Here is a 72,089-nt window from a genome sequence, read left to right as displayed (position 1 = left end):
AACCAAAAAATATCGGAGACTTTATCAAGTGCACACGAATCCCCATAAGGTCCTTCTCACGTTTGTCTTTATTTTGGGAAGAAGTTCCGTTTTAGAATTGTTTTCTTAAAAAATGAGGGTTTAGATACCTCCAAGGTTAAGAATCATCCAAGAGAGAGGATATTTGGACCACGGCTTATCTATAGTTGGCACCACCACATTAATGGTTTAGATCAACCAAATAGTTGGGGCCCATTTAACCTTCATGTGGGGGGAGTGTTCACACTAAATTACACGCCCACTTTTCATGTAATTATTAATTAACAAATCAATGTATAATAGGATAGTTTCCCAATGTAGAACATGAACCATGGAAGCTTTGCTATGGAGTGGCCTCCAAATGGGTGTTCCAACTCGATGGGTGATTGTGAAAAACAACATACTTATTTGACGATAGAAACTATGCAATTGATGGCCTGCAAATTAATTGATCGTTTAAACAAGAAAAGAGTTCTTTTTGTTTCTACCATACGATCGAAACTATGCAACTGCTAGCCTGTAAATGGATCGTTAAAACAAGAACGACTTCTTTTTGTTTACGATCGAAATGGATAGTTAAAACAAGAAAGAGATCTGTTTTTTAAAACAAGAAAGAGATCTGTTTTTTTCTACCATATTATGTGTAACTCATTGATCCGATGGCTGGAATTGTTCCATTAGAACATTTTTTTATTTTTGGAGTGACTCAGCTTTGCTTAAGGAACTCGAAAATCGAATTAAAGTTCTGAGTGTGTTTGGGTCTCCAAACACAATTCTTCGTTTTCCTTCCCCTCTAAAGCCGAAAAAGCCCATCGCGCAAAAGGCATTTCGCGGCTGGTCTGTCGCATGTCAGACCAACCACCTCATGAATGGAGACGAAAACGTTCCAGGGTTTTGCTAACGAGCACTCGTCAAGGGCAAATTAAATGCCCCTTAAGGCACTCGTTAGCAAAACTCTTCCCAAAACTATGTTCTACTTGCCAAAAATAACTAAAAAGAAAAGAAATGCAGGACCAACCTCAGGTTCCAACGTCTCGAACGTGTTAATAAGAACCCAATCGACTTTCTCCAAATTGGAGAACTGGTTTGAGAAAAGCTCCAAGCAACCGGGATAACTCACTGAGTCCGAAACGAAGGAAGGCAAATCGGATAATTCGAACTTAGGCAATCCTGGCAAGGAAACGGTCGAAACTTCCAACGGGACGCTCAGTTCCCCCTTCTGTACATAGTAAAAGATGGTACCAATCCCGCACGGTTGAGTAAAAAATGGAGCTCCAAATAAGCCAAATCTTTTCGCAATATCCAAACACCAAGGAAGAATGGAGTCATAAATTAGGCAACAAAAGGGATCACCAGAGTTTTCATGTCTCTCTATACACTCGGCTAAAGCTCGTGAGAAGACTGTTTGGACGCAACCAAGGTAGGCGTTGGTGTCATACAAATCGGCAACATGCTCGTCGAGATTGCATATGGGTTCGACCCTGATTGAGTCTATTTCGGTTTGGTTGTGTTTGATGTCTATGGTGGTGGCTACTGTGACTTTGAGGCCTTTGGAAGCTAAGCGCTTGGCAAATTGGATTGATGGGTTTATGTGACCCTGGGCATTATGGGGGAGGACCAGAACATGGGCTCTGTGACTATTTGCCAACTCTTTTATCTCCATTTGCTTTTTAGTTCATTGCCAGCATATTCGTCCTGTATAAAAGACTTTGAGTTGCTAAGTGACAAAAAATGATAGAGTCTCAGCTTCTACACTTAAAGACTAGACCGAACGGATAAAACAATAAAGGGAAATGACCAAATAGAAGGGGTTTCTACTGACTATGACATTTCAAGATGGGAGTTTTCTAAATCACCAATCAAGAGTGCATATGACTAAAATGCCCTTGACTCTCTCTCTCTCTTTCCCCTATCAAATCAGCTTTTTGAAATGATTACATTTAGAAAACAAATCCCAAAACCCACCTTTTTCCCTCTTCTTCTTCTTCCTCCCACCTACAAAAAAAAAACCTACGTATGAAAAACCCAAAAACCTCAATTGTAGATGCCAAAAGCTCCATTCTATTGCTGAAAATCTCATTTTTAGATGTGAAAGCCTTCCTAACCCTTCATTGCATTGCAAAACGCCTCCATTTACAACAAGTATTGGAAAAAAATGTTATTGGATTTGGAAATCGCAAAAATCTTCACTAGAAACCACCATTCCATTGCACAGAGCCTCCATTGAATGGAAAGGTGTGTATTTTTACCCATCTCCCTTCTCTTTCCATTATAAGGCATGTTTATAAACTTGAATGAAAGTTTTCCATGTTAAACTACTGTCTTCCATTCCAGAAAGCCTTGAATCAGTATTTAATCATATTTAAATTACTTTAAACACTTTATAATCATTGTTATTTTACTGTAAACCACTAATTTCATAAGTTAAACCAGTATTTCACTACCATAAACCACTACTGAAGTGGGTGTTTATAAGTGGTTTATATGGCTTCTTTGGTTAAGAATATTCAGTAGTGGTTTATAATAGTAAGTAGTGGTTTATTAAGGCTTACCAGTGGTTTAGAGTGTTTATAATTGGTTTATAAGGATTAACAATGGTTTAAAGTGTTTAGAAGTGATTTATACATGGTGAGCAGTAGTTTATAGTGTTTATAAGTGGTTTATATAGGCTTATCAGTGGTTTAGAGTGTTTACAACTGGCTTATATAGGGTAAACAGTAGTTTATCTAAGGCTATCAGTGGTTTAGAGTGTTTATACATGGTTTATACAGGGTAAGAAGTAGTTTATAGTGTTTATAAGTGGTTTATATAGGCTTATCAGTGGTTTAGAGTGTTTATAACTGGTTTATATAGGGTAAACAGTGGTTTATGTAAGCCTATTATCAGTGTTTATAAGTGGTTTATGTATGCTTATCAGTGGTTTAGAGTGTTTATACATGGTTTATACAGGGTAAGAAGTAGTTTATAGTGTTTATAAGTGGTTTATATAGGCTTATCAGTGGTTTAGAGTGTTTACAACTGGTTTATATAGGATAAATAGTGGTTTATATAAGCCTATCAGTGGTTTAGAGTGTTTATAAGTGGTTTATACAGGCTTATCAGTGGTTTAGAGTGTTTACAACTGGTTTATACAGGGTAAACAGTGGGTTATATAAGCCTATCAGTGGTTTAGAGTGTTTATAAGTGGTTTATGTATGTTTATCAGTGGTTTAGAGTGTTTATACATGGTTTATACAGGGTAAGAAGTAGTTTATAGTGTTTATAAGTGGTTTATATAGGCTTATCAGTGGTTTAGAGTGTTTACAACTGGTTTATATAGGGTAAACAGTGATTTATCTAAGCCTATCAGTGGTTTAGAGTGTTTATAAGTGGTTTATGTAGGGTTATCAGTGGTTTAGAGTGTTTATACATGGTTTATATAGGGTAAGAAGTAGTTTATAAGTGGTTTATATAGGCTTATCAGTAGTTTAGAGTGTTTACAACTTGTTTATATAGGGTAAACAGTGGTTTATGTAAGCCTATCAGTTGTTTAGAGTGTTTATAAGTGGTTTATGTAAGCCTATCAGTGGTTTAGATTGTTTACAAGTGGTTTATATAGGGTAAACAGTGGTTTATCTAAGCCTAGCAGTGGTTTAGAGTGTTTAAGAGTGGTTTATGTATGTTTATCAGTGGTTTAGAGTGTTTATACATGGTTTATAAAGGGTAAGAAGTAGTTTATAGTGTTTATAAGTGGTTTATATAAGCTTATCAGTGGTTTAGAGTGTTTACAACTGGTTTATATAGGATAAACAATGGTTTATATAAGCCTATTAGTGGTTTAGAGTGTTTATAAGTGGTTTATATAGGCTTATCAGTGGTTTAGAGTGTTTACAACTGGTTTATATAGGATAAACAGTGGGTTATATAAGCCTATCAGTGGTTTAGAGTGTTTATAAGTGGTTTATGTAGGAGAGAGAGAGAGAGAGAGGTAGGTTGTGGGCTTCACACCCGGTTAAAAGTTGAAAATATGGAGTGAATTTATCACATCCCCCAATTGATGTTTATTCAAATTAATTTGCGATATTGATGTTTATTCAAATTAATTTGCAATTCAAGAAGGGAAATGATAAATGGGTGAATTTTTCTGACGTGAAGTACATCAGCCCCTCTGCAGTCATTGATACACTCTTGTTGGGTGTCCCAAGTGATGAAAAGGGGCGCATTTATCAGTTCCCTACAAAAAATGAGAATTAAGTAATTCAAATATTCATAAAAAATACCCTTGCAAACTGAAGAAAATACATTTGACCAATTCACTGTGCAGTTCACTTTTCTTATACCCCAGAAGTAGTATATAGATGGAGATTTGCTAGTGTCACGGGGCCATTTCAACCGGTGTTGTTCCCAGGGGCTGGGTATATATTGTTAAGACAAATTGGTATGATGAATGATTAAATGGTGGAGACGATAATGAAAGTAATAAGAAACACAGAGAGGAAATACAATGTTATAAAAATGAGAGATGGGCAAGGCAAGCTAAGGCTTTCTCTTAAAGCCTTTAATTTCCCCACTTATGCAGCTGGCTTTACATCTAATCAGAGCCTATTTGAGCTAGCAATCAATTGACAACCATTCAAGCCTCAAACAATCGCCACTAGATACAAGGGAAGATTCACCTGCGCTTATCATTTCACCAAGGAGTGGTACATGATTTCAAATAATTCTAGAGTCTAATTGGAGAAAGCTTTCAAAGGAGTGAAGAAGTATGCAAATCGAGATTTAAGATGTGTGAATTTCAAGGTTATAGACTTAGTGTTGGTGAAACTTAATCAGAACCAAATTAGATTCATATGTAAAGTGAACAAAGGCTTTGAAATTATAAGGCCACTTTCTATCCTTTAACGTATTGGGAATATCTCTTTCACAGTCTAATTTCTCGCACATGGTTTGTTAGGCCTAAAATCGGTAACAGGTTATGGTAGGACTGGGTGGTCCAGGCTAACGAGCCACGGCTGAATAGCTGGTTGAGTCCTGCGCTGCACAAAGTACAGACAAGAAAGAAAAAGGGTCAGAGGACCAACCCGGAGTGATACTCCGGACGGGTGCTTCGACACTCAAGTCAGTATGAGCAGGAGTGTAGAGCAATGTCAGAGCAAAAAGCTTTTGAGTTTTGGTTCTCAGATTTTCAGGACCCTCACCTTAGAACAAGTGAAGGCTATTTATAGTGATTCTGAGCCACCTGTCTAAGACAGGTGGTAGTGGTGAGACAGGTGGTGGCCTCTGTATGGACCAGGTCTCATGCCTAAGGAGGGCAGGTGGAGTTCCCTGATTGGTCCAGGTGCCACACCTAGGGGAGACAGGTGTTGGCCTTTCAACGGTCCTTGTGAGGGCCACGTGCCAGAAGCTAATTGGATGCTGAGTTCGGATCCCTCAGTGCTGAGTCCGGATTGCTGAGTCCGGATTCCCTCAGTGCTGAGTCCGGACCCTATCAGTTGCCCCCTGGTTCTTCAAGCCACGAAAGTGGCTAGAAGAAGCAAAGAGAAGGTAAAGACAGCGTTGGGCCGGCCTTAAAACCTCCAGGCAGCTGAGGCCGGGCTCAGACTCAGCTAAGAGAAACAGTGGCTGGACAGGAGATTCCTGGCGCCCTGGCCTGGCCTTGGCGTTTAGCCTGTAGGGGTACGGCCGGGCAGAAGGCATTTGACTATCCAGCATGGCTGAATTTTTGACCAGGGGCCTGGGCGGCCAGGGGTCCTGAACGTCCTTGGTTCAGGAAGTCATGGGGTCCTGCTCGGCTAAGGCTGTGAACGGCCAGCCGGGCAGGTCTTTGCTGGTGAGACTTTTTGTCGTCTAGCGCTTTTGTCGTCTAGCGAACGCGCCATATTCTGTCCGGACAGCCGGACAGGTCTTTTATCCTCTGGAATCATCCTGTCCGGACAGCCGGACAGGTCTTTTGTCGCCTAGCGCTTTTGTCGCCTAGCGAACGCGCCATATCCTGTCCGGACAACCGGACAGGTCTCTTGTCTTTTGAATTATCCTGTCCGGACAGCCGGACAGGTCTTTGTCCTCTCGAATCATCCTGTCCGGACAGCCGGACAGGTCTTTTGTCGTCTCGAATCATCCTGTCCGGACAGCCGGACAGGTCTTTTGTCGTCTTGAATCATCCTGTCCGGACAGCCGGACAGGTCTTTTGTCGTCTTGAATCATCCTGTCCGGACAGCCGGACAGGTCTTTTGTCGTCTTGAATCATCCAGTCCGGACAGCCGGACAGGTCTTTTGTCGTCTAGCGCTTTTGTCGTCTAGCGAACGCGCCATATCCAGTCCGGACAGCCGGACAGGTCTTTTGTCGTCTAGCGCTTTTGTCGTCTAGCGAACGCGCCATATCCAGTCCGGACAGCCGGACAGGTCTTTTGTCGTCTAGCGCTTTTGTCGTCTAGCGAACGCGCCATATCCAGTCCGGACAGCCGGACAGGTCTTTTGTCGTCTAGCGCTTTTGTCGTCTAGCGAACGCGCCATATCCAGTCCGGACAGCCGGACAGGTCTTTTGTCGTCTAGCGCTTTTGTCGTCTAGCGAACGCGCCATATCCAGTCCGGACAGCCGGACAGGTCTTTTGTCGTCTTTCGAATGCCCCATTTCCTGTCCGGACAGCCGGACAGGTCTTTTGTCTTCTGGCGCTTTGGGACCTGTGCCTTGTATTTAATGCAGGCGGCGCATTTAATGCGAGCGGCGCATTTAATGCGAGCGGCGCATTTAATGCGGAAGGCGACGTGGCGCACTCCGGCTGGCGGAAATGGGCGGGATTTTTCCCGCTCTTCCCAGCTTCTCTATAAATACAGGAGTTTACTCTTCATTTCTTACTTTTCATCTTTTACTCTCCTCCTCTTCTGTTCGGCTGCTCAAGTTTTCTGCCCGCTTCGAATCAGTGAGCCCGGAGGTCCTCGTCCAACACTCCAGTTCGGTAATCTTTTTTAGCTTTTAGCCTTTCTTTCTTTTTTTGCTTTTTATGTCTAGCACTAGTTCGGAGACGGACTCCAGTTCAAGGGAGTCCGGTTCGACCAGTACCGCATCGGGGTCCGAGGCATCAGAGAGAGCGGTTCCGGCCTCACCTATAGTGGAGGCCGGTGTTGAGGGCGAAGAGCTAGTGATCATAATAGACGAGGAGAGCGGTGAGGAAATGAGTGTGGACTTAGACACAATCCCGGCCTGTGGGGACGGACCGGACCGGGTAGAAACCAGCGACGATGATGAGGACGTCGAAGCGGCAGTCCCTCAATCGTCGCGCATGCCAGTCGAGGTGATAGCGGAGGCACAGATGGAAGCCAACCCGCAGTATAACATCGGGGCCCTATACGAGGTGAACCATCTGTGGCCGAACAGGCTTCAGATCGTCAGGGACAAATACTGTATTCCTGGCCGGTACATTCTGAGGGCGGCTGTCGAAGGGGATCGGGCCAGCAACGATAGCGCAGACCTCTGCGTGTATGAGGAGGCCTTCCGGGCCGGGCTTAGGCTCCCCTTCCACCCCTTCTTTGCGGATGCACTGAATTACTACGGGCTGGCAGTTACACAGGTCGTCCCGAACTCTTGGAGGACACTCATCGGCTTCTTGTACCTTCTTGAAGTCCGGCTCCGTAGGAACCCCACCGTGCCCGTCTTCAGGATGTGTGCGCACCTGAAGAGGCATAAGGACGGCGGCTGGATCTACATTAGCCAGAGGCCCGAAATGAAAATGATCACTGGGATACCTTCTTCCATTCACACATGGAAGAACAGGTTCTTCTATGTAAAGGACACCGCGCCGGGCTCGCAGTGGCCGTTCTCATTACAATGGAGAACGCCAGACACTCGCCGCCTTAGTAAAAAACCAGCTCTCGAAGACTATGACCATATGACCTTCGCTCTGATCAAAGAAGAGCTCAAGCGAGGTCCAGTTCACTGCTCAGAGTTCGAAGAGGAGGCCGAGCTGGTCGCACTCGGGGTCAGCCGTGCGACGCCGGCACGTACGTAGACACTATAGGATAGCATTTATTTTTCTGAAGTATTTTTTAACTTTCATATTGCTGACTGCGCTCCGTTCTCTTTTGCAGAAATGGTGAAGCAGATGTCCCTTTTGGACAGAATCAAGCAGTCTTCGGGCGCGTCTCCAGCGCAGGAGCAGCCCCAACCAAAGGGCAAGAAGAGGAAGGTGCCGGAGTCGACCCCGCCGATGGTCGCGCTGGCTAAGCCTCTTAAAAGCAGCCGGGCGACGCATAAGCTTGCCCTATCTAGCCGGGCAGACACCACGGGTCAGAGCTCCAAGTCCGGAGCGGCGACGGGGTCAAAGCACGGCGGGACAGTACTGGGTATGCCGGCTACGGCAACGGTTGGAGGCGACAACGTCTTCCGCCCGAACTGGGCCGTGCAGAAAACGGACACCGGCCTGGGGGATACCCGGGTGGCCGCAGAGTTGATGTACAAGGGTGTCCTCGCCCGCGACCGGCTAGCGGTCGAAAAAGAGGTGCCGGAGACCTGCGAAGCGGCAATCAGCTCCGCCCTCTATCAACTCCAGGTGTACTCAAGGGATATGGCCAAGAAGCGATATCTCTTCTCTGAGACGATCACAAGGATCGAGTCTGAAAAGGCCCAGGTCCAGAAGGAGAACGGCGAGCTGAATGAAGCCGTCCAGATCAAAGAGGCCGAGCTCAACAGCTTACAGGACGAGCTGCAGAGGGTCAAAAACCAGGCCGTGCAGGATCTCCTGAGTGCGGCTGAGAGGGCCGGAAGGAAGGAAAAGGCGGCCGTGGAGGCGGCCGTGAAGGAAACTGAGGAGAGGAAGGATGCCCAGCACTTCGACTTAGGCCTCCAGGCCTACAGGGCGGGTTTCCTTCTCTGCTCCGAGCAGGTGAAGAGGATTCACCCCGGCATCTCCTTGGACGCGCTAACCGTCCCGTATGCACCTCCAGAGGACGAGGAAGATGAGGAGGAAGACGAACCGGACTCCTCCCGGCCTATTGAGGTGGATGCGGGGGTGACTGTGGCCGCCGTCGCCTCGGCGGCGGCGGAGGGTGGCGAGCTCGCAGCCCTCACTCCCGAAGGGGTCGTCACCGAGGTGGTGGCCGACGAGGAGGCCTGAGCAGCAGCCTTCTTTCTTTTTTGTTTGCACAGTTGGTAACGCCTATTCTTTGTAAGCCAGCTCGGCGAAGAGAGCAATTTTGTAATGCAAATATGAATACTGAATACAAATACATTTTTTGTTAAACTGTCTGTACAGCATCCTTATTTTTTTGTACGCGTATTATTTCTGTGCTTCATCGAGAACCGTGCTGGGAATATTTGAAGTTGGTTTCCACCACGGGAATCTTGGCTGGAACTGATCTCCAAGCCACTAGGACGAGCCGGAGTGCACCACTGCTGCTCGTCCTAAGTCTGCGAGAGCCGAGCTGGAAGCTTGGTGCTCAAACACTTAGGAAATATTTGAAGGTGGTTTCCACTGCGGGCGTCCTGGCTGGAACTGATCTCCAAGCCATTAGGATGAGCCGGAGTGCACCACTGCTGCTCGTCCTAAGTCTGCGAGAGCCGAGCTGGAAGCTTGGTGCTCAAACACTTAGGAAATATTTGAAGGTGGTTTCCACTGCGGGCGTCCTGGCTGGAACTGATCTCCAAGCCACTAGGATGAGCCGGAGTGCACCACTGCTGCTCGTCCTAAGTCTGCGAGAGCCGAGCTGGAAGCTTGGTGCTCAAACACTTAGGAAATATTTGAAGGTGGTTTCCACTGCGGGCGTCCTGGCTGGAACTGATCTCCAAGCCACTAGGATGAGCCGGAGTGCACCACTGCTGCTCGTCCTAAGTCTGCGAGAGCCGAGCTGGAAGCTTGGTGCTCAAACACTTAGGAAATATTTGAAGGTGGTTTCCACTGCGGGCGTCCTGGCTGGAACTGATCTCCAAGCCACTAGGATGAGCCGGAGTGCACCACTGCTGCTCGTCCTAAGTCTGCGAGAGCCGAGCTGGAAGCTTGGTGCTCAAACACTTAGGAAATATTTGAAGGTGGTTTCCACTGCGGGCGTCCTGGCTGGAACTGATCTCCAAGCCACTAGGATGAGCCGGAGTGCACCACTGCTGCTATATACTGATGGCTAAATGAGTTACTCAAAGAGAGACAATTATTTGGGAAACTTATTTTATTCATTGCAGAATGTGGATGATTACAGCAGTTCTTTACAAGCCTATGAAGGCAAACAAAATTACTGATAGTAGATCCGAAGATTTCTAGAATTCCAAGCATGCGGCAGCATCTGTTCGTCGAGGGACTCTAACCGATAGCTTCCTGGGCGGATGACTTCCTTGACTCGGTATGGTCCTTCCCAGGTCGGAGAGAGCTTGCCCACGCTTCTTGGCTGGGAAACGGAGGCTTTCCTCAGGACTAGGTGGCCAGCGCGGAATTCTCTTGGTCGGATCTTGACGTCATGATATCTGGATACTTTCTGCTTATAGGCCGCCGACCTGATCTGAGATTCCTCACGGACTTCTTCAAGCAAGTCAAGGTTGGCACGGAGTCCGTCCCCGTTGAGCTGCTCACTGAAATGGACGATCCTTGGGGAGGGGACGCCGATGTCAACCGGGATCACTGCTTCTGTTCCGAAGGAGAGATTAAAAGGCGACTCGCCTGTGGCCGTACGCGGAGTAGTCCGATACGCCCAGAGCACATGATACAGTTCGTCTGCCCAACGCCCGGCCTTGCCATCCAGTCTCTTCTTTATCCCCTGCAAGAGGGTCCTGTTCGTCACCTCTGTTTGCCCATTCGTCTGAGGATGTGCCACAGATGTGAATCTTTGCTCTATGTGCAGATCAGAACAAAACTTTCGGAAATTCCTCGAGTCGAACTGCTTGCCATTGTCCGTTATGAGGACCCGGGGGATCCCGAACCTGCACACCACCGATTTCCAGAAGAAGTTCTGTACATTCTGCTCTGTGATCTTGGCCAGAGGCTCTGCTTCCACCCACTTGGTGAAATAATCAATGGCAACAACGACGAACTCACGGCCTCCTGAGGCCGGCGGAAAGGGGCCCAGAATATCCATCCCCCATACTGCGAAGGGAAGAGGACTGATGATCGGGGCCATCGGAACGGGTGGCTGGTGGACGGCTGGAGAGAACTTCTGGCACTTCTCACACTTTTTCACAAGGCTCAGCGCGTCCTTCCTCAGCGTAGGCCAGTACAGACCTCTCAGGAGGATTTTAATGGCCAGGGCCTTGCCCCCGAGGTGCTCTCCACAGATTCCTTCATGGGTTTCCTGCAGGGCTAACAAGGCATCACTGGGGCGAAGACACTTCAGATACGGGAGGGTATACGACCTCTTGTATAGAGTCTCGCCATCCAGTGAAAACCTCGCTGCCCTCTGCATGACCTTACGGGCTTCCTTTCTCTCTCCCGGGAGCTCTCCGCTGCGCAGATACCTGATTATCTCATCCATCCAGCACGGTTCATCGTCGATCTGCATCACCACGACGGACTGGGCGTCGATACTGGACCTCTTCAGGAACTCCATGCGAATTTCCCTGAGGGCGGTGTAACCTGAGGCTGCGAGCTTTGATAGCACATCTGCCTTTACATTCTCTGCTCGGGGGATTCTGACGACCTCAAAGCTCTTGAAATGAACGGCAAGACTGCGAACCCTCCCCAGGTACTTGATCATTCGCTCTTCACGGGCTTCATACACTCCCTGGATCTGGCAGACGACGAGCTGCGAATCGCAGTACGCCTTTAGCCTCTGAGCACGGGTCTGCACAGCAAGATTCATCCCGGCGATGAGCGCTTCATATTCTGCTTCATTATTGGACGCACGGAAACCGAACCTCAAGGCATAGTTCAGGACGAAGTCCTCTGGTCCAGTGAGAACTAGCCCTGCACCACACCCTGTCTTGTTCGATGACCCGTCCACGTAAACTTCCCAAAGCGGCTCTCCATCAAAAACTGGGTGCGAGATGACGGTCTCAGGCCCGGGGGGCGGTGATGCTCTGGAAACGACCCGGGGATCTGGCACGGCCAGCTCTGCTTCTGGAGATGGAACTGCTACTAGCCCGGGGTCTGGGTCCGGAACTGTGCACTCGGCTATGAAGTCAGCGAGGATCTGAGCTTTGATCGCCGGCCTGGGTAGGAACTTGATATCAAACTCACTGAGCTCCACGGCCCACTTGACAAGCCGGCCCGAAGTGTCTGGCCGGTGGAGGATCTGTCTGAGAGGCTGTCCTGTTAGGACTTTGATTGTGTGCGCCTGGAAGTACGGCCTTAGCTTCCGGGCCGCCGTAATGAGGGCGCACACGAGCTTCTCTACTCTCTGATATCTGGTCTCGGCATCATGGAGGACCTTACTAACATAGTAGATCGGCTTTTGCTGATTAGATTCTTCTTTGATCAGTACTGCTGCAACCGCCAAGGGTCCCGCTGAGAGGTACAGAATCAGTTCTTCTCCTGGCTCCGGCGTGGACAACAAGGGTGGGGAGGACAAATACTGCTTCAGCTCCTCGAACGCTGCTTGACACTCCGGAGTCCAGGGCGCGGTTTTTATACCTCTGATCGCATTGAAGAAAGGGAGGCATCTCTCGGCGGATTTTGAGATAAACCGCCCCAGAGCTGCCACCAGCCCGGTCAGCCGCTGTACTTCTCTGATAGTGCTCGGAGGAGTCAGCTCCATTACCGCCTTGATCTTCTCCGGGTTCGCCTCTATTCCTCTCTGGCTTACCATGAAGCCCAGGAACTTGCCCGCTCCGACGCCAAATGTACATTTGGTCGGATTAAGCTTCATGTTGTGTTCCCTCAAGACTTGGAAGGCCTCTTCGAGGTCGGAGACGTGGTTGGAAGCACTTCTGCTCTTCACTAGCATATCATCAACGTAGACCTCCATGTTCCGGCCAATCTGATTTCTGAACAGCTTGTTGACGAGACGCTGGTAAGTGGCTCCCGCATTCTTCAGTCCGAAAGGCATCACCCGATAGCAATACGTCCCCTGGTCGGTAACGAATGATGTCTTCGGGATGTCAGACTCGTACATTCTGATTTGATTGTATCCCGAGAAAGCATCCATGAAACTGAGCAGCTCGTGACCTGCTGTAGCGTCAATGAGCTGGTCTATTTTTGGAAGCGGGTAGCTGTCTTTTGGGCAGGCCTTGTTCAGGTCTGTGAAGTCTATACAGGTCCTCCACTTCCCGTTGGACTTTTTTACCATTACCACATTCGCGAGCCAGTCCGGATACTGGATCTCACGAATGAAATCGGCCTTCAAAAGCCTCTCCACCTCTTCTCTGATGGCTCTCCGTCTCTCCGGTGCAAAGTGTCTACGCTTCTGCTTCACGGGCTTGCAGGTCTGATCGACACCGAGCTCGTGGGTGCTAATCGACGGGTCAATGCCGGGCATGTCTGAAGGAGTCCAGGCAAAGACATCTGCATTGGCCCTGAGGAATTGAGCGAGATCCTGCTGCGCGGCCTCTGGCAGGGCAGAGCCGATCTGGACAACCCTCTGTTCATCATCGATGTTCAATTGAATGGAGATGAGGTCCTCTGCGGGCTGGTTGACTGTGATCTGCGCTTCGTCTCTCAGATCGTACAGCTCGATTGGAAGAGACTCAGACGCATTCTTCCCTCTCAGTGCTGCCGCATAGCATTGTCTTGATTGGGGCTGATCCCCTCTGACTTCACCTACGCCTCCTGGCGTAATGAACTTCATCTTCTGGTGATAAGCGGAGGGAATCGCTCGGAGGAGGTTCTGGCCGGGGCGTCCTAGAATGGCGTTATAGGCCGACTTGGCCTTAACCACCAGGAAGGTCACCATTGCAAAGGACTGGCAGGGCGGCTCCCCGATCAGAACTGGAAGCTCAATCTGCCCTTCGACCTTGACAACTTCTCCCGAGAATCCGAACAGATCTGAGTTGGCCGGCTTCAGACGGTCGGCTCCGATCATCATCTGCTCGAAGGCGTGGTAGTAGAGGATGTCGGCGGAGCTCCCGTTGTCGACCAAGATCTTCTTCATTTCCCAGTTCGCCACTAGCATTGTGACGACCAGGGCATCATCGTGCGGGAGGATCAGACCGTCCAGATCTGCCTCCGAAAAGGATATCTCATTTTCTGGCTCGGCCCTCTTGCTGCAGGCATGGACGGCGTTGACCTGCCGGGCATAGGTTCTGCGGGCCGATGAAGAGGTCCCTCCCGCGGTCGGCCCTCCTGAAATGGTACCAATGACACCATGAGGTTGGAGTTGAGGTTGAGGTACCTGAGGAGGGAGAACGGCCGGGGCTGGAGCCTGGATGCGGTCGCCCAGGGGTTGGGCGTCTCGAGGACTTCTGTCTCTGGGTCTCGGGTTGTCCTGGCGCTCCCTTCTATTGTCGTTATTTTTTAAGTACCTCCCGAAGTACCCTCTGCTTATCAGCTGCTCGATTTCCTCCTTGAGATGAATGCAGGCGTTGGTGTCGTGGCCGTGGCTCTTATGGAACCGGCAATACCTGGACATGTCTTGGGTGCCTGCCTCCGACGTCTGCTTCTTCGGCCACCGGATGAAGTCTTCTTTCCGGATGGCTGCCAAAATTTGAGCCCTAGACGCGGTGAGGGGCGTGTAGCGCTCCCTCGTCGGGGGGCTACTCTCCTTTCGAGGCCGGGGGGAGCTCCTTTCCTTCCGGGACGGACTGCTCTCCTTCCTCTGAGGTCTGTCATCCCTACGCTGCTTGGCGGGGTTCTTCTCCTCTGGTCTTCTCTTGCTGACGGAATCCAGGGCAGCGAGAGTCTCCTCGACGGAGATGTATTCTTCCGCCCCGGTCATCAGATCTGCCAAGGACTGCGGATTTCGCCGGGCGACTGCTCTTCGGAAGTCGGTGGACCGGGCTCCGGCCAGAAGAGCATTCATTGCCGCGGAGGGATCCAGGTTGGGTACCTGAAGGGCCTCCCTGTTGAACCAGCCAACGAACGCTTTTAAGGCCTCACCGTCTTCCTGCCTCAGGGCCATCAGTGAAGCCGTCGTCTTTCGAGGCCTTCTGCTGCTCATGAAATGCCGGGCCAAGTCGTCCCCGAAGTCGTCGAAATTGTCAACGGACTTGGGCTTGAGCCGTGAGTACCAATCTCTTGCGGCTCCGGTTAATGTGGTGGGGAGTGCCCTGCAAAGGAACCCGTCCGACGCCCCGTGGAGAAGCATCGTGGTCCTGAAGGTCTGCAGATGATCCACGGGGTCGGTGGTCCCATCATACTGCGGGATCTGCGGCATCTTGAAGCCCAAGGGGACTGCCGCACCGAGTACCCGATCTGTGAAAGGGGGATTGCTACTAAAGATTCTTGAAGCAGGGCGGCCATGATCTCTAGCCAGCTCCTCGATTCTGTTATCGATCTTCTGGATTCTTAGCAACATCGGATCATCCCTCTGTTCAGCCAGACGGGCAGGTCTACTTCTTACGGCTGATGGGCTCCTTGCGGATCCGGACTGGCTGAGGGGACTCCTTCGCCGGTGCCGCGATCCCTCTCCGTGCATAGGGTCTCTCTTGCTGCCCCGCTTCTGCACGGAGGGAGATCGTGACCGGTGATGCTGTCGACGAGGCTCAGGACGCACGCTCCTGTCCCGCGAGTGGTTGTTTCTTCGAGTGGAGTGACGAGTTTGGTCGCGGGGTGGAGACGCGCGTTCTCTGCGGGAGCTTTCTCCCCTCTGAACAGGTCGAGAAACCTCGACGGGGTGTTGCTGGAGTGCGGGAGCCGCATTCCTGAACTGCGCAACTACAGCGGTCATTTCCTGAAAAAGGGCCCTCATCTCCCTCGGGGTCGGGGTGGGGTCTGAACGGTCCGAGTGGGGCGAAGTCCGCTCCACGGCCGCCCCGACCTCCACTTGTGAGGCCAGACGCTCACTTCGTCCTTCACGGGGGGCCGTAGCCCGGGTAGCCCGAGAAGTCGGAGGTGCTCGCTTGCCGGTCTGTCCTACCATTTTTATCTGGGTGAGATTTTCGAACAGCTTTTTGTTGCGGGGTCCCACGGATGGCGCCAAATCTGTTAGGCCTAAAATCGGTAACAGGTTATGGTAGGACTGGGTGGTCCAGGCTAACGAGCCACGGCTGAATAGCTGGTTGAGTCCTGCGCTGCACAAAGTACAGACAAGAAAGAAAAAGGGTCAGAGGACCAACCCGGAGTGATACTCCGGACGGGTGCTTCGACACTCAAGTCAGTATGAGCAGGAGTGTAGAGCAATGTCAGAGCAAAAAGCTTTTGAGTTTTGGTTCTCAGATTTTCAGGACCCTCACCTTAGAACAAGTGAAGGCTATTTATAGTGATTCTGAGCCACCTGTCTAAGACAGGTGGTAGTGGTGAGACAGGTGGTGGCCTCTGTATGGACCAGGTCTCATGCCTAAGGAGGGCAGGTGGAGGTCCCTGATTGGTCCAGGTGCCACACCTAGGGGAGACAGGTGTTGGCCTTTCAACGGTCCTTGTGAGGGCCACGTGCCAGAAGCTAATTGGATGCTGAGTTCGGATCCCTCAGTGCTGAGTCCGGATTGCTGAGTCCGGATTCCCTCAGTGCTGAGTCCGGACCCTATCATGGTTGAAGATCCATCCTGTCTTGTTTGAAGCCATATCATTCAGACAAAGAAGACATCGATATCAGGATGAGCTTGCATGCAACACCCTTTGTGTGTAAGGTTAAAAATACATTGTCTGAGTGCATAATGGCACCACGAAGTTTCAAGATGTTGACAACAGAATACCTATTAATGTGGAAGAGCCTATTAGCTGAAGCTAGTTGGGGACCCATAGAAAAACACCACTTGCCAAACGAATCAAGTTTGTGCCTAACTGATGAAGACTTCGACAAGGGTGACAACCTAATAATTCAGGGGTGTTCGCATAGCCTATGGCCTGCGACTTATATGTAGTGTCACCATAAATTTTGATCGGACTCGGGTACTCAATTACTAAAAAAAGAAGTATGGCTCACCTTTGAAGGGCACTTCCGATCAAGTTATAGAAGTGCCTCCTCTATTAATGTTGGAGTTTCTTTAGCCATCGAGTAGTGCTTGTTAGTGCACATCCTAGCAGAATTCCATTCTAATCAACGGGTGACCTTGTAATTATATATTGTTACCTTGTAATCATTTACATTGATTTGGTTGAGCAATACAGATTATTTACTTTTATGTTCATTTATTGTTCCTCTTGCTTCCATGTGTTCTTGCAACCTTAACTTCCATTTGTACTTGCGTTGTAAGTTAAAAGCTCTACAAACTTGCTTGGCTGACTTGTCTTATTGTAAAATAACCGTGAATTGTCACGATAGATTATCCCGTGCTTTTTTCCGCATGGGATCCCGTTTTGCTAGCAACCCTCGAAAAACAGAAACCATGACATTAGTCTCGACTCTCTTTTTTTTATGATGGGCAAGCTTGGGTTAGGCCGGACCCCTACCAGAATGGTCTCGATTCTTTGGTATCTACAGAAACATATTTATGAGGGGTGGCCAGGGCTCCAAAGAATGGAAACGATGTTAAATAAAAATAATGCGGCGAGTTTCTGTTCCAAAAAAGAGCAATTTCCATTGGAAAGATTTCGTGCTCCCTGTTCAGCTGGAATAATTTCGACAGTGATTACCAAACAAGTTGATTTTCTTTTATTTTTTGAGTAATGCTAGGAAAATCAAGTTTACAACCGAGCAAGAAACCGAACAAATGGGCTGTTGCCACCACATCACTGTGACGAACACCGAGTCCTTTGGTTTACAAAACTCACCAAATCAGTAATTTTTTTTGCACACATGGCACATTCTCATTGTTGGTTTAACCGAGGGTATGACCGACAGGTGAAACCAACAATGAGAATGTGCCATGTAGGCAAAAAAACCAAAATACTGGTTATACGTCACTTGTGATGTGGAGGCAACAACCCATCTGTTCGGTTTTTCCTCGGTTGTAAAACAGTTTCCCTAGCATTACTCTATTTGTTTTTGTTTTTCTGTGTTTGAGCTACAAATTAAGAATATATTAATAAAGAAAAAACAAGTAAATATAACAAACAGTCCACCTTCTAACAAACAGTCCACCCTCCGGACTCCAGATAAAAACAAGAGGTGAGAGAGTGATGCGGTACCAACTTGGCAGAAATGTCATGCCTAGGTGGCTTGGGTGGAGTATCCAAGGTTGATTTGTAATGATGCTAGGAAATCTTTTTCTACAACTACCGCAATTATTAGTCATAGTAAGTTTTAATTCATTAAGACGTTTATTAAGTTTTGCTTTATCAACTAGTGCCTAGTAAGTTTATTTCATTAACTAAGTCTAGTAAGTTATGTTTCGTTTAGTCTAGTAAGTTGTTGTGTTGAGAATTGTTGTATAGTTAATGTTGTGAAGAGATTCCTATGTAAGAGTTCTATAAAACGTGTTGAATGAGAAGGAGATTTTGGACAAATTTAGATTATTAATAATATTTCAATTTGGCTGAGCATTGCTCTCGTTTCCTTTTCTTGGTTGTATTCTTTTGTTCTGCTTTCTTGTTCTTCCTCTTAATCGCTTGCATTAGAGAGAGAGTCATCATACTAGAAGCTAGAAATGGATCATTAAAAGAAAACACATAACCCTCGTACCCGAAGCTGGGAATAGATTAAAAGGAAACAGAGAAAAAGAAATAGGTATAGAGAAAGACGGATTTCACAACACAGGAAAATCTTTTTCTCAAATAGTGAAACCAAAGTTTACACAAGTCCAAGATGAACGACCAAAGTAGAAGAAGAACAATGACTAAAAGTATGTGCTTCAATATATGATAGAAAGAACAACACTACAAGATAAACAACAATAAAAAGAAGAAAGCTTCAAGAGGAAAACTTGAACACAAGAGAGCTTCAATGAAGCTTCAATGGAGGTCTAGGTTGATAATAGAGAATATCTACCAAAGTGAAGGTAATGAGAATAGGCTAAGTCAAAGGAAAGTAGGGAAGTAATAGCTTTGGTAGGTGGTAGTGGGTATGGGAAAGTGGTGTCTTAAATGCTTAAGGAAGTGGTGGGTTTGGAGTTCCAAGTAAGGGTTTGAATTTGAAATAGGTAGGTGGTGGGAAAAGATGGGGCAAACATGTGTGGCTCATACATGTGCAAGCTTGGCAAAAAGACCAACATGCCCATGGACACAAAAGTACATATTTGCCCTCAATACATCTCTCAAAATAAAAATAAAATAAAGCAACCCAAAAAATACACTTTAAAAATTAACAATAAGAACATTAGTTACATACTTACATGTAGCTTTCACCGTCAAGTTTTCGTAAACGCAAGAAAGAGCCCTCATCTTATGGTGCTTTCTCCTACCATGTGGAGGATCACATCGCCAGCCCCACCTTGGATTGTCCATGGACTAAAAACTCACTTTCATTGATGATGTTGTCCTATAATAATGACAAGGACCACTCATAGAGAATGTTTTATTATTAATACTAAAAGGAAATTTTTGAGTCCTTCAATGGGCGATAGGGAAGCAAGCATGAAATCAAGAGGCTTGATTTTATCTTTAAGGACTGTTTCTTTGGACTTCAAATGAACCTAAAACAACTTTTATGCCCATTTTTAAGTGAAAAAAGTGAGTAAATTTTGTTTTACAACCTTTTTAAGTCGAAAGAAACAGAGCCTCAATGGAGTTGTGGTGATGTTGTTGTTATGATGTTTTTCTGACACTTGAAGTAGCACCTCTATTTATAGAGTTTAGGCATTGAGAGCCCACGAATTCCCTTGGGAGAGTTGGTATGGGATTATTCTCGGTTACTTCGATATGAAAGGCTAAAAATGAATTTTTTTATTTTAGTTGAACCCAAAGGTAAGGATTAAAATAATTTTTTCTATAAATCCTAACTCTAATAGATCATTCTAGATATTTTAGAAGTGGTCTAGGAGAGTTTGGATAACATTTGAAATACTTGTCCCATAATTAATTGGCTGATCCAGATGCACCGTTGATCAACAATTGATTTTTGGTCGACAAGATCTTATATTTTTGAGAAATTTTCATGTTACTTATTTTCTTGGGATGAGATCCTTCGTAAGGGTTTCAAGGTGTTTCTTACGCTTTGAAATCACTGTCTGCCGATTGTCAAGAACTAAGTATCTTTCAGGAATTTAGAACCATATATACTAATCTCAATGGATGCACGATAATTAAAAATAATTAATGTGAAAAAACCTGATGATTGATCATGCTAAAAATAGAATTGATTCAATAGATTTTTTTTCAAAAAAATAAAGCGATAAATTTTTTGTAAACCTAATTTATAATTATATACTTAATTTTCATCAAATAATTATGTCATGAGAATCTAGAACATAATAATTATATTTTTTAGCTAATAAAACCAAGTAATATTTCAAATTAAGTATATATAAAAATAAACAGCTAGTTGAAGAATGTCTTTTATTAAAATAAATAAAAATAGAGGTTTAATAAATGATTGAACTGAAAACTACTGTGGAAATTTTGCACATAATTGTAAGGGGAAATGATCCAGAAATTGCGTCAAATTTCTGAAATTGTTAGTGGATGGTGGTTGAATTGCAGTTCTCTATCTTATGGCATCGTACAGTCCAAAAGTTTTTGCCATCAAGTGCTTATAAAGGAGTTTTTATATGATGCCCGACCATGAAAATCACAAGGGCAGGGTGTCAAAACCCTGTCCCTTGATTTTTTATCTAAGTGGGAAGTCAAAAAAGGTGGTTTGACCAAGATAAAAAATCAAGGGGCAGGGTTTTGACACCCTGCCTTTGTGATTTTCACGGTCGGGCATCATATAAATTCTCCTTATAAATAATAGAAAAATGCCATACTCCTCTCTTCTAATTTTTTCTGGTTTTTCATCTCCACCACCGCCGACAACCATGTCAGAAACTCTACAAGGGAAGGAAGAAGAAGATGACAAGCAAGAAGAAGGAGAGGAAACGAGGAGGGAGAAGAACGAATAAGAAGACTCAATATCAGAAAAAAATGAAAGGCGCTTGCAAAATGAAAAAGTGGAAGAAGGAAAAGAGAAGAATCAATGCCAAAAAAATGGAAGATGCCGGAAAGTGGAAAAGAAGAGGAAGGGAAAGTTGGAGTCATCTAGTCTTGGGATCTTCTCGCTAAAACTTGGGGCATGTCGACAAAAGTTGGGGTCATCTAGGAAGACTTGGGGTCGTCACTCTTGAAAGTTGGAGTCATCTCACGAAACATTGGGTCATCTAGAAACTTGGGTCATCTCATTAAAACTTGGGATTGCGAAATTTTGGGCTCGTCTCAATTAAACATGGGGTCGTCTCGGAAAACTTGGGATCGTCTCAGAAAAAGTCACTCACAAGCACTGGGAATGACCCCAAGTTTTCCTAGATGACTCCAAGTTTCACGAGACGACCCCAAGTTTTAGCGAGATGGTCCCAAGTTTCCCTTCTTCTACTTCTCTTCTTTTCCATTTATTCCGGTGACTTCAATTTTTTCTGGCGTCGATTCTTATTCTTCCTTCTTCTTCCTCCTCTTTCTTTTCTTTTTCATTTTTCTGGCGCCTTCCATTTTTCCCGACATCAGTTCTTCTTTTTTTCTTCTTCCCTCTTTTTTCATTTTTCCAGCATCGATTCATCTTTTTTTCCTTCTTCTTCTTTCTTTCAATTTTTCAAGTGCCTTACATTTTTCCAAGCATCGATTCTTCTCTTTTCTTCTTACTCCTCTATTCTTTCTCTTCTATCTCTTCTTTTTCTTCTTCTTCAACCACTGCTTTTTCCTCCTCTTCCAAGTTGCAACCATAGTCATCGGCGGTGGTGGAGATAAAAACCAAAAAAAATAGAGAAAAAAAACCAAATGGCATTTTTCTATTCTTTATATGCACTTGAGGGTAAAAAAATCTTTTGGACTATACGGGGCTACAAGTTAGGGAACCAAAATTCAACCAGGATCCACTGATAATTTCATAAAGGGAAATGATATTTTCACCCCCCCCTCCCCCGCATTACGTGCACAACCCCCTTATAACCTGATTTGCCGTAAAAAGTGGGCAACTTTATGTCAAATCACGTTATAAGTAGGGTGTGCAAGTACTGCAGGGGGGTGAAAATATCATCACCCTTTCATAAATTTGACACAATTTCTGGATCATTTTCCCGAATTGTATCAGTCACGGTTAGCAATTTGATTATAGTTTAGTAATTATAGTAATGGTACTTGGTTGACCGATTTATTCGTAAGAAATCAAAAAATTAGCTTTGAGGCCTAACCGAATTTTGGAAAGCCTATAAAACCTATAAAGATGATACTCCTTTTACCAGTGGGAAAAATGTAAAATAAATGGTCTCTGAAATTTCGAGATTAGAAGACTCATCATTCTCGAAGTTGAGATGAGAGTGGTTGATATGTTGATATTGATATGACAATTTGACCATGTCATATCAATATCAACGTTCTCTCTATGGAGTACAAGAGATTTCACTTTCCAGAAAACATATCTCACTCTCCAGAAAACATCTCTTTTGGCTAATTAGTTTTGGTTTATTAGGTGTAATGAAAGAGATGAATGACAGACGTTGAAAGGTGAGAAAAGAAATAATTTCCCAACTGGTATGTATGACTGCAAAAAGAATGAGAGCAAATAAGCCTATTAACTCAACTAAGCCTATTAAAAAGAAATTAGTTTTGGTTTATTAGTCAATTTTGAGCCGGGTAGATTCTTTCACCTTCATCATGAAAATTTTCTAAAGGAATCACTAGCCGACCCCAACTGGTTTGGGACAAAGGCTTAGTTGACTTGATTTGAGTTTAGTTGAGTTGGTACAAGAAAAATAGGATTTTGCCGTGGAAATATTTCTGGCTCTATTTGACCGCCGCTATAAAATAATAATAGCAACGGTTAATTACCGTCGCACTTTATTAATGGGAAATGTTATATGCACCCCTTTTCATTAGTTGGGACACCCAGCTACAGTGTATCTATGACTGCAAAGGGGCTGATGTACTTCACATTTCAGCAATCAAGTGACCTGATTGCCAAGTACAATGCAGTTGGGTATCCCTAGTGATGAAAAGGGGCACATTTATCATTTCCCTTTATTAATATTTAGCAACTGTTTAAAACAATTATCATTAATACTGTTTTACGGGGACAAATATCGATCAACCGTGGCAATAGATCCCCCAAAATACATTTAATATTTTTTTTCTAAAATTTTGTAGCAACAGATATTCTTTCCGCTCTTTTTTTTATATATACTATTAATTATGTTGTCTTTCCTGCCAACTGTTGCTGCCATTTATTTTCTCTTTTTAGTGACGGAACTAGAATACCATTATAGTAAAGTAGAACCATGGTTTTAAATTTCAGTTCCGGTACCCATTTCGGTCTCGGCCGAAATCCGAAATTTCTGCCAAAATCTACTACACATGAAAAACATTATTTAATTAGCGTACGAAATTTTGGCCGAAATTACCGAAATTTCTGGAAAATATTATTCAAATAATAAATCCTAGATTTTCGGGCATAGTTCCTTGATTTTCTTGCTAAATTCCAGATAAACGAAATTTTGTGCGAAAAAAATATCATTTCAAATATATACGATTTCGATTTCGGTCTCTACTGAAATCCAAAATTTCAGATTTCGGTTGAAATTTAAAACCTTGAGTAGAACTAACGGCTATTTGTTATTCCGACTTTAGCAAGAAAGATTGCTGCCTATTATTATTTGGGATTTGCTACTGTCCATCGCAAAATGATGCTTTGTCGCACATCAGAGCAGCCACCTCGTGAATGATACCAAATCTGCTGAAATGCGACGGCGCACCTGTGAAATGCCTTTTGCGATGAAACTAGCAAATCCCTTATTATTTTTTGGCCAAGGAAAAACAAATTTTGGATTTCGGTAGAGATCGAAATCAAAATCGTATATATTCGAAATGATAATTTTTTTCACCCAAAATTTTGTTTACCCGGAATTTTGCCAGAAAATCAAGGAACTATGCCCGAAAAATCTAGGATTTATTAATTAAATAATATTTTCCTGAAATTTCTTCTGAAATTACTGAAATTTCGGTAATTTCAGCCGAAATTTCGTACGCTAATTAAATAACTTTTTTTATTGTACTGGATTTTGGAAGAAATTTTGGATTTCGGCAGAGACCGGAAACCGAAATTTAAAACCATGAATTACCGAAACAGAAGATAATAATTAGAAATGGTTATCAGAAACCAAGGTCAAAAGTACTCATAATCCCCGCCAAAAGTAATCAAAGCCGGTGAACCTCCTCCCCTCGTTTGTCATTGGGCTTTCAACTTGGGTCGCTTCATTTCCTTCAATCGTAAAATGGATATAAAACAAATTTGATTCTCATTTTTTCCACTTAAAATGGGTATAAATTTTGTTTTACGCCCAGTTTTACATCAGAAGAAACAGAGACTCAGCATACAAATGGGTGTAAAATTGATGAAAATTTGGAAAGAAACATAGCAGAAAAGACAAACAAAAGAGTGAAAATACTGAAAAGTGGGAGGAAATATCGTTTCCCACATGAGCAATGGGGTTGAACATTGGCATTAATCACCTACAAAGAGTGAGTTGTGAATTGTTGTTACCTTTCCCTTTCCTAATTATAAACCTGCCTGAAATTGAACCATGATCTCATGGCTTTGAATTGTTTTGTTGTCGATTGATCTCAGATTGTAAGCATACTTAAATAAAGCAAAAAATAATATTGCAATATCAATTTGTGCTCAAATAATATTGCATATGTGAAATCCCATTTACAGAAAAGGATATTTATTCTCAAAGCTATACTTTCAAACAAGCAAGCTCCAATGTTCTTTGTGAATTTGTATTTGATTTAGCTTCTCTTTAATTTTTACAGCAACAACAAACGTCTATCTCTCCATCTACCAGTACAGAAAATCAAAAGGTTTATCAGGGAGGGCTTAGAGAAGATATATGACCTCAGTCATGGACATGAAAAGAAAATGTCATGGGTGCGCTTCTACACAACATTGAAGACTCAAAACCCTTTTTTACTAAGTATTGACCACTATGGAACAACATTTTATGTCCCGTAGCCACTAGGGAACCACATTTTAAATCCCGAAACCACTAGGCATTTTATACCCCGGAACCACTAGAGAACCACATTTTATACCCTGGAACCACTAGAGAACCACATTTTGTACCCAGGAACCACTAGAGAACCACATTTTCTACCCCGGAACCACTAGAGAACCACATCGTATAAGCAGGAACCACTAGGGAACCACATCATATACCCCGGAACCACTAGGGAACCACATTTTTTACCCCGGAACCACTAGGGAACCACATTTTATACCCCGGAACTAGTAGCGAACCACATTTTCTACGACGGAACCACTAGGGAACCACATTTTCTACCCCAGAACCACTAGGGAACCACATTTTCAACCCCGAAACAATTAGGGAACCACATTTTATACCCGGAAACCACTAGGGAACCACAATTTATACCCCGAAACCACTAGGGAACCACATATTATACCTCGGAACCACTAGGGAACCGCATCTTATACCCAGGAAAAACTAGGGAACCACATGTTATACCTCTGAACCACTAGGGAACCACATCTTATACCCCGTAACCACTAGGGAACCACATGTTATACCTCGTAACCACTAGGGAACCACATTTTATACCCCGGAACCACTAGGGAACCACATTTTATACCCCGGAATCACTAGGGAACCACATTTTATAACCCGGAACCACTAGGGAACCACATTTTCTACCCTGGAACCACTAGGGAACCACATTTTCTACCCCGGAACCACTAAGGAAACATATTTTCTACCCGGGAACCACTAGGGAACCACATTTTCTACTCCGGAACCACTAGGGAACCACATTTTATACTCCGGAACCACTAGGGAACCACATTTTATACCTCGGAACCACTAGGGAACCCCATTTTATACCCCGGAACCACTAGGGAACCACATTTTATACCCTGGAACTACTAAGGTACGTCATTTTATACCCCGGAACCACTAGGGAACCACATTTTCTACCCCGAAACCACTAGAGAACCACCAGGAAATCACATTTTATAATCCGGAACCACTAGGGAACCACATTTTATACCTCAGAACCACTAGGGAACCACATCTTATACTCCGAAACCTCTAGGGAACCACATCTTATACCCCATAACCACTTGGGAACCACATCTTATACCCCGGAACCACTAGGGAATCACATCTTATACCCCGAAACCACTAAGGAACCACATTTTATACCCACGAACCACTAGGGAACCACATCTTATACCCTGAAACCAATTGGGAACTAAATCTACTGCCTTCCGTCGGAAGTCCGAATGGTTGTTCGGAAGTCCGAACAAACCTTCGGACTTCCGAATGGAACCAGTAATTTGGTTACGTATACTGGCTTCCATTCGGAAGTCCGAAGTTTTGTTCGGACTTCCGACGGAAGCCTGTAGAATATGGATAATTTTATGGATTTTTATCTTCAAATTGAGTAATAATTCCAAGGATGATAGAGATATACGTTGTTATCTTAGTGTGATGCAAGCAACCATAAGTTGAAGCTTGGTTTTGATGTTTTAGAATCCAAAAATGCAAAGAAAATGGATTTATCTTGAAAATAGGAAAAACAACAAAATTCAGTTTTAAGCTCAAAATCGATTTTCTTTGCAATTTGTAACACTGCTTCGATAAGCTTATCATGAACAAACCCTCGTGAATACAAAAATCTATTGTAATTGGCAACCTTCAAAACCCTTCCATGGAGTTTTCCACATTAGAAAAGCCTTGAAGAAGAAGAAGGTGGTAGGTGAGAAGGTAATAAGTGCATTGGGATAGGTGCAAAAAGGTGGAGGGAAAGAAGAGGTGGGAGGGGTATATTTGTCCTAAAAGCCATCTTCTATCAGCTGACAGCACCTCTTTTATAAATTTCAAATCACTACCCTTTGTTCACAATTTAGACAAAACTTTGCATTTTTGTAATAATTTTCCCAATAAATTATTACAACCCAAAAAAATTACTTATGCAGTTCTGTAGTTACAAAATCCTAAATGTACTTTTATGAACTTCAACCCACTCGAAATTCATCTTTAACTATTACAGCATTTATGCACTCCAATCTTATAAGAGATAAAAAAGTAAAATATATTACATTTTCATAAGTGTAGCTACAAAATCCTCAATGTTGTTATTTGAACTTCCACCCACATCTAGTGCCTCTATTGCCAGTTCCCTCCATTTGCCTGCATTCTTCCTAATCTCTTTCCCTCTCTCTCGTTCCATTACTTCTCTTATGCACAACTCAATCTCTTCCCTTCTCACAATCCCCTTCTCATCAGCCTTGGCCCTCACCCCTACGCCCCAGACGTCCTCCACATACTTAGCATTGGTGGGCTGGTCAGCCCATTGTGGCATTGTCACCATTGGTACTCCAATGCTCAGAGCCTCTACTGTAGAATTCCACCCACAGTGTGTCACAAAGCAACCCACTGCCTCATGAGCCAAGACCTCCAATAGGGGGCACCAGTTCATTATCAAACCCTTCTCTATTGTCTCCTCTATAAAATTGCTAGGGAGCTTCTTTTTTTCTGCCTCTCTAACAACCCACAAGAAGTAGTTGTTACTTCTCCTTAGACGCCATGCCATTTCTTCCATGTGCTCTAGTCCCAGTTCTGCGATGCTCCCCATTGAGGCGTAGACAACAGACCTTGTTGGCTTTGTGTCAAGCCACTTCAAGCATGTCGCACCATCTGGAGCCCAAAAACTGAGCCCATAGTTCTTGTCGTCCTTGATAAGCTTGTCTACGTACATAGATGGTACACTCGGCCCAATCGTCTTCACAGGCCAAAGTCCCTTCATCCAACTTACCAGCTGAACAAAATTTCATGATATGAGTGAACATGTTAATAAGTAAATCTAAACCAATACCAAATGAAGAATCTTTATATGATAAGTGGGTCTATTTCATACCACTAAAAAAACTAATGTGGGCAATAACTTTTTGAAGGATCTGAATCATTCATTTTTTGTCTCAATGTATAAACGTTGTGCCCCAAAAATCTTTTCCATGGGATGATCTTAACCATTATTATATTTGGTATAAAATAAATGGCTCCCAAAGTTTAGAAGATGACAAAAAAACAGGCTATTGATATCCCACATTCCCACCAACCTGTTTTGAAAATTGCCCAAACTCACCTTGTCATATCATATTTAACCAGCTGTGAAAAGTTATTAACATTTCCCACAGAGCTCTCTCAGGACGATTAAAAACAGAAAAGACATGGTGGGTTTGTGCAATTATCAAAGCATGGCAGTGCCAATTTTGGTAAGGATCAATTACTGTTGCATGCTGGAGAGTTGAAAAAATGACGAGAAAATGTTGAGTTTTGAAAAAACACTAACAAATGCTACTTTATTAAAAGAAAGGTTGCTAGGGACGAAAATACCCCTCAACTTACTTTAATCTTTCTCTTCTTGGTTTTACCATTTTACTCTTTTACTTGCAGGTTTTACACTCTTTCATTTCTAGGTTTTACTCCGACGCATTTTGTGTGAAACGACAAGATTTTTCGGCGATAGAAGCCTTCTTCTCCGGCGAAACATCTCATTTCTCTGGCAGCAGATGCTCCTTTGTCCTGAGAGATTCTGAAGATCAACAACTATGCCTTTCTTGAAAGCCAAGAGCACCGATCTATCAGTGTTTATATCGTCATGTGAGCAGATGAATAAAATAGAATGGGAAGATGAGAAGGAGAAATTGGATTATGGACATGTTGAGAAACCCCATTTGATAATTTTTTGTTGTGTTACTGTGGCTAATGGAAAACTCCACTACCTCTCTTAACTTCTAAACTTGTAAAAGAGATGCTATGGCAAAGTCATATGTTCATCATTTTCGTGCTATCCAATGGACATCAAATGATTAGTTATTTTCAGAGATCTCCCCCTCTTCTTCTCAACGCAAAAACAGGTACTCGAAGCCAAAACAGGATATTCGAAGCTAAAATTTACTTGGTCGAAGCCAAAAATTACTTGGTCAAAGTGAAAAATGTGTTTCCTGTAACATTTGCCGTTGTGTTTTTCGCTTCGACTAAAGTTTTTTAGGTTTCGAATAACTGGTTTTTTTGCTTCGACTAACATGTTTTTTGCTGCGACTAAAACTTTTAAATTCCAGTAAAATTTGGAACTTTTTTCGTCTTTAACTAATATATTTTAGCTTCGAGAAATATTTGTTGGCTTCGACTATCATTTTTTTTGCTTCGACTATCATTTTTGGCTTGGAGCAACTTTTTTTTGGCTTCAACTAGCATTTTTTGGGCTTCGACTATCATTTTTGCCTAACTTACATTTTGCTTCGAGTACCATTTTGACTTCCACTACCCTTTTGCTTAGTGAAAGCTCTTTGGGCAACTGATTTTGGATACAGCCACTAGAAAAGGGGAAATACTTACAAAGATAATGAGATTTTGGATATTTGGAGGAAGAAAAAGAAAATGAGAAATGGGCGTCTCTAGAGAACTCCTTCTAACATCTTAAGACAAATGAGCATATGCCGGAGAAATGAAGATGTTTCGCCGGAGAAGAAGGCTTCTCTCGCCGGAAAGATAAAGTATAAAAACAAAGAAGAGAAATATAAAGTAAGGTTAGGGGTATTTTCGTCCTAAAAAGTTCTTTTTTAATAAAGTAGCATTTGTTAGTGTTTTTTCAAAACTCAACATTTTCTCGTCATTTTTTCAACTCTCCAGCATGCAACAGTAATTGATCCTTTTGGTAACCAAAAAATACCGGAGACTTTATCAAGGGCACACGAATCCCCATAAGGTCCTTCTCACGTTTGTCTTTATTTTGGGAAGAAGTTCCGTTTTAGAATTGTTTTCTTAAAAAATGAGGGTTTAGATACCTCCAAGGTTAAGAATCATCCAAGAGAGAAGATATTTGGACCACGGCTTATCTATAGTTGGCACCACCACATTAATGGTTAGATCAACCAAATAGTTGGGGCCCATTTAACCTTCATGTGGGGGGAGTGTTCACACTAAATTACACGCCCACTTTTCATGTAATTATTAATTAACAAATCAATGTATAATAGGATAGTTTCCCAATGTAGAACATGAACCATGGAAGCTTTGCTATGGAGTGGCCTCCAAATGGGTGTCCCAACTCGATGGGTGATTGTGAAAAACAACATACTTATTTGACTATAGAAACTATGCAATTGATGGCCTGCAAATTAATTGATCGTTTAAACAAGAAAAGAGTTCTTTTTGTTTCTTCCATACGATCGAAACTATGCAACTGCTAGCCTGTAAATGGATCGTTAAAACAAGAACGACTTCTTTTTGTTTACGATCGAAATGGATAGTTAAAACAAGAAAGAGATCTGTTTTTTTCTACCATATTATGTGTAACTCATTGATCCGATGGCTGGAATTGTTCCATTAGAACATTTTTTTATTTTTGGAGTGACTCAGCTTTGCTTCAGGAACTCGAAAATCGAATTAAAGTTCTGAGTGTGTTTGGGTCTCCAAACACAATTCTTCGTTTTCGTTCCCCTCTAAAGCCGAAAAAGCCCATCGCGCAAAAGGCATTTCGCGGCTGGTCTGTCGCATGTCAGACCAACCACCTGATGAATGGAGACGAAAACATTCCAGGGTTTTGCTAACGAGCACTCGTCAAGGGCAATTAAATGCCCCTTAAGGCACTCGTTAGCAGAACTCTTCCCAAAACTATGTTCTACACGCAAAAAATAACTAAAAAGAAAAGAAATGCAGGACCAACCTCAGGTTCCAACGTCTCGAACGTGTTAATAAGAACCCAATCGACTTTCTCCAAATTGGAGAACTGGTTTGAGAGAAGCTCCAAGGAACCGGGATAACTCACTGAGTCCGAAACGAAGGAAGGCAAATCGGATAATTCAAACTTAGGCAATCCTGGCAAGGAAACGCTCGAATCTTCCAACGGGACGCTCAGTTCCCCCTTCTGTACATAGTAAAAGATGGTACCAATCCCGCACGGTTGAGTAAAAAATGGAGCTCCATATAAGCCAAATCTTTTCGCAATATCCAAACACCAAGGAAGAATGGAGTCATAAATTAGGCAACAAAAGGGATCACCAGAGTTTTCATGTCTCTCTATACACTCGGTTAAAGCTCGTGAGAAGACTGTTTGGACGCAACCAAAGTAGGCCTTGGTGTCGTACAAATCGGCAACATGCTCGTCGAGATTGCATATGGGTTCGACCCTGATTGAGTTTATTTCAGTTTGGTTGGGTTTGATGTCTATGGTGGTGGCTACTGTGACTTTGAGGCCTTTGGAAGCTAAGCGCTTGGCAAATTGGATTGATGGGTTTATGTGACCCTGGGCATTATGGGGGAGGACCAGAACATGGGCTCTGTGACTATTTGCCAACTCTTTTCTCTCCATTTGCTTTTTAGTTCATTGCCAGCATATTCGTCCTATATAAAGGACTTGGAGTTGCTAAGTGACAAAAAATGAAAGAGTCTCAGCTTCTACACTTAAAGAAGAGACCGAACGGATAAAACAATAAATTCATGGCACTTCTAATTAAGAGATATGACCCGGTGGTCATATCTAGTGGTTCACAACGTCTGAATCTTATTTGAGCCGGTGGTCCTAATTAGGGTGGTGATAAATTCACCCGGCCACCACTTTTCACCTTTTTACTCTCTCTCTACACTTCCTCACACCTTAAAACCGTACGTATCCTCACAACTTTATGGCTTTCAACACGACTCCTTGGTGGGGCCTAACAAATGGTTAGGTCTTTGAACCGGTAGGCCCCATTATATTTTAAAAAAATGCATGCACCTACATGCGGAGTTATAAGTTATAACACGCATATTTTAAAAATAAATCCTTGGGCTCACCTCATTTGAAGATCCAAAGCATTCATTTGTTAGACCCGATGTAAATAGGTCTTACCCATAAAATCATCTCCATAAGATGATCTTAACCCTCCGATCTATTGACCGAAGGTACCATATAGCAAATTGAAGAGTTAGGATCATACTGTGGATATGATTTTCTGTGGGAAAGCCTATTTACATCAGGACCAACAAATGATTAGTCTGGATTTTCGGACAAGGTAGGTCCCAATGAATTTTCTAATAAATACTAGGTGTTGATAAATTTGTCCCCTGTCAATTGATATTCACCCCTATTTACTGGGTTATGAAGCCCATGGTTTTAAATTTCGACCTAAATTTTTGGATTTCGGTGGTGACCGAAACAGAAATTTGGCGAAATTTCTGAATTTCAAAGAATTTCCATCCAAAATTTTGAGAAAACGCAATTTTAAATGTTACAAAATTTCAGCCGAAATTTTGAAAAGAATTAAATAAGTTTTTTAAATTATTACCAAATTTCGACAGAAATTTCAGAATTTCGGTCGAAATTTCGAAATTTCAAGGGTCCGAAACCAGTACCGAAACCGAAATTTTAAACCATGGTGAAGCCTACAACAAATTCTCTCTCTCTCTCTCTCTCTCTCTCTCTCTCTCTCTCTCTCTCTCTCTAAACACACCCTCACAATTTTCTCTATTTTCAACATAACGCCTTGGTGGGGCCAGCAACGAAATGCTTTAGATCTGAGCACAGCTAGGCCCCACCGTATTTAAAAAATGCATGCACCTACATGCCAAGACCATATAACACTTATTTAAAAAAAATTACTTGGGCCCACCTTATTCAAAATCCAAACCGTTCATTTGTTGGGACCAATGCAAATAGGCCTTGCCTATAATATCATCTCAATAGGATGATCCTAACCCTTCAATCTCTATTCGGAAGACACCATATATCATATCAAAGAGTTAGGATCATCCTATTAATATGCTTTTCTGGGAAAGAAAGTTTGCACTGGGGCCCAACAAATGAACGGTTTGGATCTTCGAACAAGGTGGGCCCGATGAATTTTCTAATAAATACACATTATATAGTGCCCGTATGGTGCATGTATTTAGAAGGGAAAAAAATAAAAAATAGAGCAGAGCCATCTGGTTAAAAGATCAAAACTATTCAACTGTTAGGCCCACTTTAAATAAAGCATTGCCAAAAATCATCTCCATATGATGATCCTAACAATCATCTCCATATGATGATCCTAACCTTTTGATGCTCAGAGATTTCTAATGATATCCTAACTTTCTGATCTTCAAACCAAGTGGGCCCCAGTGATTTTTTTGTTTTTTTTTAAATATGTGCACTTACGTACAGGGCACCATATATGAGTATTTATTAGAAAATTCATTATGGCCTACCTTGTTCAGGATCCAAACCGTTCATTTGTTTTCCCCAATGTATTATTTCCCATAAAAAAATCTTCTCCATGGGATGATCTTAACTCTTTGATTTGTTTTATGATGCCTTTCATCTATAGATCAGAGAGTTAAGATCCTCCTAAGGAGATGATTTTATGGGCAAGGCCTACTTACATTGGGGCTCGACAAATGAATGGTTTGGATATTCGAATAAGGTGGGCCCAAGTGTTTTTTAAAATACGTGTTATAATCTCTCTGCATGTAGGTGCTCATATTTTTGGGAAGTGATAAATCCGCCCCTTTTCATTACTTTGGACGCCCAAATTTAGTGTATCTATGACAGGTAGAGGACCATACTTACGTAGTGGGGGAAGTTCAACTGCCCAGATTGCCACGTACACTGATTTCAGGTGTCCCAAGTAATGAAAAGGGGCGGATATATCACTTCCCATATTTTTTTTAAGATACAGCGGGGCATACTTGTTCAAAGACCTAAAACTAACATCCCCAACAAAGAGTTGTGTTGAGAGAGAAAGTCGTGAGGTGTGTAAGGTTTGTGACGAGAGAGAGAGAGAGAGAGAGACTCGTGAGGTGTGTAAGGTTTGTGACGAGAGAGAGAGAGAGAGAGAGAGAGAGAGAGAGAGAGAGAGAGAGGCAGGTTGTGGGCTTCACACCCGGTTAAAAGTTGAAAATATGGAGTGAATTTATCACATCCCCCAATTGATTTTTATTCAAATTAATTTGCGATATTGATGTTTATTCAAATTAATTTGCAATTCAATAAGGGAAATGATAAATGGGTGAATTTTTCTGACGTGAAGTACATCAGCCCCTCTGCAGTCATTGATACACTCTTGTTGGGTGTCCTAAGTGATGAAAAGGGGCGCATTTATCATTTCCCTACAAAAAATGAGAATTAAGTAATTCAAATATTCATAGAAAATACCCTTGCAAACTGAAGAAAATACATTTGACCAATTGACTGTGCAGTTCACTTTTCTTATACCACAGAAGTAGTATGTAGATGGAGATTAGCTAGTGTCACGGGGCCATTTCAACCGGTGTTGTTCCCACGGGCTGGGTATATATTGTTAAGACAAATTGGTATGATGAATGATTAAATGGTGGAGACGATAATCAAAGTAATAAGAAACACAGAGAGGAAATACAATGTTATAAAAATGGGAGATAGGCAAGGCAAGCTAAGGCTTTCTCTTAAAGCCTTTAATTTCCCCACTTATGCAGCTGGCTTTACATCTAATCAGAGCCTATTTGAGCTAGCAATCAATTGACAACCATTCAAGCCTCAAACAATCGCCACTAGATACAAGGGAAGATTCACCTGCGCTTATCATTTCACCAAGGAGTGGTACATGATTTCAAATAATTCTAGAGTCTAATTGGAGAAAGCTTTCAAAGGAGTGAAGAAGTATGCAAATCGAGATTGAAGATGTGTGAACTTCAAGGTTATAGACTTAGTGTTGGTGAAACTTAATCAGAACCAAATTAGATTCATATGTAATGTGAACAAAGCCTTTGAAATTATAAGGCCACTTTCTATCCTTTAACGTATTGGGAATATCTCTTTCACAGTCTAATTTCTCGTACATGGTTGAAGATCCATCCTGTCTTGTTTGAAGCCATATCATTCAGACAAAGAAGACATCGATATCAGGATGAGCTTGCATGCAACACCCTTTGTGTGTAAGGTTAAAAATACATTGTCTGAGTGCATAATGGCACCACGAAGTTTCAAGATGTTGACAACAGAATACCTATTAATGTGTAAGAGCCTATTAGCTGAAGCTAATTGGGGACCCAAAAAAAACACCACTTGCCAAACGAATCAAGTTTGTGCCTAATTGATGAAGACTTCGACAAGGGTGACAACCTAATAATTCAGTGGTGTTCGCATAGCCTATGGCCTGCGACTTATATGTAGTGTCACCATAAATTTCGATCGGACTCGGGTACTCAATTACTAAAAAAAGAAGTATGGCTCACCTTTGAAGGGCACTTCCGATCAAGTTATAGAAGTGCCTCCTCTATTAATGTTGGAGTTTGTTTAGCCATCGAGTAGTGCTTGTTAGTGCACATCCTAGCAGAAATTCCATTCTAATCAACGGGTGACCGGTTCCACTTTGGAATTATATATTGTTACCTTGTAATCATTTACATTGATTTGGTTGAGCAATACAGATTATTTACTTTTATGTTCATTTATTGTTCCTCTTGCTTCCATGTGTTCTTGCAACCTTAACTTCCATTTGTACTTGCGTTGTAAGTTAAAAGCTCTACAAACTTGCTTGGCTGACTTCTCTTATTATAAAATAACCGTGAAGTGTCACGCTAGAATATCCTGTGCTTTTTTCAGCATGGATCCCGTTTTGCTAGCAACCCTCGAAAAACAGAAACCATGACATTAGTCTCGACTCTCTTCTTTTTTTATGATGGGCAAGCTGGGGTTAGGCCGGACCCCTACCAAAATCGTCTCGATTCTTTGGTATCTACAGAAACATATTTATGAGGCGTGGGCAGGGCTCCAAAGAAAGGAAACGAGGTTAAATAAAAATAATGCAGCGAGTTTCTGTTCCAAAAAAGAGCAATTTCCATTGGAAAGATTTCGTGCTCCCTGTTCAGTTGGAATAATTTCGACAGTGATTACCAAACAAGTTGATTTTCTTTTATTTTTTGAGTAATGCTAGGAAAATCAAGTTTACAATCGAGCAAGAAACCGAAGCTGTTGCCACCACATCTCTGTGACGAACACCGAGTCCTTTGGTTTACAAAACTCACCAAAACAGTAATTTTTTTGCACACAAGGCACATTCTCATTGTTGGTTTAACCGAGGGTATGACCGACAGGAGAAACCAACCATGAGAATGTGCCATGTAGGCAAAAAAACCAAAATACTGGTTATACGTCACTTGTGATGTGGAGGCAACAACCCATCTGTTCGGTTTTTCCTCCGTTGTAAAACAGTTTCCCTAGCATTACTCTTTTTGTTTTTGTTTTTCTGTGTTTGAGCTACAAATTAAGAATATATTAATAAAGAAAAAACAAGTAAATATAACAAACAGTCCACCTTCTAACAAACAGTCCACCCTCCGGACTCCAGATAAAAACAAGAGGTGAGAGAGTGATGCTGTACCAACTTGGCAGAAATGTCATGCCTAGGTGGCTTGGGTGGAGTATCCAAGGTTGATTTGTAATGATGCTAGGCAATCTTTTTCTACAACTACCGCAATTATTAGTCATAGTAAGTTTTAATTCATTAAGACGTTTATTAAGTTTTGCTTTATCAACTAGTGCCTAGTAAGTTTATTTCATTAACTAAGTCTAGTAAGTTATGTTTCGTTTAGTCTAGTAAGTTGTTGTGTTGAGAATTGTTGTATAGTTAATGTTGTGTAGAGATTCCTATGTAAGAGTTCTATAAAACGTGTTGAATGAGAAGGAGATTTTGGACAATTTTAGATTATTAATAATATTTTAATTTGGCTGAGCATTGCTCTCGTTTCCTTTTCTTGGTTGTATTCTTGTGTTCTGCTTTCTTGTTCTTCCTCTTAATCGCTTGCATTAGAGAGAGAGTCATCATACTAGAAGCTAGAAATGGATCATTAAAAGAAAACACATAACCCTCGTACCCGAAGCTGGGAATAGATTAAAAGGAAACAGAGAAAAAGAAATAAGTATAGAGAAAGACGGATTTCACAACACAGGAAAATCTTCTTCTCAAATAGTGAAACCAAAGCTTACACAAGTCCAAGATGAACGACCAAAGTAGAAGAAGAACAATGCCCAAAAGATATGTGCTTCAATATATGATAGAAAGAACAACACTACAAGATAAACAACAATAAAAAGAAGAAAGCTTCAAAAGGAAAACTTGAACACAAGAGAGCTTCAATTAAGCTTCAATGGAGGTCTAGGTTGATAATAGAGAATATCTACCAAAGTGAAGTTAATGAGAATAGGCTAAGTCAAAGGAAAGTAGGGAAGTAATAGCTTTGGTAGGTGGTAGTGGGTATGGGAAAGTGGTGTCTTAAATGCTTAAGGAAGTGGTGGGTTTGGAGTTCCAAGTAAGGGTTTGAATTTGAAATAGGTTGGTGGTGGGAAAAGATGGGGCAAACATGTGTGGCTCATACATGTGCAAGCTTGGCAAAAAGACCAACATGCCCATGAACACAAAAGTACATATTTGCCCTCAATACATCTCTCAAAATAAAAATAAAATAAAGCAACCCAAAAAATACACTTTAAAAATTAACAATAAGAACATTAGTTACATACTTACATGTAGCTTTCACCGTCAAGTTTTCGTAAACGCAAGAAAGAGCCCTCATCTTATGGTGCTTTCTCCTACCATGTGGAGGATCACATCGCCAGCCCCACCTTGGATTGTCCATGGACTAAAAACTCACTTTCACTGATGATGTTGTCCTATAATAATGACAAGGACCACTCATAGAGAATGTTTTATTATTAATACTAAAAGGAAATTTTTGAGTCCTTCAATGGGCGATAGGGAAGCAAGCATGAAATCAAGAGGCTTGATTTTATCTGTAAGGACTGTTTCTTTGGACTTAAAATGAGCCTAAAACAACTTTTATGCCCATTTTTAAGTGAAAAAAGTGAGTAAATTTTGTTTTACAACCTTTTTAAGTCGAAAGAAACAGAGCCTCAATGGAGTTGTGGTAATATTGTTATGATGTTTTTCTTACACTTGAGAGTAGCACCTCTATTTACAGAGTTTAGGCATTGAGAGCCCACGAATTCCCTTGGGAGAGGCTAAAAATGAATTTTTTATATTTTAGTTGAACCCAAAGGTAAGGATTAAAATAATTTTTTCTATAAATCCTAACTCTAATAGATCATTCTAGATATTTTAGAAGTGGTCTAGGAGAGTTTGGATAACATTTGAAATACTTATCCCATAATTAATTGGCTGATCCAGATGCACCGTTGATCAACAATTGATTTTTGGTCGACAAGATCTTATATTTTTGAGAAATTTTCATGTTACTTATTTTCTTGGGATGAGACCGTTCTTCGTAAGGGTTTCAAGGTGTTTCTTATGCTTTGAAATCACTGTCTACCGATTGTCAAGAACCAAGTATCTTTCAGGAATTTAGAACCATACTAATCTCAATGGATGCACGATAATTAAAAATAATTAATCTGATAAAACCCAATGATTGATCATGCTAAAAATAGAATTGATTCAATAGATTTTTTTTCAAAAAAATAAAGCGATAAATTTTTTGTAAACCTAATTTATAATTATATACTTAATTTTCATCAAATAATTATGTCATGAGAATCTAGAACATAATAATTATAATTTTTAGCTAATAAAACCAAGTAATATTTCAAAGAGAGAACATTTCCTACACACTTGTGTAGGTAAGTTACCTACGCACTACCTTAAAATACAGTGGGGGCCCACATTGTTTGGGTGATCCAAACAATTCATTTGAATGGTCCTCACATAGATAGGATGTCCACAAAAAATCAAATCCATAGGATCATCCTAACCATTCAAACTATGGAGGCAAAAAATGGACTAATTTGTGAAGGTTTATACACGTCCATTTTACCTCCACAAATCGTAGGGTTGGGATGATCCTATGGATCTGATTTTTTGTGGACACCCTATCTATGTGAGGACCATTCAAATGAATTGTTTGGTTCACCCAAACAATGTGGGCCCCCACTGTATTTTAAGGTAGTGCGTAGGTAACTTACCTACACAAGTGTGTAGGAAATGTTCTCTCTATTTCAAATTAAGTATATATAAAAATAAACAGCTAGTTGAAGAATGTCTTTTATTAAAATAAATAAAAATAGAGGTTTAATAAATGTGATTTAACTGAAAACTACTGTGGAAATTTTGCACATAATTGTAAGGGGAAATGATCCAGAAATTGCGTCAAATTTCTGAAATTGTTAGTGGATGGTGGTTGAATTGCAGTTCTCTATCTTATGGCATTGTACAGTCCAAAAGATTTTGCCATCAAGTGCTTATAAAGGAGTTTTTATATGATGCCCGACCATGAAAATCACAAGGTACCAAGATAAAAAATCAAGGGGCAGGGTTTTGACACCCTGCCTTTGTGATTTTCACGGTCGGGCATCATATAAATTCTCCTTATAAATAATAGAAAAATGCCATCTTCCTCTTTTCTAATTTTTTCTGGTTTTTCATCTCCACCGCCGCCGACAACCATGTCAGAAACTCTACAAGGGAAGGAAGAAGAAGGAGAGGAAACGAGGAGGGAGAAGAACAAATAAGAAGACTCAACATCAGAAAAAAAATGAAAGACGCTTGAAAAATGGAAAAGAGGAAGAAGGAAAAGAGAAGAATCAATGCCAAAAAAATGGAAGATGGCGGAAAGTGGAAAAGAAGAGGAAGGGAAAGTTGGAGTCATCTAGTCTTGGGATCTTCTCGTTAAAACTTGGGGTCATCTAGGAAGACTTGGGGTCGTCACTCTTGAAAGTTGGAGTCATCTCACGAAACATTGAGTCATCTAGAAACTTGGGTCATCTCATTAAAACTTGGGATTGCGAAATTTTGGGCTCGTCTCAATTAAACATGGGGTCGTCTCGGAAAACTTGGGATCGTCTCAGAAAAAGTCACTCACAAGCACTGGGAATGACCCCAAGTTTTCCTAGATGACTCCAAGTTTCACGAGACGACCCCAAGTTTTAGCGAGATGAACCCAAGTTTCCCTTCTTCTACTTCTCTTCTTTTTCATTTATTCCGGTGACTTCAATTTTTTCTGGCGTCGATTCTTATTTTTCCTTCTTCTTCTTCCTCTTCCTTTTCTTTTTCATTTTCCTGGCGCCTTCCATTTTTCCCGACATCAGTTCTTCTTTTTTTCTTCTTCCCTCCTTTTTTATTTTTCCAGCATCGATTTTTCTTTTTCCTTCTTACTCCTATTTCCTTTCTCTTATATCTCTTCTTTTTCTTCTTCTTCAACCACTTCTTTGTCCTCCTCTTCCAAGTTGCAACCATAGTCATCGGCGGTGGTGGATATAAAAACCAAATCACATTATAAGGAGGGTGTGCAAGTACTCAGGGGGTGAAAATATCATCACCCTTTCATAAATTTGACACAATTTCTGGATCATTTTCCCGAATTGTATCAGTCACGGTTAGCAATTTGATTATAGTTTAGTAATTATAATAATGGTGCTTGGTTGACCGATTTATTCTTAAGAAATCAAAAAATTAGCTGTGAGGCCTAACCGAATTTTGGGAAGCCTATAAAACCTATAAAGATTATACTCCTTTACCAGTGGGAAAAATGTAAAATAAATGGTCTCTGAAATTTCGAGATTAGAAGACTCATCATTCTCGAAGTTGAGATCAGAGTGGTTGATATCGTTGATATTGAAAGAGATGACTGACAGACGTTGAAAGGTGAGAAAAGAAATAATTGCCCAACTGGTATCTATGACTGCAAAAAGAATGAGAGCAAATTAGCCTATTAAAAAGAAATAAGTTTTGGTTTACGAGTCAATTTTGAGCATGTAGATTCTTTCACCTTCATCATGAAAATTTTCTAAAGGAATCATTAGCCGACCCCAACTGGTTTGGGACAAAGGCTTAGTTGACTTGATTTGAGTTTAGTTGAGTTGAGCTCGGTACAAGAAAAATAGGATTTTGCCACGGAAATATTTCTGGCGCTATTTGACTGCCGCTATAAAATAATAATAGCAACGGTTAATTACCGTCGCACTTTATTAATGGGAAATGTTATATGCACCCATTTTCATTAGTTGGGACACCCAGCTACAGTGTATCTATGACTGCAAAGGGGCTGATGTACTTCACATTTCAGCAATGAAGTGACCTGATTGCCAAGTACAATGCAGCTGGGTGTCCCTAGTGACGAAAAGGGGCACATTTATCAGTACCCTTTATTAATATTTAGCAACTGTTTAAAACAATTATCATTAATACTGTTTTACTGGGACAATTATTGATCAACTGTGGCAATAGATCCCCCAAAATACATTTAATGTTTTTTTTCTAAAATTTTGTAGCGGCAGATTTCTTTCCGCTCTTTTTTTTTTTTTTTACTATTAATTATGATGTCTTTCCTGCCAACTGTTGCTGCCATTTATTTTCTCTTTTTAGTGACGGAACTAGAATACCATTACAGTAAAGGAGAACCATGGTTTTAAATTTCGGTTCTGGTACCCATTTCGGTCTCGGCCAAAATCCGAAATTTCTGCCAAAATCCAGTACACATGAAAAAACATTATTTAATTAGCGTACGAAATTTTGGCCGAAATTACCGAAATTTAGGCCGAGGCAGAAATTACCGAAATTTCGGCCGAGGCAGAAATTTCAGGAAAATATTATTTAAATAATAAATCCTAGATTTTTGGGCATAGTTCCTTGATTTTCTTGCTAAATTCCAGATAAACAAAATTTTGGGCGAAAAAAATATCATTTCAAATATATACGATTTCAATTCCAGTCTCCACTGAAATCCAAAATTTCATAATTCAGTTGAAATTTAAAACCTTGAGTTGAACTAACAGCTATTTGTTATTCCGACTTTAGCAACAAAGATTGCTGCCTATTATTATTTGGGATTTGCTACTGTCCATCGCAAAATGATGCTTTGTCGCACATCAGAGCAGCCACCTCGTGAATGATACCAAATCTGCTGAAATGCAACAGAGCATCTGTGAAATGCCTTTTGCGATGAAACTAGCAAATCCCTTATTATTTTTTGGCCAAGGAAAAACAAATTTTGGATTTCGGTAGAGACCGAAATCAAAATCGTATATATTCGAAATGATAATTTTTTTCACCCAAAATTTTGTTTATCCGGAATTTCGCCAGAAAATCAAGGAACTATGCCCGAAAAATCTAGGATTTATTAATTAAATAATATTTTCCAGAAATTTCTGCTGAAATTACTGAAATTTCGGTAATTTCAGCCAAAATTTCGGTAATTTCAGCCGAAATTTCATACGCTAATTAAATAACTTTTTTTTGTGTACTGGATTTTGGCAGAAATTTTGGATTTCGGCAGAGACCGGAAACCGAAATTTAAAACCATGAATTACCGACACAGAAGATAATAATTAGAAATGGTTATCAGAAATAGGGCTGTAACTCGGGTCGGGCGGGTCGGGTTTTGGAGAACCCAACCCAACCCAACCCGAGAAATATCTCGGGTCGGGTCGGGTCGGGTTTTTTTTCGGAAAACCCACGATTCCCAAACCCGACCCTACCCATGATAAATCTTGGGTCGGTTCGGGTCGGGTCGGGTTTTTTCACGTTGACGCAAATTTTTAAGGAAAATTCTTGTTTGGCAAGGCAACTCAACTCATAGAAGCAGAAATTACACTCACATTACACTTGAATCAAACAATGATGTAATTACACTCACATCACACTTGAATCAAACAATGCTGTAATCAAACAATGTTGTAATTACAATCAAACAATGCTGAATCAAACACTTGAATCAACTCAACTCATAGAAGCAGAAATTACACTCACATACAGTAACAGTGAGTGCGTGGGTTTTCACTTTTAACTTTGGGATAATTACATTTACACCCCCTCTAGTTTCTGACACATCCACTTCTACCCCTATAGTTTAAAACGTGACAAATACACCCCTATAGTTTCAATTTGTTTAAGGTTTGTCCCCTCAGCTGAAGGTTCGTCCATAGATTGAAGGGTTAGGATGATCCGATGGAGCTGATTTTTTGGGCACACCGTATCTATGTCAGGACCCATCAAATGAACGCTTTGGATCATCCAAATAATGTGGGCCCCTACCCGAATCTGAACACTACCAAAAAATCATCCAAATAATGTGGGCCCACATTGTTTGGATGATCCAAAGCGTTCATTTGATGGGTCCTGACATAGATAGGGTATGCCCAAAAAATCAGCTCCATCGGATCATCCTAACCCTTCAATCTATGGACGAACCTTCAGCTGAGGGGGCCTACCTTAAACAAATTGAAACTACAAGGGTGTATTTGTCACGTTTTAAACTATAGGGGTGGAAGTGGATGTGTCAGAAACTAGAGGGGGTGTAAATGTAATTATCCCTTTAACTTTTAACTAACAATAGAAAAAAATGTACATACTATAACTTATGTAACTCGGGTAGGGTCGGGTCGGGCCCCTTCAAACCCGGCTCGACCCGAGATTCATGCGGGCTTTTGAATGCTGAACCCGGCTCGACCCGAAACCCATGAAACCTGAACCCGACCCAAGCTATTTTCAGGTCGGGTCGATGCGGGTCGGGTAAAACCCGACTCGAGTTGCAGCCCTAATCAGAAACCAAGGTCAAAAGTACTCATAATCCCCGCCAAAAGTAATCAAAGCCGGTGAACCTCCTCCCCTCGTTTGTCATTGGGCTTTCAACTTGGGTCGCTTCATTTCTTTCAATCATAAAATGGATGTAAAACAAATTTTATGCTCATTTTTTCCACTTAAAATGGGTATAAAATTTGTTTTACGCCCAGTTTTACATCAGAAGAAACAGAGACTCAGCATACAAATGGGTGTAAAATTGATGAAAAATTGGAAAGAAACAGAGCAGTAAAGACGAACAAAAGAGGGAAAAGACTGAAAAGTGGGAGGAAATATCGTTTCCCACATGAGCAATGGGGTTGAATATTGGCATTAATCACCTACAAAGAGTGAGTTGTGAATTGTTGTTACATTTCCCTTTCCTAATTATAAACCTGCCTGAAATTGAACCATGATCTCATGGCTTTGAATTGTTTTGTTGTTGATTGATCTCAGATTGTAAGCATGCTTAAATAAAGCAAAAAATAATATTGCAATATCAATTTGAGCTCAAATAATATTGCATATGTGAAATCCCATTTACAGAAAAGGAAATTTATTCTCAAAATCAAGTATATAAAGCTATACTTCCAAACAAGCAAGCTCCAATGTTCTCTGTGAATTTGCATTTGATTTAGCTTCTCTTTAATTTTTACAGCAACAACAAACGTCCATCTCTCCATCTACCAGTACAGAAAATCAAAAGGTTTATCAGGGAGGGCTTAGAGAAGATATATGACCTCAGTCATGGACATGAAAAGAAAATGTCATGGGTGCGCTTCTACACAACATTGAAGGCTCAAAACCCTTTTTTACCAATACCAGACAATCAGACCTCTCAAATTACCTCAATAGAACAAATAATATGTAAGAATTTACGACATAAATGGGAGAACATTATGCCATCATACCTTCTAAAGATGCCCTGCTTCAGCCCTATTGATGTCATCAGTTTGAGTGGCCAATTTGACAATGTCCTCCACAAGAATTTTGCCCTCTGTTGATAGGAAAACAGCAAAGACAACAGTTATAGTTTTTTTTTTTTTTTTTGAGAATTACAAGTTGTAGTATTAAGATTCATAAATTCAAATCTTCATAGTAAGTAAAAGACAAATGACATCAAATGGTTCAAAAAACTACGGGAGCTATTTGGGTCGGGTCGGATTGAGCTTTTGCTAAAAAATGAAATGGAATCAACCTGAACCCGACCCAATTTTATGGTAAAAGCTCAACCCGAAATCCTAAAAAATCAACCCCAGTTACACTCTTATAAGAAAGAATTTAGATACCTACCTCTATCTTTGGAGAGGTTGCTGATAAGTTCTTGGACACCCTCCTTGCCTATGGTGTCTTTGAGATACATGGCTGCAGCAGCTACCTCCTCCGGGGTCACTTTGCCATCAAAGTCCCTGCAAATGGGCAATGTGTTGGATCTCTTCAGGGGAAAATTTTCTCATAAAAATGGATGTAGTGAATTTCCCTAGTAAGGTTGAACCTCAACTTTATTATTTAATTTGCTTGGGACCAACCATTAACTATTAAATTAGAACATTTATTATGTAATAAAATTATAACGGCGTCAAATTAGAAAATATTAGATGGTATAAGTTATTAAATTAATGAAGGTTTTTTTTTCGAATGGCAGGAGGTTTTCTGTTTTTGATGCTATAGTTTATTAAATCAATGAGGTTTTTTTTTTGAAAGTTAAATAACATCATAGTGAATGTGCTTCAATAAGAAATTTAAAGAGACTATAGTCTTCAACGATCCACTAGATAAATGTTTCGAAGGCAATTAGGATGTTAGTTCAATAATGGGTGAAGAATGTCAAGCGTTCCACAACCATAAATTGTTTCAGGAACTGTAAGATTAGGCTAACATCCCTTCAGGTGGATGTCACCAAAGATGAAGTTATGGTAAAATTAATGGAGCAAGTCATTCACAGCTACCAATTCAAACCCTACATATAGTACGAAATACCAACTTACTCGATTAACTAGGGGAGTACTAGGTAGCAATCATTCCAAAAGAGGAAAAAATATTTGAAACAATTTGGACACATAAGCGGGGAAATGAAGGGCAAAAACAAAAATCGATATGCTTACTTTGCCCAAAGTCATCCATGTAGAGCAAAGGGGCAACCACGAGGAAAATAGTAAGAAGAATCATCGAGTCTTGCATAGGATATCAAATAGTAGGTGACGGAACAAAGTGATCTAATAAATACATAGGATCATTCAAAGAACATAGATAGAATGAGTGAAAATTTGTTATATAATAACTAATAAGATATCATTTTATTAATTAGAAGTAAGGACAAACTTTGAGACCGGAAACTTTTACCAATTTAAATAGCTTATTAGCTTCATAGAGGATTTATCTATAGAATACTAATTTATAGAGAATCGATTTAAACAAGGACAGATGCCTGCTTAATTAAAGAACAGAGAAAAGACCAATCTTCAGGAATGGTTTGGGCCCCTTTTAGTTTTCCAAAAAAAAGAAAAAAAACTTAATTTTCTTGATCAATAGTTCCACTTTCTCAATTTTGTGACACTAATAGTAATGGTGCAATAATAGTTCCATTTCTCATGAAAGTGACGCACTTCATTTTCTTGAATCAATGGAGACTGGTTTTGCGATGTTATGAAAAAGATAGTTTTAGACAGACTAGGAGAGATGGGAGGACTTGGTCAAAAATTTTGGACAAAAGATATGAACGTCCATCTGCATAAAATTTCTCAGTTATACCAAAATAAGAAAAAAGCGGCAGATAAGCATACTTCATCAGATAGGAAGACGAGGTCTGCTAGCAATTAATACCTGTCAAGTAGTCTCCAACTGTTACCGATTTTAGCATCCACGTCATCAATTTCCTTTTCAAGATTTTGGAGCATAGCATCAACCTGGAGTGTGGCAATACAGCATAAAATAAATGTTATCAGTACAAGTGTATACAATATGTATCTCAATACAGAAGCACAAAAATAAGGTTATCCATATGCCACTAAAACTTCTAAAGAAATGTGTAGAGCCACTTTCGTAAAAGAAAATGATACAAACATGCACACATAGAAAAATTATACCAACATGCACTTCCCGTTTCAATAATAAATTGAAGGATGAAAATGAGAACAAAAAAATACCCTTATTTTAGGTTTAAATTTCCAAACAAATGCCATCACCTATAAAGCCTTTACCAGCGAACGGATGAGACCAACGCCAACCAGAATCTCTCTGCCTGGCCAATATAGAGTTTGGAGGAGAGCCTGCTTGGCGAAAGGACAGCAATTTCAACACCATATTGGCCAAGCGGAGGGACTCCATCGGCGTTGGTCTTTCCTGACCATCAGTGATTTGCTAGTCATTCTTTTGACAAATACCCCTGAAAAAGGGATATTTTAGTCATTTTATTGAAAGTTGGATTCGGCCCGATGGGTTTGACGCTCTTTCTTGTCCTCCATGCCCATGAGCCACACACCTATTGTGCCTTTCTTTTAAGAGAAACAGATTCCATTTTTTCTAACAAGACTCTTGGTAGTAAAAAGGGCAAAAGTGTCATTCGTAAAAGGCTGAAAACTGTGTATTCCCAACTTTGGGGATATTGTTGCTTTACATTTCTATCATATATGCAGGAGTTCAAGTAAAATATCTTAAAAAACAAACATATTTGTCATGATAACGCTTACTCACAAGTTATACACTTATACATAAGTCTACTTTTCACAAGAAGTTACATTACTCTATGGAGAAGGTATAAGACTCCAATGATAATGAGAGAGCATTTGAGGAAAGTGGTAGGAGCTCACAATAGACACAAAATTGTAGTGTATTGCCCAACATTCTTAAAATTAACAAAGCCATGAAAGTCATAACCAGTTGTGAAAGTCATTGACATATAAAAAGAAATGAAATTTGTCATTGAAATAGAACAAGCAATGAGGGGCTAGTTTACCAATTTCTTACCCGATCTATGAGTGCCGAAGAAACCTTGTTTCCTACAGCCATTTCAGCCTCATGGTCACTCTCCTTCCTAGCAGCTCTGTATGCCTTCTTAGCCTCTTCTTCACTTGTTCCCTCTTTCTCTACCATACTATTATACAGTTCTATCTGCCAAGAACAACAAGACAGCATTCAAAAATGGAACTTGAAATCTGCCCGAGTTCATAAGGGGGAGAGCGGAAAGACAGTAGGAAAAATGTCACAAACAAAGATGATTATTTTTACATGGGAAATGATATTTTGACACCATTGATTCAATAATGGCACTACACCCTTTGAGACTTTTCTAATTACCTTTTAAAGGTTGTATCCATTCCGAAAAATCTCTCAACAACCAATTTAAAAAGTGTAAAGAGTAGAGTGCCATTACTGAAACAAGGGAGTGGGGATATCATTTCCCATATATATGTATATATATTATCAATATCATACCAAAAGAAATGGTGAATCTTTTCACACAGTAAATGGAAGGTTAGTAGAATGCAGCCACATTAACATAAGAAAAGGGGATGAGATAAGTTCAAGGATGAACTTTATTCATTCAATTAGTCAGAAGGTCATAGGTTTCACATTTTAGAGGCACCAACAAGTTCCAATGATGATATTTTTTTTTTACAAGGGAAGAACACACCTCTTTGTTGACGAGGCTCAAAAACTCTTCGCGCTCCCTACTAACTGACTGCAAGTTCAAAAATTAATGTTTGTTTCAGGGGAGAGCAGTTCAAAACAACTGGGACAAGATGAAGGTCAATCCTTACGGATGCCGAAGCCAGAACAGCCAATGCGCGGCTAAGATTACACAGCTGCTCTTGTTTTTCCAATGTTTTTGCTTTTGCTAGCTCTTGTGCTTCTCTTGCAGTTGGAATTGACATCTCTTTCAAAGCTAAATCCTCCTGGCTTATTACAGACTCCTTCATCCGAGCTTGCTCCTCTTCCTCTTTCTCTTCCTCCTCCTGCAAACGATTAGTTAGCAACCCATTTACTAATAGACCAATGAATGACAAGATTATCAAACTATTAAGAATGTTTATCCAAGATATAAATGTAAGTTCATAAAGGGAATCAACATTCGTACGATTCAAATAACCCCAACCCAATCATCTCTGAGTGTTAAAAAAACTTTTCGTTTTATCAATGTTAAAAATCTTATTTTATGAGCCACTTCAAATTAAAAATAGCTTTACTCTTTTCACAATTTCAAAATACATTGTTGCTGGGTCATTACACAGGAAAGAACTTAAGGATTAGGAAGCAAGATGCATTGGCTCTGTCATCATCCTATTGGAGCAGTTTGGCCTGGCGATTCTCGAATCCCGGGATAGCTATCCCTGGATTGATCAATCACCGGTAAGCATATAACGATTACGAAATCGCTGAACTGGGAAAGGGATTGGATGTGCTGAAGAGATGATATATACGAAATCACTGATAAGCAGTGCCAAGAGGAGGGCATAGAGGAGATAAGTAGGGAGAAGGGGGAGGACATAAGCAAGGAGATTGCTGGTTGATTGCCGCTTTCTGGTTGTATGGTTTGAAATCTCAGGGATACTGAAATCCTATGGCTGAGCTGAGACGTTGATATCCTCTTTTCTCTTTCAACATTCGACCAGCGATCACCGGAATCCAGCAGTGTGGTCAGTTCATGGTAGCAGAGCTCCTATTGGGTCATGTCCCTAGTAAAGCAATGTCACGGCATCACCGGCTCGCCAGAATCCAGGGATAAGTATCCAGGCGTGCCAAACAGCCCCATTAGTTATACTTATGATGATCAGTTAAAAGGGAGATTTTATATGGTGTAAGGGCTTACAACAATACGGCAGGGGTACCGCCCTTGATATTTGATCCAACAGCAGCTCACTTTTTGAGGAGCTGCTGTTAGATCAGATATCAAGGATGGTACTTCCACCGTACAAAGGCCTTATTGTTGTAAGCCCTTACACCATATAATTTCTCGTTAAAAGGTATCAGCTCTGATCAAATCACTTTCCAAAATTATTTTCTTGTTAATGAATCAAATTTAGTAGTGTGGATACATTAATAAGAACCAAAAGTCATTATACAGGATCATAAGAAAGTATTGACAAGAAGCTCCAAGTCATATATATATATATATATGTGTGTGTGTGTGTGTGTGTGTGTGTGTGTGTCCAGCAAAAAAACCAATACAACACAGATTTTAAGAATGATTTGTCACAGCACTAACACCCTGTAGGAAAGGCACAGCAGATAGGCATAGAACGGCAGTACCCACCAACCAATACAGCTGTCATCATGTGGGTGGACTCCACTATACAGAACCAATCTGCAGCAGCTGAACTTTGCAGGGAGTTTCCCGTACATTAGTCCAATTTTCAAAAATAACCTAAAACTAAAAGATGAGAAGACATGGCTTGAATAGCTACTGACAAAACAGAAGAGTCCATTTTCTTAAAAAAAGGAACAGAAGTTCCAAGGGAATGGAATGAGAAGATCCAAATTTCAAGTACCATCAATAAGGCACAAAGACCAAAAATTTGAAAGAATATCAAGGACATAAGTTTCATGGCATAATTATTCGAAGAAAAAAAAAAGTTTGACGCATACCTTGATTAGTTCCTCTTGCATTTCCAAGAACTCAAGTTTCCTCCTCCTTTCTGAGACAGAATCTTCAGAAGGCAAAGCAGTTACTCCGACAGTATCCACGACCTCATCTGGCAGTGAAGAAAGTGTAGCTTGAACAGCCTCCTCAGGCTTCACCTTTCCAGACACAGTGAAGGCTCTGGCGAATGGCATCATATTAATGCAAAACCAGTACAAAAAAAAAAACATCTGTAAGCACTTCTGAGCAAAAAATACTTAATTACCTTGAAAGAATTAGGAGAGAAGATGGCACAGAATGATTGAGAGACAAGTCCAACCAGTCACGAAGCTGCAATAAAAAAAATAGCATTTAGATGAGTTAATCACACGGTATGGCTTGTGAAACTTGAAATAAAGACAGTATCAAAGTTTTCTCATGCATTTTTTTTCTTCACTACTATGTTCCTGATGGGGACCATCCTTGGGCCCATATTCTAATTTTTATGTGTCTTTTAGGTGCTTTTAAGTCCTTTAAGTTATAGAAGGGATACCACAGCCTTTTCCCATTAAATCATTTAAGTTCTTTGAGTTATGACTGCTTTAATAGGCCCTACACATGTATTACGAAAATTTTAAGTCATTAAGTTTTTAGAGGGTATTTTAGTTCAAAAGTGAGGTTTTTTGTTTAGGGTTTTAGAACATTCTAGTTCCTTTTCTTTTCTTATATATGTGTAGCCTTAGGTCACTTTTCTTGGATGCAATGGAATGGAATGAATACAAATTTGAAGTTTCTCTCTCTCCCTCTCTCTCTCTCTCTCTCTCTCTCTCTCTCTCTCTCTCTCTCTCTCTCTCTCTCTCTCTCTCTCTCATGTGGATATAATGCTTTTTGAAGAGTTATGTTTCATATTAGGTCAGTTTTCTATCCCTAAACTTATCCTTCTCTCTTTATCTTCTCCTTCTCTCTTCTCCCATCACTTTTCTCGCCCTTCCTGGTTGGGTTTATAAACTGCTCTCCTCTGTATCTCTATCTTTCTCATTTTCTTGATCTCTTTTTTTTTTTTTTTTTTTTGGAATGGTCTCATTGTTTTCACAGCCTGTGTTTTTTTTTTTTCACAGCCTGTCCCAAGCCAGGATAAAGGAGGGTTGGCATCAGGTTGGAAACTTTGCCACTCTTCTATGAAAGTTGAGTTGAGAATGGTCTCATTTTCTTGATCTTGATCACTCTTCTTGATCTTGATTCTCTTTCCATGACCTTGATTCTCTATTTCCTTTCTCTCTCTTTCTCTTGGCTGTCAAGGGTTCACATCAGTTCCTCTTAACAACATAAGATAAAGCATAAAGGCGGCTACCCATAAAATAGGATTGAGGACACACACCTAGGTGGGTTGAGTTCAGTACAAACAAATTTTATTTTTCTCCAACAACTAACATTTATTGGTTAAGGAACTAAAGAGATATAATGTGCAGATGTTTGCATATACTAGGTGAGACAAAAGAGAAACTTGAAACCTCCCACACCATTATTGCAACTCTAATAATTACGGGTGCAACTCGGGCGGGTCGGGTTCGGGTTGAGGCCAACCCGAACCCGACCCGAGCAACCATTTACTCAACCCGAACCCGACCCGACCCTAGTTCCAACCCGACGAGGTTCAACCCGACCCAAGCAGCCCTTGTTGCCAACCCGAACCCGACCCAACCCGAGATTTTAAGCTTAAAAACTAAAAAAATTATTAAAAATTTCGGCTTGAACTCGGGTCGGGTTGCCCAAGCCCTCAACCCGAACCCGACCCGAACTCAACCCGGGTTGAGAAAACCCAACCCAAACCTGACTTGAACTCAACCCAACCTGAGTTTTTTCCGGGTTGAACCCGCCGGGTTCGGGTTGAGCCAGCCTGAGTTGCACCCCTACTAATAATGCCAGATGCCCAAGGTCGCACCTAAGAACTTGAACAAAATTAATTGGAAAGGAAATCAACATAGCAACAATCCTATCCTACCTAAGAAAGCTGAAATACATTTCACTCCACTTCTAAAACATGCCACCAACCAAGTCCCCTCAAAACTCTTTTCTTGAAAGAGCCCAAGCGTTTGTGCCTAACTTGGAGACAAATCTATAGATAGATTTTCTTTTTGAAAAATTGACAAAATTTTATTGAAGGCAGTAAAACAAAATGAAATTATAACAGGGGCAAATAGTCCCTCAACTAAAGCAAACCTACATACACCAGAGTTGGCAAATGAATCAGCTACATCGTTAGATTTCCTATAAATGTGATAGAAAGCAACATCCTTTTCCATTTACAAGCATACCTAATGTAGCTTAGAAGTTCCAAAAGCCTCCCAGCCCTTTAGGTCCTCAAAGAAAGACATTTAGTCGCATTACTGAATCTTTCTCCCCCCCCCCAAAGTTTCCCCTCAAACATGCCAAAAAAATTTTTTTTGAAAGAGGTAACGATTTATTAATGCACAGAATTTAATCAATACAAGGGGACAAGACATCCCCCAAATACATCACAGACCATGCATAAGGTCATCAAAATTTACAAAAACTAATGATCATGCTCGGCAATAGAAACAGATTCCCAGTTCACCCCGTTCCGTGCGAGCGAGTCAGCACAATCATTAGCTGTTCGATGTCAATGTTGGAGGACCGGGTGAACGACAGAGATCAGGTCCCTGATCTCATCGATTTTGCTCGCAAGCCGCCACGGTCCACCAGATTTGTTGGAAGCCCATGCAATCGTATTAGAGGAGTTGCCTTCAACTATTAAGAGGTCCGTCCTGTGTTTCGAATACCATTGGAGACCGAACAATAGTGCAGATACCTCCGCTTCATTGGCATCGCATACCCCAGCCGGACCGGAGAAGGACATGATCATACTGCCCCGATGATCACGAAGAACCCGCCGATTCCCACAGGCCCCGGATTCCCACGGGAGCTTCCGTCAAAATTTAACTTCAGCCAGTCCTCGGGTGGTGGACTCCATTGAGGAGGAATATCCTTTCTTGTTTTCCTTTCCGCCGGAGGACTTCAACCACCGGATATTGTATACCACTCTTGGATTTGGCCCATTTAATGATAGATAGCTTAATTTCGAGCACTACCTTCGCGGGACACCGATCTTTTCCAACAAAAAATCGGATTGTTACGTTCCTCCCAAATGTGCCATACTACCGCATATGGGATAGAGGACCACATAGATTCACCTGCATAGCCAATGAAAGCTCCACTCCAATTCAGAATTAGAGTACAGATGCTTCTCTGAATGACCCATGAGAAGCCAAAAGATTTGAGAATTGCCATCCACACCTGGAAGGAGAACGGACACTGCAAGAACAGGTGGTTCAGAGATTCATCAGATTTCTTACAAAGATTTGAGAATTGCCATCCAAAAATATTCATAGAACGGTGAGTAATGCCCTCCCCTTTGCCTCGTTAGCAATTGAAATGTCAATAGGATCCAAGAATGCCAGCAACACCTCTCCATCATTGTCTCTATAAAACTCAACGACTCCAGACAGCCCCAGATTGCCCAAAAGAACAGTTATCAAAATCAAGCTTAATGGTGTCTGAAGGGACAAAGGGATCCATCTTGCATTCCACTTGTCGATCTCCCTTTGATGATCTCCTTCCATTTTTTGAAAAACAGCAATGCAAAGAAATGCCCAAAATTCTTCCCACTAAAGACCAACTCGCTAATAGAAATGTTAGCTTCCAAAGGACAATACAAATAGAGTTACTAGAATACTCAAAAATTACCATGGTTCTAAAAGTGTCTCGGTGAATCCAAAAGTATTGGAATCTGAGACGTGTCCAACACAGGTACTTTGCCAATTTTGAAGAATCCATGTAACATGGCTTGAAGAGAATACATATGTTCGCCAAGCGGAAGCTGATTTAGCATGTCACACGTTTTTATCTTCTCTAAAAGAGCTGTCCAAAAGGAACCTTGAACCCATGGCAGTATGTGCACCTTCCAAATCCTTCCCCACAACCCATCCTTCTTGATATCCACCAACATCGACAAAAAAAACTTGGTCAAGATATCTCTAGACTCTAGAGGACTAGATAGCCCAAACTCATCATCCATCAAAGAAGGATAAACATCCTCTAACATATATAAAAAAAAAAAACTTGGTCAAGAAATCTCTAGACTCTAGAGGACTAGATAGGCCAAACTCATCATCCATCAAAGAAGGATAAACATCCTCTAACATATCAACAAACCTCAGAAGATTGTTAAACTCTAAATCCTTAAATTTCATATGTTCCCCCCACTCTCTCATAACAATCTGAAATGTTTATCTCTATCTATGTCACCAACAAGCCTAAATAAATCCGGGACCTCATGACATAACTGACGATTTCCCATGGCTTTAAATTTCCACCAAAACCAACACGAAATGACATAAATGTTTCTGTTTTTATCCCCACCGAAACGAAACGAAACCGAAGCACATCTCGAAACCAAAATCTTAAGCGCATTAATTATATATTATATCAATATGTATTACATAATTATATTTATATAAATTGAATGTGAAATGTGGTCTAGCCTAGGTATTTTACATAAATATTTATATGAATTACATGTGAGATGTGGTATGTACTGAATTATCAGACATGCACTATCGTGCATGTCCCTAGATGTTTGATTATGATAACTGTCTTGCTTATGTGACGGTTTCCAAGTATGTATTTGCGCTTATTCTAGCATTTTTTTAAGTTTCATCACAAAATTCCATCATTTACATATGTTTCCATATTTTTCCGTGAATTTATAGGATTTCCACTGAAATTTCCAAGCGAAAACAAAACATCTCCATTTCCATGTTGACCAAAACCGAAATTTAAAACCTTGGGATTACCAAACCGAAGGTCTATCCATAATCTTATCCTGTCACCCTTCCCCAATCTAAACCTAACCCAAAGTAAGAACTCACCTTAACTAATAAACTCACTCCATACTCCCCTGCTATTACCCGCCTTGCCCAGACCTCCAAATCCATTGAAATGGTCCCTTTTTCCTAAGGATAGCGTTCCATATCCCTTGTCCCGCTCCCCACTTAGGCTTACAAACTGTCTCCCAATTCATAAGGTGCTTAAACTACCTCCTTTCCTTCTCATAAGAATTTCCTTTGCAACCTCTCTATCCTTCAAGCCACATCCGTAGGAATTCTAAATATCTACATGTAAGAGGTGGGAAAATTAGCTAAATAGACCTTGATCGAGGTGATTTCCCCGCCAAAAGATAACCTTTCTTCAACTTCGCCACTATAGGAGCACAAAGAGTCTTCTTCGGAATCCCAACCCAAAAGGACACCCCCGAATATAATAAAATAAATGAATCCACATGGCAACCTATGTCACAAATGTCTTTCTCGGGAATCTCTCGGCAAGGGAAAATCTCGGGATAGATTTTTTTTTTTTTTTCGGGTATAAAGGAAAAACGGTATAAATAAAATTATTTAAAAAATATATAAATTATTAAATTTAAGAAAAAAATATAAAATAAAAATATTTTCTTTTTTTTTAATGGTATAAAAAAAAGTATTGTAAAAATATCGGGATAATATCGCAATATTATCAGGATATTTTATGATAAAAACGAAAATATCGCTATATTTTGAAAATCTTGGGATTAGTTCAGGATTTTGTCGTTTTATCAAAATGTCGCGATAAAAATGCGATATTTTGAAAATATCAAAATATTGGGGATATTTGTGACATAGATGGCAACCAAACAAACTAGCCAAATCCGCCATCTCACTCTGATACATTAAAGCCCCCTACAATGCCCTTGGTCACATTAAATGCTAGCCTCAAACCACCTCAATATGCACTTCAGGTTCACCACCTCCTCCTATGATTCTCAAAATATCACCTGCAAACTGCTGGTGGGTGATCGAAGTGGTCAAATCAATCTCACAAGTTCGAACACCACCTTGCCTCTGCCCAGGTAGTAAACCTATTGAGAGACTCCCATTATGGTGAACGAAAAGGGGGACAACCAATGTCTTTGCCAAAGGCCCATAGAGCTCTAATAAAAGTCCATTGAGCTCCTATTGGTGATGAACAAAAAGGATGAATGAGAAATACCTCCATCATCCACCCTCTCCATTTGTCTCCAAACCCATTCTGTTGAGCAACTCAATTACCTCACAAAATCCCATTCCACAAGATTGTATGCTTTCTCAATGTCGATTTTGCATATAATTGATGATCATTTTTTCCCTTTTCTAAGACTAAGCTCTCATTGGCATCATAACGCTATCCAACATTTGATGACCCTCCACAAAAACTACTTGGAACCATGGTTTTAAATTTCGACCGAGATTTCGGTTTTCGGTTGGGACCGAAACGAAATTGACCCGAAACCAAAATTTCTGAAATGTCCCAAATTTCGGTCGAAATTTCGGGCAAAATAATAGAGAAAATAATATTTTTTTAATCCTTTACTGAAATTTCGGCCTAAAAAAACGATATTTCGACGGCTTTTACGAAATTTCGAAATTTCGGTTTTTGGAAGGACCGAAATTTCGCCCGAAATCGAAATTTAAAACCTTGCTTGGAACTAAGTGATTATCTCTCTCATTACCTTCCTTGATCTATTTGATAGGGTTTTAGCTATAATCTTACAACAACACCCCCACCAAACTAATTATTCAAAAAGAAAAGAAGAAAAGAAAAATCCCAACCAAACTGATTGATCTATAATTCTTAATCTCCACTGCCTCAGTCACTTCAAAATAAGGGTGACCAAGGTGTCTTTTGCCTCTCTATTTATGCGCCCCCCAATCTCCACTGCCTCAGTCTCTTCAAAATAAGCGTGACCAAGGTGGTTTTTGCCTCTCCAGTTACATGCCCCCTTACAAAAAATATATCATAACCAGCATCAAATCTCCATTAATACAGTCTCACTTTTCTTGGATGAATTCTATAGTGAAACCATCCAACTCCGAAGCCTTGACCCTATTCATAGAGGAGATAGCCCTCTTCACCTCCTCTTCCTTGATGTCCCTTTCCATGTTTCTTAGCGACTCACTAGAAATCTTCCTAAACTCCATCCCATCCAAGAAGGCCCCAAAACCATCTTGCCTATGTAAAATCTCTTGTAGCACCCAACAATCACTTCGTTCACTTGTCCCATGTCCTCCAATGACCTCCCCTCTACGCTAATACTACCTCTTTTTTTATTGATTCAATACAATAGGGGAAAAGATCGTATTGTTCCCTACCGAGACAACGAACACTCTCAACAGATCCTCCACGGGCATACCTCTTCCATGCGTCTTTCTCGTGGCGGGAACAGAACAACAGGGAAAGACCAGGCCGACCTCCCCAGGGCTCGAGGGCGAGCCATACGAGAGTGAGTCGAAAGGCTTTTGTTTCCGTTCTTGGTTTGGGGTCTGCAGCATTGCTTCTATGATCTTAGGAGCACTGGCAACCATGGCCCAAACGAAAGTCAAAAGACCTCTAGCTCATAGTTCGATTGGACATGTAGGTTATATTCGTACAGGTTTCTCATGTGGAACCATAGAAGGAATTCAATCACTACTAATTGGTATCTTTATTTATGCATCAATGACGATAGATGCATTTGCCATAGTTCCAGCATTACGGACAAAGAACGAAACCGTCTTGTGGTCTCACCAACCTCATGCTCAATGCGTTGCTCAGACAGCTGATAGCGAACGGTTTATGGCACGTTCAGAAGCTCCGAGGAACCGGGCACCAGCTCTCGATTCTTCCTTTAGCCGTGGACCGTATAAGCGATGTGCTCAAGAGCGGCTGAAGGGGAGAATCTCAGTTGGCCTTATCCAGTGTGAAATCAATTTGGATCAAGTACTGCTAATGAAGTTTGCTAGGTGTTTGATGTTGTCAAACCATTATGGATGGCTATCTTGCTTATGTGATGGTTTCCGAATGTGTATGTGTACTTATTCTAGCATTCCCTTAAGTTTCATCCAAAAAATGCTATTATTTGCATATGCTTCCATACGTTTCCATAATTTTATAGGATTTCCACTAAAATTTCCAATCGAAACCAAAATGTTTTCATATTTGTGGGAGCCAAAACCAAAATTTAAATTTAAAGAACACGATCAACGTCCCCTCATAGTGGAAGGTGACTCCTCAAATGTCGTAGCCTGGGCCTCTGAAACATCAAAGGGTCCCTGGAGATTGCAGGACCCGGTTGCGGAATTACTAGATCTGATGCGGGTAGTTAATCTGAGACTTGAACACCGAAGGCGATCGGTGACTGAGGTGGCTGACACTCTAGCAAAGGCGGGAGCTAACAGGGAGGAGTTCGAAGTAGTATCATATTTGTAATTAGTCTTGATCCTCAAGGAAGGGTAGCGTTCATCTGTTTTTGGAAGGACAAATGTTCCTCTTTTCTTTTTGTAATAGCCGGGTATGCCCGGTATCCAATGAATATTTGTTAAAACAGGCTGGGACTACTGGTCCCGAATGCTATTTCAATATTTATGGAAAAATTCATCTTTCAAAAAAAAAAAAAAAAACTAAATTTAAAATCTTGGAACAAATGACACGTTAGCATAACTAGCCCAATCCTTAATATAAAAAAAAACACATAACCTCCAAGCTCTAGCGTTCATTTGAATACTTAACACTTAGGAGGCACAAATAAGCGACCTCAACCTCTCCTCTACCGCACCTGAAGACAGCTTTGATTCCTACAAGCCCTGGGTTGGTAATCTAGCTACAATTTACCTTTCACAAAACACTCCATTACGTCCTACGTCCTCCCCTCAAGAAACTACCACTTCCTTTTTTGATCTCCTTGTAACATTTACTTCAACTTGCAATGAAGGCGTAGATATGTGTCACCCTAAACTTCCTGCCTTGCTAATGGCTACTGAATTATCATCTCTTGATCTTTCAGTTTTCCTAATGAAGCCATGCTTTCTCTAAACACAACCATTTTTAGTTAGTTGATCATATATATAACTGGGTACTTGTAATAAGAACTAAAATAAAAAATTTAATAGCCAAAACAAAATTATTCCATTGGGTGGAAACAAAACCCAAAATAAACTAAACCTGTTGGCGCATTTCCTCGACTGAAAGTAATCCCAGATGGCCTCGATCCCTACAAGCTTGCCGAAGTTCAGCTTCTGAAAGAGACTCTATACCCTCCGCCTGGATCATCTTATCATCATTCTTGATCCTAGAAAAATCACACAAATTGGCATTTCATGATAAATTATCGATCCAATCTATCATTCAAAAAAAAAAAAGAAATTATCAATCCAATCTATAACCTTGATGGGAAAAATGATGAAGGATAGAAAAGAAATGGTAGTGAAGAAAAGACAGAATCACAAGTAAAAACTATGACATCCTAGAAAAGATATCAAAACAAGAATATTTTAGAACCATTTTCAAAAAAAATAGAACCCCGTACCATCTATCATACGATAAAATAAACAATTCTATTTAACAAAATGAGGCACAAACAACAATCTGTTTAAACACAAAATAGAGCAGTGGGGACTAATTGTTCCCTTCTACCGGGGTTTTGCCATATGGCAAGCTCTAAAACTTTTGTGACTACTCTTTGGTTTTTCAATAAATTTCAAAACAGGGGAAAAAACTCCTCCAAGCTATAGCAAAATAGCAGCCCTGCTTTTGAGCATAAATGAAGTTTAATAGTGCACACTACATTGAACAACCAACATCATTATAAGGTCTTAGAAAACTTCGGTCATAGAAAGTAGCAACTACCTCACAAAACAGATGCAGTGTACCCACTTAGTAATGTAAAGGCATCAGATATAGGTCTCCCATATTTTAAAACCAATGTAGCAACTGCTCAGAAGATCCTTGCATGAAAAGACACAAAAAAAAGGGCAACCAGATCATTGAAAATACACGGTTTTCAATTTCATTCTTTTGTAACTAAGTAGTGAAGACGGTGAAGCAACATTTGGAGGGCTGCTCAGTGCCTCAGCGTAAGGCTAACATCTGCCATGAATTGTCAAAATTAGCTATGATTTGTGGACACGGATATGGAGTGTCGGACGTGGCAAACCCCCAAAATTTAGAAACAGGGACACAGTTAAAACAGAAAGTATATATGATCATGATTTGTTGACACGAATTCTTGTGTCGAGTTTCAACACGGATACGAGGAGTCTAGCAGGGCAATTCCTAAAAATCTGGAAATAGTGACAAATTACTGATTACTATTATAATTTATGTCAATATAAATATGGTATTAATTTAACAAACTAACAAATCTTAGGATTAATCAACTATAATATAAATCAAACATGAGATAAACAAATAACAACATATTCATAAATTTAATCTAATCTCTTTAGTCTCCAATATGAAGCGAGAAAGGGAGAACAATAGGATACAATGAATATAGTGTTTGTTTAGGGTTTTAGGTTTACGGGAGGGGATTTAAAAACAAATATTAGTTAAAGAAGAGAAGAGTAAATAATAAAAGAGGTAAACACAATATTCAATAATAAAATTGAATGTCACACTTGACACGGTATAAAAATGTGTTGGCATGCCCACATTAAGTCTGAAACTTCTAGCAGTACATTTAAAAGTGTCGAAAAGAGTGTCAACATGTGTGGACATGCATGTCACGTCTGACACGGCAGGACACGTGCGTCAACAATAAATTAAAAGTGCCGGCTAAATCATCGAAAATTAGTATTCAAGTTCCTTCTCCTTATTCATATTTTCCGATCTCCTCTATTTTATTTTTATTTTTTTTAATAAAAAAAAAAGAATTTCCTCTATTTAATAGTTTTCTTCATCAAACTAATTATTTAACATTTCTCTAGAGTAGCAAATGCATTTCATATTTTTCAATCTCCTCTATTTGGTAGTTTTCTTCAACAACCTAATTATTTAAGATTTCTCTAGAGTAGCAAATGCATGCAAGGATAAGTAATCCTTAAACAAGTTATCAAAGCCAGCTCTTGCTTCCACATAAATAAATAAACTAAAAACGCATCCTGCGAATGGAGAAATAGCCAGCTCTTTTCTTTTTTTCTTTTTTCTTTTTGAAAAATGACAAAAATATATTGATAATTCATACGAGAATTACATGAAGAAGGGACCAGGAGTCCCCCATGACCTACAACGTATGAGGACCTAGGAGATAACTCCAGGGCCTTAAAAGAAAATTCCAAAGCTATTCCCCCGTTACCCTCCTCTTTACATTCACCAGTCCAAAACAAAATCACTAAAATTTCAAATTATGCTACCTTCCTAGAAGTTGTCCTCAATATCCATGATAATAACACCCATTCAGTAATTACAACCCCCTGAATACAATTCAATGATCCTTCCTGTTAGGTGCAATAAAGACACTCGTGACCTCCAGGAAAAACACCTTCTTTGGCCAGGCAGTCTACCATCATATTTCCCGACCTCCTCCTAGTACTATCATCAATCTGGTTTCGCGAACAAGGTCTTTGATATCCGAAATCATTTGCTCATCTACTCGGACTAAATCCTCCTTCCAGACAGTGATAATACCCCCAACGGTTTCGACTGCATCTTATGAGCACCATTGACGATTGTTTCGACCCCAAATCTCATTGATAGAATTCTCCGCTACCCCAAAAACTTAGATTCAATGTTACCATGAAACGTCAGGTTTTCTCCTATGGCAGATGTCCTTTGCCACCATCTTCTTCCTCTTCGTCCCCAAACCCCTAATCTTCCAGATTATGATCTTCTTTTGAGAAAACGAATGTCCCTCCCATAATACCCTCTAACTTTTGCGCATCGCAAGGCTTTATGCTCCCTTTTTCCTTTCCCCAAGCTTTTTGATTTATGTTTACCGTCTCGATCCCTGTTTTCGATCTCCCTGAAAGTCTTTCGGGTGCATACATCAGTAGGGTCTGAGGCAACTCTCGGAAGGCACCCGTCTAACTCAGCGTCCAAAGGGATATCATCAACACTCACGTCTACGTCGCATTCCTGAGAATTCAGCACCGTAGCCACGGATAGAACAATTTGATTCCGGCAATGAGACGGAGAGCTGCAGACCCCCTTCGAGCAAATGAGATGCAGATCCGTATGGGCAGGAGCCGAATCCATTGAATGCCGACGAGGGAATTCAAGCGAGAAGGAAAAAAAGGGGGATCTAGTCCTCTCGAAAGGGGACAAACCAATTGCCGATCTCCGGGTGGGCTCTCCTTCTTTAGGTGCTTAATGAGGCCCACCAGCTCACTAATTAGATTACCCAAGAATCCAATAAGACCCGTGGGCCCAGATTCTGAGAATGAATACATCCATTGGGTTGTGTTCAAAGGCATCTTTAAAAGCCCAATATTTCTCATATCGGGTAACCTACAGTCCTTTACAATATTGTCACCTTCGATAGCCAGTTGCATTTCCTCGAAAACACGCAAATCAGGGACCACTAGCCAGGCTGGCGGACTCTCCAAAGGACCATCCAGAGTTGAATTAATTTGGGGCGACTCTTTTTCTTGGGGATCAGCATGAGCTACCAAGTGTCCAAGGGCTGGCACGAAGGCCAGAGCAACAACTGCTCCAAGCTTTGAATTTCAAAATCTTCGTTAGAATGCACCTACACTCTATCTTGCGATGAAGAATGTGCACCACGCGCATTTGTGCTAGAGTGCGCTGGCATCTTCTCCCATGCTCCATCTTCCGATGAGTAACTATCCAGATCTCCTTCCTCCGACTCACCCTCCGATGATGTGTCATTGTCTGGCACTATCGGACCTGGATTCAAGTCTCCCGATACACAGTCTCGATTCAAGTCCGCCATTTTTTCAAGCTTCACCCACTGGATTGCACCATCCATACAAGTTGGAACCATTACTGAGATTGGGCAATTTCCACTTATAATAATTTGGATTTTTACTGCTTCGTATCCTCTACCAGCTTTACAAGAGAAGTCGGATGACACCACTCTCCCAATTTTCTTAGCAATCCTTAAGAAGTTTTCCTCGCACCAGGCCTGCGGGGGAATGTCGGAGATACTCCACCAATCTCTCGACTCCGTTGATGAAAACTTTGCATTCCAAGGAATGAATTCTACGAACAGAGAGTTCCTTGATGTTTTCCAAATGGTTTGAGTTCTCTGAATGTTCAAACCAGGAGGAAGAACTATCATGACCTCTAACACGTCCATCTTGTACACATCTAGGGTGGCTCTCGAGCCACACCTTTGTCTAAGCTATTTTTCACGTGCCAGAATGTTTCCCGACCAGCCTTCTCGAATCTTGCCCCATAAACTCAGACGGGTATTGCTTATAGACACCAGAGGTACAATGTCACTGCTATCGGGCGTGCCCTCCACTATTTTTTGGCCTAAGACTCCCACTATGAAACCTCCATTGCCTTCTCCAGACGAATCGCCAATGCCGTCTCCCATCAATCTTCTACTCATTCTGTACATGTCACAGTTCACCTTGTCCACTCGGCAGGGTTTCCTTCGCTCTCTCTCCTTTTCCAAGCAGGTGAGAGTGGCTTTGAATTTGTCACCTCCATCTGGTAACTTGGATTGCAAGGCCAGACTAGAATGCATTCGTTGAATCTTTTGGTCGAGCTGACGATCGGAGAGAAATTTGACATCCATGGAAGGCTTCTGCAGAAATAGCCAGCTCTAACAAACATTGGGATATACATTTCAAAAAAACATCGGGATATTCAGAAAGGCAGATTTATGGAGATACAACAATCAAACTTAAGATATGGAGCAATGTGGTACTCATACCCAAAATAGAAGATAACACTTCTAAAGCAATCAAACTGATGAAATGAAAATTGGTTTCAAAGAACTCAAGAAGGGAGATGAATATCCTAGTTGAGAAAAACACAACTGGACATCTATAATCCTCTTCAACGCAACTTACATGACTTCCAACGGAACCCTACAAAAATATTATATCCCATAAAATAATGAACTTCACTAAGCTATGCAAACACATAGGAAAAATAGGATTTTGATCCCACAAATTATCCTACACCAAGACTTCCAATAACCAAAATAATGTGGATAGTAAGGTAACTTGCTTAAACCATGGCATTCATCCAGGAAAAAAAGTATGACTAGGAAAATGGAAGCTTTGAGCAACCTGCTAAATGAATCGGATATCTATCTCAAGATGCAAATCATCCACTTTTACAAATGTTACTTTGTCAATAGCAAAAATGTACTAAATCACTTGCTAAATGTCTCTTGATCAATGCATCACATGAGAGCCAAAATGTGACATTTTCCCAATATTTGAAAACTCAAGTTTGAAGTGAAAATAAATTTAAATTGACGAGAAAAAACCTACAAAATTAAAATTGCAGATAGGAAAAGAGATAAGATAACAAATTTCTAATCATAAAGTTATCCAGCACATTAGTGTTCAAAATTAAAATTCTAACCATGCCATCAACAAAATCATTATCATGGAGTCATGGACACTACAAAATGTCATTTCTTCCAATCAGGAAGTACTCATTTTCATTTTAGCTTTTTTTTGTAAAAAAGAGAGAGAATAAATTTTATGAAGAAAAAAATTAAGGAGACCACAAGAAAGTAAAACAGGCCAAATAATTACCATGCCAATCTTTTCCGGAGCATATATCGTAAATATGCATCTGTTCCATAAGGGCTGATTCCCATATATTTGCACATATTTACCAGCCTAGGCCTGTAAGAAACAGATATTACAATAAATACAAGCACTGGAGACAAGAAAGCAGCAAGAAATACTGACTAATAATACTCAGGTAACAGAGGGCTTCAGTTACAGATAAAAAAAATCGTAAGTATGCATCCAAATACCAAAGTGACGGAATAATGGCAACCTGCTGATATTGTCCAGAGTCAGCTCATCATTGAACAACTTTGCAAAGGATAATATTTCATCATTTGATACGTTGGCACCAGTCCTAACCTAATTGAACATCCCAACATTTCAGGTTATAAGATCACCACATCATACCACCAAAAGGTGCCAAACAAATAATAGACATAATTGTATAACCCAAGAATGATTTTGAACTGAAATCAACCCTTTTAAGAGTAAAATTGCAGGCATGACATTTACCTTGCCTAAAAATTGATCAAGATCTTCTGCTGTTTGTTTAATCTCTCCACTGCGTGAGATTTGAACTTCCTTTGCCATTTCTTTGACTGTGTCCTGCAAAAACTTTGCATACTCTATTCTTGCAGTAAGCCGCCTTTTTAATGCTTCCTACAAGTAGAACATCAAAAGGTAGTACTGAGACCAATGTCGTTATAGAAAGAAAGAAAAATATACAATAGAGCATAAAGTAAGGCATACAAGTATCATAATATACATCAACACTGTGTAAGAAGGTAACAGATAGCATGTAATGCATATAGACGGGTGTGCGTGTTAAAAGACACATTCATTTTTACATAATTTATGCAGTTTGAGCCAATAGAAACATTCTTACAATATTTAATTTTTTTTATTGGAGACTGGATAGCATACTTAATTCCAGTACACCCAACTTCAATAGGGGGGCCAGTGAAGATTAAACATCTCAAAAGACCAATTGATACTGTTAGGGACTGTTCGGTACTTTGGTTGCCACATGCTTGGCATCCTCAAGAATTTCCCAAGCAAAAAAATGCACTCTTTGGTAACTTTATGGTGTTTGGTTGCCAACTTAGCATCCAAATCTTTTTGTTACCTTTTCAAAAAAAAAAAAAAACTTAGCATCCAAATCCCTGGATACTAATAATTGCATGTCTGGTGACGTGGCATCAATGTCCCCACCTTATACTTTCCAAGCCAAATTTCTCAAAAAAGGAGGAATTTGTCTTGGAAATTGTGCTTTTCTCTTTCTCTCTCTCTTTTCTTTCGATATTGGTAATGACACCCTCTCCCACTGCGCTACGAAGTTGGAAACCAAACACTACTTATCACTATTCTACAAGGTAAATCCAATGTACATCAAATGTTTGGTTCCTCCCTATTGACTACTTATACCACTAATCTACAAGATAACTACCTATATCCAAACATTTGATGTTTGGAGAATTGCTCCTAGGGAGTAATGCAAATTACAGGTTACACAGAGTAAAGCAGTAGGCAGAATTCCATTCACTAAAAAAAAAAAGTAGCCAGAATTTTGACAATAACTATTGCAATCAGCACCTCTTCTTTCATCTTGTCCTGGAAGGTTGATGGCAACATGTTGGGAAATAATCTCAGGAACACAGGCAGCAAGAGCTCCATGAACGGAACTATGATAAAAACTGCGAAAGGAACTAGCCTGAAAATATCAGCTGTCGTGCGTGTCAGTTGCTGCCGCTCCCTCCTTGATAGGCTCTTTCCGCCGGCAAGTTTCAACAGTAATCGCGAACAAATCCTAGCATCTGCCCAGAGTAGTTTTGTGCCCAGCCAATAGTGTTGCAAAACCGACACAAATGAATCCTTCCATTGAATAAATTTCTTAGCCCAATCAGCCCTGAAAAAAAGAAAAAGATAAGAAAAAGAAAAGTTAAAGAAGCGATGTCAAGTAAATGACTACGCACCAAGGGCCTGTTTGGTTGCTTGGGGATGGCTCGGAGAGTAATATAATAAGTCAAAGGGGAGGAAACAAGCATTTGGTTTGTCTAGAAGAATGGTGGTAAGTAGTGTTTGGTTGCACGGCAGTTCTCTCGAAGAGTAGTGGAAAAAGTAGGAGTGTCGTTACCAAAAAGAGAGAGAGAGAGAGAGAGGAGACAAACATTTTCCAACATTCTTCTACCAAAAAACTTTTTGGTAGAATTTGGTGGAAGAGGAGAGGGACATTAGTGCCACGTGGGCAAAAAGGCAACAATGACGTTTAGAACATGTCGGGGAGTCAGATGGAACTTCAATGTAATATTGGCAACCAAACATGGATTTAGCATTCATTGGCATTTGAAATTCCAATGAATGCAGAGGGTTTGTGCAAGCAAACAAGTCCTAAAGCAAGATGAATTTGAATTCAAAACAAATAAAGCCAAAAAGAATAACCATAACCTGCTCATAGAAGCAACAGCTCTCAAAGCAGGACCAATCCCCAGGAGCATAGACCAAAATTTTCTTATAATAGACTTGGCATCCTTCTGAGATTCTTGCAACTGTTTTGCTTTAGCTTTAGCTTTAACTGTGCTCAGACCTTCAACTGCCTGATCACATTCCTCTGGTGATGCCTCCTTTACCTGCTTTGTATTCTTTTCTTCATTGGCCTCATCCCCACTACGCATTTCGGGTTGACCAGCGGTGGCTGTTGACAAATTACGTATAGTCTGTGAATTCCACTTGATTTCCAAGGGAAAAACAATCTGTGATCTCCCATTTCCATGACCAGAAGCAGAAAATCCGCAAGAATTATGCTTAAGAAATCCTATTTCTGAAGAACCCAATGATCTCGCTTTAGATAATAAAAATGAAGCCCTCTCCTTTCCACAATCAGCATCTGCAGAAGAATGATCACCAACCCAATTTGAATCAGCCAATCGGCCATGCCCGAAACTTGAAAAGCTTTGAATTGAGCGAGAGGACACGTTCAGGTGTTCCAGGAGGCATTTCTTCCTTCTAAAAATAGCTCTCGCAGCCATTATCAAACTTCTCTCCCTTTTCAAGAAAGGAGACCAATGGTCATATCTTTTGGAAAACCACTGATTTTGAGCTGGTAAACACAAGTCACCTGGCTGCAAACTAAAAATGTGACATCAAAAATTAATAAGTACTCAAAGTTCCAATCACAAAACAAGCAACAAGAACTTAGAGGTGATTTAAGAATACATTTGCAAGATCGTTCCACAATTAACAGTGTACATACTCACTTTCTCTTGCAGATATCCTTACAAAGGTCATAAATTTGTGTTTTCCCATAGTTGCCCAAGTGGGAAGCGCGTGCGAGAAGCGATGCAGGAAGTGAGGGATTTAGAAAAGAGAAAATGAAGGAAGCGAAAAGCTCTAAATAAAGAAAATAGAAAATGCGTGGGCATTGTCACTGAAAGTCATCGTACAACATGCAATAATCCTCATTGGAAGCGAACAAGAAATGTACCAAAAGAGTATGATTGTAGTAGGTTAGGGAGGAAGGATTAATATACGTAAGGATTACAAGTATAAAAGTATAAAAAAGACTTCACGATTAATTAGAATTACAAATTTTAACTATGATTTGTGGACACGGACACTAAGTGTCGTGTGTTGACAAGGACACGGAGTGTCGGATGCGGCAAATCCCCAAAATTTAGAAATGGGGACAGCTAAAATAGAAAGTATATATAATCATGATTTGTCGATACGGATTCTTGTGTTGAGTTTCGACACGGATACAAGTTGTCTGACAAGGGTAACATCTAAAAATCTAGAAATTGTGGCACGTACTTACACATAAAATTATTGATTACTATCATAAATTGTAACAAAATAAATATAGTATTCATTTAATAAACTAATAAATTTTAGAATTAATCAACTATAATCTAATGGAAGAAAATGATCCATGTAGATGAACCCAACTAGTGTCAGGATTAGACTTCGTCAATCTGAGCCGGGTAGACCCTTTCACCTTCTTCACAAAAAATTTCTAAAGGATTCATTAACCGACCTCAATTAGTTTGGGACAAAGGCTTAGTTGAGTTGAGTTGAGTTGAGTTTAATCAACTATAGTCTAAAACAAACATGAGATAATCAAATAACAAAGCATTCGTCAATTTAATCTAGTTCTCTTCCGTCTCGAATATATAGCGAGAAAGGGAAATCAATATGATTCAATGAATATAGTATTGGAATTAGTTTGTTTAAGATTTTAGGTTTAGGGGAGGGGATATATCAGCAAATATTAGTTAAAGAAGGGCTAATAGAAGCGTTAATAATAAAAGAGATAAACACAATATTCAATAATAAAACACAATGTCCCACTTGACACGGTACAAAAACATGTCTGCATGCCCACATTAACTCTGACACTCCTAGCAATTCATTTAAAAGTGTCCAAAGGAGTGTTGACGAGTGTGGACACGTGTGTGTTGTCGGACATGGCAGGACACATATGGCGGCAATAAATTCAAAGTGTCGGCTAAATCATAGAATTTTAATACTTTCACATGTTTTAAGCATTTATATTTCTTTAAATACGCTCCTTCAGCATTCAAAAGGAGAAAATATTCTTTTAGGAAAAAAATACCTGAATAGAAAACATACTCATAATTACGAGGAAACACGTAGGAAGCGACTAGGAAGTGCGCTTCCCCTAAATTTAGGAAGCGAGGAGAACTTAGCTTGCGAAGCAAGTTTCCTAGGAAACGAGCTTCCCATCCAACTAGGAAGTTTCCGGTAACTATCAAAAGATCCACACAGTTTTCATTTGAAACTTAAGATGAGTATTCGAGTTTTAAATGCACTCTTTCTTTAAATACGCTACTTGAACATTGAAAAAAAAAATATTCTTTTACAGAAAAAAATACCTAAATAGAAAACGTACTCTTAATAAAGAGGAAATGCGTAGGAAGCGACCAGGAAGCACGCTTCCCCTAAATTTGGGTAGCAAGAAGAACTTAGCTTTCGAAGCAGTTAGATGGGAACTATGGGTTTTCCGATATCCGTACAAGTGTCAAAAAATAGTGTTCTTCCCAAAACTTAAAGAGTGCTCATACTCTCAGGCCTTCAGACCATCCAGACTCGTCAATCATGAAAAGGCAACATCAGTGCAGTTCAAAAACGCAAATTTTGATTAGAAGATAGTTATGAGCTCTACGGATTTTACCCAAAATTGACATTCTCTAGAGAAATTGATATCCAAATAAATTCAGATTCTTCATCCAGCCTCTTCTACGTTTATTCAAAACATGTATTTTTGAGAAGGATAAAAAAAAGGACCATTCAAAAAAATAAAAAAATGTTCTGATACAGATAAATATTCAATGAATTCAACTTCATTTTAGGAGATTCTCCAGCATAAGAACATAAACGAATTTCGCCTCATTTCATCAGATATTGAATACGTGTTTTCTAGACAATGATACTCAATACTCCTAACATTTCTATCATTCAAGAAAGTAAAAAAAAAGAACAATCTACGATTTCTCAGATGATCAAGATAGTAATCTCAAAGTAGAAATCAAACAAAAAGAAGTAAAATCTACGAGTTCTCAGATGATCAAGATAGTAATCTCAAAGCAGAAATCAAACAAAAAGACGAAATGAAAAGAAAATAGAACTCATTTACCGGATAGCTCTCCTACTTTTCTAAGATTCCTTTGATTAAGGTCGATTCTCAGTCGATGAATATTCCACAAGAATTCAGAATCTGAAGCTCATTCTTGAGTAAAAAGTAGAATGAGTGGATTCTAGGGTTCAAGAAAAGACAAAAGAAGAATAGTGAAGCAAAAATGAGTTGAAATGGTCTTTTTATATAAACAGATGAACCCTTCTCTGTTGTCAAAACCAGTTCTAGGGATCTCTCTGTCTCTCTCAATTGATATTTGGCAATGATAAATTCGCACCCCGTATGGGATAATTCGCACCCCTATCTCTCAGACGGAGCGAATTTCTAATTGCCCTTGATATTTTCTATAGAGACCATATGGGCCCCACGACTGATATGGTCCAATCAAGGGAGAGATTACACAAATCCTACCGTCCAATTCGACTAGGCAGATAGTAGCTTTTACGATTATTTATAAAAGGCAATGTTTTGGGTCCTACATGAGATCACGTGCAGAATTTGTGAGAGACAGCCAACATGATCCAGGGCATATCCTGAAGATTTCATATAATCAAGGGTTTAGATTTTGTCGGTGGAATCTTAAAGGAGGCTTAGTAAATCAATGGCCTAAGATCGCCTGATCAAGGCGCTCTCAATCATACAAATGAGGCAAAAGGGAGAGTCGATAAATATATTTTATTTTTTGGTAAGGGAATAAAAGTGATTTTCATTTTAGGAAGGAGCATAAAAGTGATTTTCTTTTTTAGCATCTTCCTAGAATCAAATTGGTATAATTCTATACCAATTGAGATCGGTTAGAAAAATGGTTCTGATCACCAAGGGTAGGTCCCACTTCTGGTCAAAGTCAAGGTCAAGGTCAAGATCTCGTTAGGTCACAATTTTGAGCGGTTAGGATCATATGATTGTTGTAACTTGTTGGGGGTTCCACGCTAGAGAAAAATCTCACAGGAAATCTGAATCGATGTGGATGGGCTTATAAGGATTTGAGCATCTACCCGGTCCCAACAAAGGTACTAGAGCCGGGGTGTGGTAACCCTTTTTGACTCCAAGGATGGAAAAATCACTCGGGAAGATCTCGGTAACCCTGTGTAGCCTGGAGACCCACATTGATTTCATGTGGAGGGGGAGATTGTTAGGGCTTCCACGCAAAAGCAAAAATTGCACATTGGAAATGTGAACGGATGGGGATGGGCTTATAAGGATTTAGGGAAACTCCCTTTAACGACTAGGTTTTAAGCGCGAGTTCTACCCGGGTTACAACCTAAGTTATGTGACTCAGATGAGGCTCGTAGAGACCTCATTTGCCAACACTTCACTTTGAAGAAACTGTTTTGTCACATTTGAAAAGACGGGTTGCGGAAAGCGCTTTTCATGCTTTGCTCATTAAAAAAAATAAAATGTTGTAGAGACTGATTGTCAATCACCAAAAGGCTGTCATTGAAGGTCTTGATTGTAATCTTAGGTGATCTTCTTCTCAACTCCTCTTCCATTGTTATCAGAACATGACCATATTACTTGGGCCCTGTTCGTTTCAGATTGTGACAAGCGATGGTAAGGGCCCCAACCGATTATTGGACTCAAAATTGTGTTTAAATTTGAATCCAATAATTGGTTTGGCACTCACAATAGGTTGTCATAATCTTAAACGAATAGGGCCTTACCTCTAATGCTAACCGAAGTTCCTCACGGATCTCGAAATCAATCACCTAATATCCAGAACAAT

General features: G+C 40.6%; 3 protein-coding genes across 3 annotated transcripts in view; all 3 read right to left on the bottom strand.

The window, feature by feature from the left end:
- The window catches only part of LOC143862525 (UDP-glycosyltransferase 74E2-like), a 3,066-nt gene extending 1,340 nt beyond the window's left edge, over nt 1–1,726 (bottom strand). The window contains exon 1 of the mRNA XM_077373597.1: nt 1,037–1,726. Within this exon, the coding sequence (XP_077229712.1) occupies nt 1,037–1,681 (645 nt within the window). The 5' untranslated portion in view covers nt 1,682–1,726. The remainder of the gene's footprint in view (nt 1–1,036) is intronic.
- A 25,197-nt stretch (nt 1,727–26,923) lies between these two features.
- LOC143862138 (UDP-glycosyltransferase 74E1-like) lies at nt 26,924–31,427 on the bottom strand. The gene is made up of 2 exons (XM_077373127.1): nt 30,753–31,427; nt 26,924–27,839 (listed from the first exon to the last, which is right to left on the bottom strand). The coding sequence occupies exons 1-2, from the start codon at nt 31,395–31,397 to the stop codon at nt 27,117–27,119; spliced, it is 1,368 nt and encodes a 455-aa protein (XP_077229242.1). The 5' UTR covers nt 31,398–31,427; the 3' UTR covers nt 26,924–27,116.
- Nucleotides 31,428–44,047: 12,620 nt separating this feature from the next.
- LOC143860808 (uncharacterized) lies at nt 44,048–70,579 on the bottom strand. Its single transcript, XM_077371628.1, has 16 exons — nt 70,367–70,579; nt 67,162–67,842; nt 66,310–66,622; nt 65,230–65,376; nt 64,988–65,076; nt 64,738–64,830; nt 59,222–59,348; nt 50,436–50,500; nt 50,176–50,350; nt 48,351–48,545; nt 48,224–48,271; nt 47,557–47,700; nt 46,414–46,496; nt 44,884–44,999; nt 44,502–44,587; nt 44,048–44,273 (listed from the first exon to the last, which is right to left on the bottom strand). Exons 2-15 carry the CDS (start codon nt 67,740–67,742, stop codon nt 44,505–44,507), a joined length of 2,259 nt encoding a protein of 752 aa, XP_077227743.1. The 5' UTR covers nt 67,743–67,842; nt 70,367–70,579; the 3' UTR covers nt 44,048–44,273; nt 44,502–44,504.
- Nucleotides 70,580–72,089: the final 1,510 nt, after the last annotated feature.

This window comes from Tasmannia lanceolata, unplaced genomic scaffold (assembly GCF_043159265.1).
Source record: "Tasmannia lanceolata isolate RefF3 unplaced genomic scaffold, GAP_Taslan_0.1 ptg000037l, whole genome shotgun sequence".
Taxonomy (NCBI): domain Eukaryota; kingdom Viridiplantae; phylum Streptophyta; class Magnoliopsida; order Canellales; family Winteraceae; genus Tasmannia; species Tasmannia lanceolata.
Note: the sequence above shows the minus strand (reverse complement) of the source record. Positions and strands in the feature narration are given on the sequence as shown.

Coding starts and splice junctions, on each gene's coding strand:
- LOC143862138 (XM_077373127.1), bottom strand. CDS start 31,397: ATGGAGAGAAAAGAGTTGGCAAATAGTCACAGAGCCCATGTTCTGGTC. Junction 27,840..30,752: donor TCGAGACGTTGGAACCTGAG/GTTGGTCCTGCA, acceptor AATTTTGTTCAG/CTGGTAAGTTGGATGAAGGG.
- LOC143860808 (XM_077371628.1), bottom strand. CDS start 67,742: ATGGCTGCGAGAGCTATTTTTAGAAGGAAGAAATGCCTCCTGGAACAC. Junction 65,377..66,309: donor AGGACAAGATGAAAGAAGAG/GTGCTGATTGCA, acceptor TTCTACTTGTAG/GAAGCATTAAAAAGGCGGCT. Junction 50,501..59,221: donor TCGAGGAAATGCGCCAACAG/GTTTAGTTTATT, acceptor TTTTTATTGCAG/CTTCGTGACTGGTTGGACTT.